The following is a 72089-nucleotide window of genomic DNA, read 5'->3' as shown; positions in this document are numbered from 1 at the left end:
GCTTACCCTTCCCCCTCCTCAAATCCTCAAGTCCATTCTCTAGTAGGTCTGTGTCTTTATTCCTGTCTTGCGCCCATGTTCTTCATGACTTTTTTTTTTCTTAGATTCCATATATATGTGTTAGCATACAGTATTTGTTTTTCTCTTTCTGACTTACTTCACTCTGTATGATAAACTCTAGGTCCATCCATTTCATTACAAATAACTCAAGAACTTCCTTCCCTTTTACATCCAAATACCCTACCCCCTTGTCCTTCTCTCAGATGGAGTATAGGCTTCAATTGCCTAACCGTCCTTGTGACCCATGCTCTTATGGAACCCCCCAGCCCACCGCCACGTGCGTAACTGAAATTAATTTTCTCCTGCTAACCTATCTCCTGTAAATTTAATTCTTAAACCAGCCAGAAGAATCTAGAAGGACAGAGGATAGAAGGATGGCTTTTTCTTTCCCCACACAACTCCTAAAGGACTTGTTTGTGGTTTTAGTCTCTGTGCTACATTGACTATAAAACTGGCCCCAGTGCTCCACCCTACCCTTTGCCATGGGACTTTGAAGCAACTCCGGTTAACAAGTGGAGTCTATTTCTCCTCCCCTGGAATCTGGACTAGCCTCATGACTTGTTCTAACCAACAAGTCATGAAGGAGTGATGGGCTTTGAGCCCAAGCCTCCCCAGGCCTTGCATGTCTTGCTCTTCCAGAAAACTCCTTCCTCATGAACAAGCCTGGGCTAGCCTTCTGGAGAGTGAGAGACCACGTGGAGGAGAAACCAGTTGCCTTAGTCACGACCACTGAAAACCAGTCGGTAGACAAGTGACCACTATATATATTAGACAGTCCACTCAAGATCAGCAGGCTGCCTGCTGCATCTACAGCTGACCACAGATGCATCAGTGATCTCAGTTAAGACCAGAAGAATCATCCAGGGGACCCAGAGCCATGGAAACAGCAATATGTGCTTACTGATTTTTAAGACATTGAATTTTGGAATTTTGGGGCGCTCTGTCATGTAGCAATAATTATTGACACAGGTAGTATAACTGAGACACGGAATGTAAGACTGGTTTATTGTATGAGAAAAGTTCTTGATGGCATTTAGTTTGGATACTGGAGATTTAACCCGAGAATGGGGTAGGTATTTCACTGCAGAAGAGACAAAGTGGGTACATGATAGCTGAAAGAAGGATTAAATTTTTCTATGCAGCTGTAAGTTATAAAATGGCTACCAATGCCAGAAAGTTTCAGGAAGATAGACATTGGATAAAATTTTCCTGATAGTTCAAGCTGTACAGAGATGGGCAAGGTCGTTTGGAAATGTGAGGGGGTTCTTGTCACTATGAGTTCAGTGAAGCTCAACTGGAGGGTGAAATTTCCAAGGAGCTGTACTCACTCTGGGATGTGTTAATCACCACTCCTAAGGTTTGAAGTGGTTAAAAAAAAATTAAAAAAAAAAAGTCCAACTCAAACCTACTTAAGCAAGTAACACCCAAGATATCTCCCTATCTCTCTCTCTCCTTTTCTCTTCCCTTCTCTCCTCTCCTTTCCTCTCCTCTCCCCTCTCCTCCCTTCCCTTCCCCTCCTTTTCTCTCTCTCTCTCTCCCTCTCTCCCTCCCTCCTTACCTCCCTCCTTATTTCTGAATCTCTCTGTCTCTTTTCTGCACTGGCTAATTTTCAGGCAAGATTTCTTCATGTATGGTGGCCCTAGGCTCTCAAACCTTATATATCCTATAGAAATCCCCATAGAAACACACCACTTTTCTGAAATATGTTTTCTCCCCAAATGTCCTAGAATTGAGATCACATTGTCCTGAACTGGATCACACATCCAACACAAGTCACGTGGCCAAGCTGCCCCAAATCAAAGGTGGGGAAGGATACACCCCACCTATGATGAGGTCACAGAAAGGATGTGGGTACAGGGAGGGATGAAGAATTAGAGTCAAAAATTCAAAAAAAACCAAAAATCCCACTCCAATGGTGGGGCTGGTTCACTTCCAAAAAGGTCAAGTAGGGAAAATTCAGCCTTATCCAAATCATATAGGATGAGAGTGGGGTGAGGTGCTCTCCCAGAGTAAATGTGAGACCCATCAGCAGCAAACAAGGAGTGGATCCTCAACAAACAAAAAACAAAGTGTCCTCTACTGGATGTGGTTAGATTAAAGGACTTTACGATCCTTTCTAACATTTGTTCTGGCAGTTCTTCACAGTGAGAATGAAGTCAGCCTAAAGGATGTGGACTCAAGGATTCAGGGAAGTCAGCCTCCTTGAGGCAGTTAGGTTCAATGCAGTTCAAAAGTACTCAATGAGCGCTTAACCATGTGGTGGGTGCTGGATGAGGTGCCTTGGGTGCTGTGGCTCACCAGCCCCAAATGGTAAATATTTTCCTTCCTGCTAGGCCACCATCTGAAAATGCCATAACAGGTATGCAAACCTCCTGTTTTCCTTCCTGTCTTCCTAGGCTCCTTCCCGCCTTTCTTCTTTTCTTGCTTGGTTCTGATCTCAGTGGCAGGTGACTGAATTGATCATATTCTTCATTTCCTGGTATGTGATCATCATTGTACCACATCCTTAACTATTTGATTTGTTTATTCTCTTTCATCTCTATTCTCTCTCTTTTTTTTAAATACAGTTTCTTTTTATTTATTTATTTATATATTTGTTTGGCTGTGTTGGCTCTTTGTTGCTGGGCGCGGGCTTTCTCTAGTTGTGGCGAGCGGGGGTTACTCTTCATTGCGGTGCACTGGCTTCTCATTGCGGTGGCTTCTCTTGTTGTGGAGCACAGGCTCTAGGCACGCGGGCTTCAGTAGTTGTGGCTCACGGGCTCTAGAGCGCAGGCTCAGAAGTTGTGGCTCATGGGCTTAGTTGCTCCGCAGCATGTGAGATCTTCCCGGACAAGGGCTCCAACCCGTGTCCCCTGAATTGGCAGGCGGATTCTTAACCACTGCACCACCAGGGAAGTCCCTCTTTCATTTCTATTCTCTATCCTCATTCCCTTCATCCCAGATGCAACATGACTGTATTTAATAAGTAGCTTTGGGTTTATATGTGTTTTTGGAAAAAGTATATTTTTACATACTGCATTTTAAATTTCCTTAATTTTTATACATTATATGATTTTATACATATTTATATGTAACACATGTGTGTATTACATTACATATCACATATACATATACATATAGTTTGGTTTTCTACTGCCCCTCTCTGTTCTAGATTTTCAGTCCACCCAGGTTTCTTTGTTTATATCGAGTTCAGTAACTTCTTACTGCTTCAGGTAAAGTTTTCCATCCCATAATTTTTTAAGGAGCCCTAAATGTTAATATCCTTTACAGAAGTGACTCATCATTGTGTATAAATGACTGATACCCAGTCCTGAAACAAGTCTCGACAGGAGACTGCCCTGCAACCTGGAATGGAACATGGAGTGAGGGAAAGGCAGACGTGGGACCATCGAGTCCCCCGTCACTACCATCCATAGGATGGTTCCTCTGAAATTCTAAGAAGACCTGGCTCATCTACTGACCTTGACAGTGAACAGAAATAACAGCCCAGTTTTTTTAGAGAGTGGGAAACAAACCACAAATCATCTAGAATGGGAGCCAGAGCTCCAGACCCCAAACCAGCAGCACATAACAGGGAAAGTCCACTTGAATGAAACCAAAGTGTCCCTGTCAAAGGTTTCCAAAGACTTTTATCTGCCACCCCATCCTGAGACTCGTCAATATATGTGAGGCCTCCCTTTGAATGACAGGAGTGAAGAAAAACAAAAAAACACTTTGAAAAATAATATTGTTTCCAAGGCCTGTCTCCTAAGCCAAAAAAAAAAAAAATTAATGTCTCAATAGCTGGGAGTTATTAAAATGCTTATGCAGGAGAACAAGTCATGCGCCAACTCTTCAAAAAGAGGTCTTGCCACTGGCACTCCTGGTTAGAAATAATTACAAGGAATTCATCATAATTTTGTCTTACAAAATTGCTCACCATTGAAACCTAGTTTTGAGGGAGATCAGGTTACCTTGTTAGAATGGTCTTAAATGTTGATATACATTTTATGGAAAGTATGCATTTACACATATACGTGAATATACTCCACTACTAGGCAGGACTTTCTATGGGCTTATTTATTAGATTATACACTGTACTGGATTGAATTTTTGACTCTAATTCTTCATCCCTCCCTGTACCCACATCCTTTCTGTGACCTCATCATAGGTGAAATGTATCCCTCCCTACCCTTGATTTGGGGCAGCTTGGCCATGCGACTTGTGTTGGCCAATGGAATGTGCGTAGAAGTAACTGTGGAACAATGCTGAGTCTAGGTCTCAGTAGGCTCTGCTTGATTTTCGGCATTTCTGTCATCCCCATGACAAACTTCCCCAGGGCAATTCTCCGGACTCCAGAAGAAACACACTAGGGCAGGCCAGAGCCCAGCCCTGAGTGAGGAGCTAAGTTAAGCCAGACCTTTAGCTCAAGGCAGAGCTGCCAACTGAACACACAATCGGTCCGTGGACCCCCAGCCAACCCACAGATGCTGGTGGGAATAAATGATTTAAATGTCATGAATGTGATATTGCTTGCAACATCATGGTCAATGCTTGAAATATCATGGTCTGTTTTCTGACATGTTAAAAATATCTCATCTGAATGTAATTATCATCAGTCTCCTTTAAGACATTCATGTTGGAGTCAAGGGTATCTCCCCATTTCCATTTATTTTTAAGTATACATTGCTGTTCCAAAGTGTGACAGACTGCTGTCAAGAGATTTTATGAGGCAGATCACCTTCCGAAGCATTTCTTCTTCAGTTTTGGACTACAGTAGTGTAGTACAACAGTCTGACTATAATAATTCTGCTCTTATCAGTAGGAAACAGTAAACCGTTTTTCATTGTTTCCCTTAAATGTCATTTATTGCAGATATGGAAAGAAATGAAGGAGAATAATGGACCCAATGACTCCCAGCTTGTTTTGGAGATGTTATTATTCCTCAAGGGGAAGAATAGTGAAGGATGAAAGGCAACTGTTTCAGGCTTTGGGGGTCATATAAGCACCCATCAACCTGCATAGCCATTTCTGATAGGAATATGTCCTTCCTCTGGTGAGGTCTGTCTGATGGTTTCTCCCTGTTCTGCTCTCAATTGCTAGGGACTCCTCTATATCCCTTAGGACATTTCTAGGCTGCAAACTGAGCCCTGCATCCTGGAGAAGCAGTTTATCAAAGTAAACACCTACTATATTCCACCTACTATATGGCATCTTGTAGATGCTGAGGATACACACCACAGCTGAGATTAACACAGATAAGTGTTTTTGTTCTTAGGAAGCTTCATTTTACTCATGGGACGTGAACTATAAAAACTGAAATTCAGTACAATAGTTTCAGATAGTGCTAAGTGTAATAGAGCAAAGAGAACAGGGTAATGGAATAAAGTATGAGGTGGTCAGAGAAGGCCTTTTTAAAGAAGCCTAGACCTGAAATATCAAAAGGAACAAAGCATAGTAAGATCTGGGGAGAGGGTGTCCCAGGCAGCAGAAAAGCCAGCACAAAGACTCAGAAGCAGAAACACAGTTGAAGATTTTGAGAACTGAAATGGTCAATGTATATTGAGCATAGCAAACAAAGGGAAGAGAAATATAAGATGAGATCAAAAACTTAGACAAGGACCACGTAATAAGGTCTTAAAAGCAGGAGTAAGAAATTTGTGTTGGGTTCTAATGTCAACAGGTAGCATTGGCAGCTTTCAAGCAGGGAAGTGACATGATCTGATTTGGACATGATCTGGATTTTAGAAACCATCACTCTAGCGGCCACATGAAAAATGGATTCTAGGGAAGTAATAGTGGAAGTAGGGAGACCAAATAGAAAGTGACTGCAGGTATCCGGGGACCGAGGGTGGCAGCCAAGATGGTATGATGTGGTCAGATCAGAATTTTGGAGGCAGAGCCAACAGGACATATGTAGACTGGAAGTAGGTGGGGAAACAGAGAGAAATCTAAAAGATACACTTGAGTTGACGGCCTGAGATAATGTACAGATCATTTTGTTGTAACTGATAAGAGAAATACGAAGAGCAGAGCAGGTTCTCTGGGGAAATCAGAGTCTGTCTATTCTGTATATTACTTTTGAAATACTAGTTAGACATTCACAACTTAACTATGTTGGATTCAGGAGTTTAATGTGGGAAAACAAGTCACTTGCAATTCCAGTACTAAGAGCTTCTCTCAGAGATATAATTACACTTTTAATCATTCTCTTCTAAGTTCTATCAGACAAACTATTTGCCACAATCAATATATTTATTTAATAAGACTCTGAAAAGCATCTCATGACATGCAGGTACAAATGCAACATGGCCATTGGTTGGTTATTTTTAAGGCAGGCCCTACTTACTTTGCCCTAAGATACTAGTTTGGTGACTTAAACATTTTTGTTCCATGAGGTAAATGATTGGAGCAGTCATGGAGAAGCAGCAGCTAGGGATCTGGTCCCTAAATACTCGGCCACCTCTCTCCACTGTCCACACATACACACGCAGCACAAACTTCAACCCAAGATTTCCACTTTTACAGTGGACTTCCTCCAGTGACTTTACTTGAATAAAGAGTCATATGAATTTTAAATAACTTGGCATCCCCTGCCCCCAAACTCATGCTTTGCCTGGAATGCTTTCTTTTACATCTCAGCATGTGCAGTACTTGGCTGTAAGTAGACTCTATACCTTTCTCTCTTTTTTCGGTATTTTTAGCCAATCTGTATCTTGAGCCAAGATGCCTCCACAGATTCTAGGAACTGAAATAACCCAGGGTTCAGAGGCCTCATGTCAGCCTGCAGCTGAATAAGAGTTAATGAAGCAAAACTGCAATTATCTGGAAAAACTGTGGCAACCAGATCTGGCACTTTTTCCAACACTGATGCCACGGGGACAAACTTCCATGTCACACATTTTATGGTATAGAGCTGAAAATCACTCTGATATTCCTAAAATGATGATGGGGATCAGAAACACCATAAGCCCTAACCAGTATGAGAGGCATGTCCTAAAACCAACTGTTCATTTGTAAATATCTTGAAGAGACCCTGGATTTCATTTGTGTGCACATTGTATTGAGCAGGGGTCTTATTACTCTCCAAGGAAACTAATAATGTAATACATACTGGGCTGACAAAAAATAAGAAGTGACCAAGGGATTAATATGTGGCAGAAATGGCTAGGAGATCACCCAAAAACCCATGCTATTCTTTCCTTAATATAAAGTTGTACTAGGAAGTGGCTGTCTAGCTGGGGACTACATTTCCCAGCTTCCCTTGCAATTAGGTGGAGTCATGTGACTGTGTTCTAGCCAATGGGATGTTAGAAGAAATGGTCATTCCTGTAAGACTGAATCGTAAAAAAATTTCATTTGTGCTTTTCCATGACCTTTCCCCCTACTGACTGGCTGAAATGGGACTATTTCACAAGAAAATCTTGGAAGTCATGTGTTGAAGATGGCAGAGCATCCATTTGCTTTGATCCTTGAATTGCCACAATGATGAGAGACACCTGGTTTACCTGTCCAGTACTCCTGTTTGAGCAAGAAAGAAGACTCTATTGTAACACTTTACGTTACTTGTTAGAGCCTATTCTAATTAATATAGAATAGCAATTGTGGAAGTCACTCAAGATGAAGACCACACCTAATATCTCCAAAATTAATCAGAAATGGTTTCTTATTTTTTTTCTTACCACTTTTAATGGCATTACACTTTTGAGAATATATAGTGTTTGGAAAAATTCTATGCAGGATAATGGCTGTTCTACACAGGGTTGAATCAACTCTGATGTTACCAAGCCACTTGGCAATCTCAAGAACTATCAGGCTGTTGGTAGTTGACATCTCTTCCTTTGCCTAATCAGCATCAATAACTCCTTTTGTAATAATAACATCTTGGTTTTCCTCTGGGGAACTACAGTTCTCCTGTTGCATACTCAGTGGGAATGCCAATCATGATACTCCCTTCTTTCTTGGTCAAGAGTTGACTAGACCCTCTGTACCTGGGATCTCTAATAGAATGTCAAGCAGAATGTAAGAGGAACTAAAAATGGTCATTACCAATTCATTTGGACAAATGAACTCTGAAAATCATTATTTCCTACTTTCTAGATCCCCAGAGTTAGCCTCTGTCCCTGAGTCTTTTCTGGTGTTTCCTTCAATTCTCTGAATTTCTGAATTTCCTTTTAATACATTACTTTTATTTATATTTCATGTTATTGTTGTATATTTGTTATTTATTGCTGCAAAACAAATTACCCCAAAACTTTAAAAAGCAATAAATATTTATTATCTCACACAATTTCTATGGGTGAGGGATTCAGGAGTGGCTTAGCTGGGTGATTCTGGCTCAGGGTCTCTCTCATGAGGTTGCAGTCACATGTCCACCAAACCATCAATCAACTGAGAGTCTGACCAGAGAAGAGGCATCTACTTCGCAAGTGGCTCACTCAAACGGTTGACAAGTTGGTGCTGGCTGTTGGTAGGAGGCCTCAGCTCTGTTTCTCATGTGCTCTCTTGAGTGTCGTCATGGCATGATAGCAGGCTTCTCCCTGAGGAAGTATCCAAGAGACCAAGATGGAGCTGAAATGCCATTTTATGATCTAGCCTCAGAAGTTGTACATTGCCATTTATTTCATATTCTACTGGTTACACAGTGTCAGCCTTGATTCACTGTGGGAGGGGTCTCTACAAGGGTGTGAATATCTGGAGGCAAAGATGATTGGGGGCCATCTTGGAGCCTGCCAAGCATGTGCGGTTAATTTCTGTTTCTTGCAACCACAAAAACCTAGTTGAGGTACCTGATTAAGTTGAAAAAGTGCAGGCTGTTTTCACATATCCTTAAGAACAAGTCTAAGATGTAGAAGAATTTAACTTCTGAGAGAAAAGTTCCCAAGAATTTGGCAGTACTCTTTGGACAACATATATTTTTATTAGGTTCTATATTCCCAACTTACATTCAACTTTGATTACGGTGACTACAAAATTTTCTACTGTGATGATCTCCCCAAACCCTGGGAACCTTTAATAACAGCACTCTACAAACTTTAAAAATGGAGAGGGCTTCCCTGGTGGCACAGTGGTTGAGAATCTGCCTGCTAATGCAGGGGACATGGGTTCGAGCCCTGGTCTGGGAGGATCCCACATGCTGCAGAGCAACTAGGCCTGTGAGCCACAACTACTGAGCCTGTGCGTCTGGAGCCTGTGCTCCGCAACAAGAGAGTCTGCGATAGTGAGAGGCCTGTGCACCGCTATGAAGAGTGGCCCCCGCTTGCCACAACTAGAGAAAGCCCTCGCACAGAAACAAAGATGCAACACAGCAAAAATAAATTAATTAATTAATAAACTCCTACCCCCAACATCTTAAAAAAAAAAAGAAAAAAAAATGAAGAGACTAACCCCAAAACCACATATCTTAATCCATGGCATGTGTCCACAGTAACTTCCTATCTGTCACATTTCCAAAAGATTATCTTCTTAGATGAGTATTTGCGGTAATCCTTTGAGAGATATCAATATAACAATATAAGTTGTTCATTTTTCTTCTGTTAGTCATAGTATCTAATTAAAATTATTCCATTGAGTAAATCAGAATCAAAGAGAGCTGGATCGTGTAATCCAACTTCCTTGTTTTACAGATGAAGAAACTGAAGCCCATAAAGATTATGCAAGGTTCCCATGGCCACACATTCAATGCAAGAGTCAGAAGTTGAACCCAAGTATCCCAAGGCAAGAGCCAGAAGTTGAATCCATACCAACATTTTCCTATTATATAAGTTTAATCTGTGTTGTTTGACTAGTATCTTGGAAGTCAGTCTAATCACTCCATTTGATATTTGATTGACAAGTAAGAGCATGTTATACTTTCTTCCAAACTTTATCAGAAGTAATAACAACAAATATATGAAAAAATTGTATCATATAATTACTTAATCCCACTTTAAACAGGAAATGGAGATCTGATGAGGCAGTTTTTTTAAATTTTTCAATTAAAAACAAAGGGAAAAAAATTAGATGTTTTCAAGATGATTTATAAGGTGTACAAACTAACTGTACACTTCCCTAAGTGAATTATAAAACCGATGAACTTCCACCTGGCATGTCGTCTTCATCTCAACCCAGGAGCTCTCAGTTGTTTTCAGCTTCTACAAGCTATGTACTTGGAGAATGTGGGGTGGTGGTGGTGGTGGGAGCTCTGGTTTGGAGTCAGAAAGAAGTCTTAAGAGGCAAATTGCCAAGAGAATGAGACAGAGAAATAAGTTTTATTTCCTCCTATTGAGTTCAGTAAATGACCTTGATGTTTGATGTTTCCTCTAGGAGTTCCTAGATAAGCCAAATTATGCCTCCTTTCCCCAAGAACTCTTGAAATAGTCGTATTTCAGAGCACAGGAAAGATTCTTTGCCATATACCTTCACCTCTGAAATTCTAGATCCTGGGATTTCAAGTCCAGCTTGAGTTGAAGACAAACTAGAGCAGGGTTTCTCAACTCGGAACTGTTGATATTTGGGTCCATATAATTTTTTAGAGTGGCGGGCTTTCAGGGGAGGCGGCACTGCCTGTGCATTGTAGGAGGCTTAGCAGCATCCCTGGCTTCTACTCAGTACATGCCAGTAGCACCCCTCCTCCAATTACGACAAACCATGTCTCCCGACACTAACAAAATCCCCTGAGAGACAAAACCCACCAAGATTGAGAATCGCTGCTTTAAGGGAATGTTCTGGATCACAGAGGAGCCTCTGGATAAGAATTAAAAGCACAGACTTAGTTTTCTGGATGTGGAGAGCATTTCAGGGGTACTTAATTTCTTTGCATCAAGTAGTTATTTGGCACCTGTTATGCCCCAGACACCATGATAGTCACAATGCCCAAAATATATACTCCCTAGCCTTGCACAGATTTCACAAAGTTTGCTGTCACTTAGGCTATAGTTGAATTAGTTTGATTTATTTACTCCTAGAATTTTTCAGTGATGCTCTAATTAAATTCCCAAACCTCCAAGTTTGGGGCCAAATGCAGAAAACTGAGGTATGTCAAGATGATGACAACCAAGGAATTAATTCAGTGACACCACCCCCAGAAGACAGCACTTAAATTCACAAACAAAAGAAAATCACTGGCATCCTAAAATTAGTTCTGATTCTCTCCTAGATTTCTTGAGCGTTTTGTGAAAAGTTAAGTGAGACTTTTCTAAAACTGGAGTGAGATTTTTGCTCTGATAAATGATGATGTTTGCCTTGCCAGCCTGAGAATATAGCTTAATGGGGGGAGGTGGTGACACATGAAGCTCCACCAGAACAGCTTACAAGGGAGATCAGAAAGATAATGAAAACAGGGATGGGACTGTTCCATTCTTGGATCTGCTTGAGCCTGAAGTCATGAACTTGCTAACAAGTGAAACAAGGGCATTTCTAAATGGCTCATCTTCCAGAGAGCCCCATGGTAATTTTAAGGCAGATTTCCCATCCAGACCTTATGATGTCGATTGAGGAAAATTGAATTGGAGTCATGAATCACTCCATAAATTTTAATTAAAACAATATACTCCCATTTTAAACATTGATGGTCTCTGCCCCTCTGGGCTTCAGAACTTCAGAAGCGAATTTTTGGAGGCACTCAGAAACTTGAAAGAGCAAAACATGCACTTAAAACCTCTTTGAAAACCACTGACTCACCTTCTAGCTAGAGCAAAGAAATCCCAACAAATCAAATTGAAACTCAGCAAGAAAAATGTACTTAAGGAGCATTAAAAAGGAGCAGGGAAATCAAGGTGAAAATAGCTTCTAAGAAAAAGCAAAGTCAGAACAGACCCTTCTGCATGAAACAAGGAAATTTAGGTGCAACATATACCCCCAAAACTTTAGAATGAAATGTGTGGATGGGAAAGGTGATTTAGTACGAAGAGTGTAGACTTTGGAGTCACGGAAGTGTTCAAATTTCAGCTCTGCCATTAATTAGCTTTGTGACCTTGGGCAAATTACTCAATCCTTTAAGTCCTGGTTCTCCCAATTGTAAACTGAAGCTCTAATTCACTTCTGAAGGGTGTTTTAAGGACTAAATGTGATCATATATTTAAAGTGTCTTTTCTATCATCTATGCTCCTTACATCATAGCCACAAATTTAATTTTCATTTCTTATTTTTCCCTATCTGAATCAAGTATGGAGATAAACTGTGGTAGATAGGAGTGGAACCTAAACATATAAATACACTGGCTTAATATTATATATATTTTGATGCTATGAATACAGATTTTTCAAGCAACAATGCTACATAATTGCAAAAACAGGAGCACTGGCATGAGACAATTTCCATTTGAATCTTGAATTTACCACTGACTTTGTAATCTCAGTTATATTGTATCATAGCACTGTGCCTTAGTTTCCTCACATGCAAAATAGGAAATTACATTTTCTACATTATAGAATGTGGTGTGGGCTCTGAAAGACAATTAAAACCACATGATTAGTAATAACTTTTAATGGAGAACAATCTGTAAAAATACTGAATCACTATGCTGTACACCTGAAACTAACATAACATTGTAAGTCAACTATTCAGAAAAAATAATAAAATAAATTTATAAACGAGATAGCATATAAAAGGCTCTTAGTAAACAATACATATATAATAGAAACAATGATGCTCATAGCTCATACTTACCAGTATATGCGTAACAGTTTTGTATCCACGTGTGTATACGTGTATAGTCTATCTGTAAATATCCTTCTAAAAGCTGTTTCCAATTTTTAAAAAGGCTCTATTTATAGCATAAAATTTGAAATAATTCCTCATGTCTGCTAGCAAAGTCAAAGTATGTCTTTGTGCTGCATTGTTCAGACCTTATCTTTGATAAATTGAGCCCGAAGATATTAAGCTCTATGTAGTTGCTCTTCTCCAGCATTAGCCCTTTAATGTACCATTTCTGTCGCTGGATACTGTCTTGTGCTAATCACTATTAGCAAGTGAGAATACAGATTAATTAACAGCTGCTGTTCTGTTAAAGGGTTTTTTCTTACAAATACATGTAGAAATGTTTTCTGTCTTTTGACCAGTACATAGAAGAACTCCCATTAATTGTGCACCCCTCCCCTCAGAAACACACCCTAAAACTTGAACCAGAAACAAGAAAAACAAGGTGAAAGGCAACTACTACAAATGTTTTGTGCAGGCAGAACTGGTTCTGTGCCTTATGTGTTGAGTAAATCAAAGCAAGTAACAGAGAGGGACAGTGAATTGGAGGGGAGGGGAGGGGGAGGGGAAGAGGGAGAGGAGGGGGAGGGGGAGGGGAGGGGGAGAGGAGAGGGGGAAGGGGAGGAGAGTGACACGAGGAAAGTTTGTGAGGAACCACTAAACAGGAACCAAACCACATCTATGCAGGTAGGAATCAGGATAATAGTTATTTTTGGTGGGGAATGATTAGACAGGGTCACAGCAGGGAGGTTCTGAGTTTTGCATTGCTCTGTTTCTTGATTTCGGAGAAAGTGTGCTCAGTTAATGAAAATCCATCCATCTATTCAGTACGGCATGTGTTTTTCTGTATGTAGATTATACCTTAGTATATTTTTCTTTAAAAAAATCCATGTTCGGGCTTCCCTGGTGGCGCAGTGGTTGAGAGTCCGCCTGCCGATGCAGGGGACGCGGGTTCATGCCCCGGTCTGGGAAGATCCCACATGCCGTGGAGCGGCTGGGCCCGTGAGCCATGGCTGCTGAGCCTGCGCTCCGCAACAGGAGAGGCCACAGCACTGAGAGGCCTGTGTACCAAACAAAACAAAACAAAACAACAACAACAAAAATCTAGATGAATCAAAGTAAAACTAACACCCACAATGTTAAGTAAAGCAGAGGCCAGCACACAGCCAGTCTCCAAAACCAGAAGCATCTGGAGGCATAGAAGAGTTGAAATTTTATAAGTCAAGTGAGACTAAAAGAACTCCAGAAGTGGCAATGTACCCAAATTAGGTTCACTAACTAGAGTTTGTGAGGCTGGAGGGGCCTGAGTGGGTTCACTGATCATAACGGGAGTTAGAAGAAAGCTGAAGCCCCTGCCTGAAATGATGATGGTAAAGTTGACTGCTTGAAGGGGTGACATGAAGCAGCTGTGGATGGACTCTGGGGAAACATAAGACTGGCTCGGTGATGGAATCATTACTTGTCTCATCACCATGGATGACACAGGACCTCCAAGACCCAATATAAGTCCTGTTTCTGGACTAAGAATCTGTGGGAGCCCAGGTGAAGGCACCTGCAGAACCACCAGAGAGAAATGAGCCAGAGAAAGAGAGAGAGAGGGAAAAAGAGGCAAGGTGGGGGGGAGAGACAAAGAGAGAGAGGGAGAGAGAGGGGGGAAGGAGGAGAGAGAGGGAGGAAGAGAGAGAGAGGGAGAGGGAGAGAGGGAGAAAGTCATAAAAGACCTGTAAAATAAATCTACATAATAAAATTCCAAAGCAAATGACAAAACTAACACAAAGAAAACAGTTAACACCAAACAAGTAGATGAAACAATTCTCGACAAAATGGAACAGATATTCTCAAATGATTTTTAAAAATATATTTATATCCTCTAAGAAATAAAGTAGAAAGAAAAGTTCACAAACTTTAAAAAATATTAATAGTGTATATGAAGGGGGATAAGAATCAAGAATAGATGAATACAAAGGATGATGGACAAAGGATGAACAGATGATGTACAAAACATACAAGACACTTCTTAATACCCCCAAACCAGAAACAATCCCAATAAATATCCATCATCTGGTAGATATGTATTATATCCATAAAATGGAACACTATTCAACAATAAAAAGGAACAAAGTGCTGATATATGTCTCAATATGGATGACCCTCGAAGATACTATGCTAAGTGAAAGAAGACAGATGTAAAAGAATGCACAGTGTATGATTCCATTTACATGAAATGTCCAGAAAAAAAGCAAATTTAGAGAGACAGAAACTCGTCATTTTCCTTCACCAGGATATGTGATTCATTTATTAGCTTTTTTGCAAGTACTTTTGAAAGTCTTCTGAAGGACCTACTTGGAATATGGTGACATATAAATCAAGAAGGACAAAATGCGTGTATATATGGGGTTTCTGAGTGATAGACAGGGAGACAAATACAGGGTAGGAGAGAGGAGAAAAGGGAGGGAGAGTATTTGTTATTATTTATCTCTTGAAGTCCTGTAGGTAAAGGCATTGTCTCTCTGTGCTCCAAAATTTCATCCTTCTAGGTATATGCGAGAAAATGTTCTTTTAGCTTAACCCTCATTTAGACTCATATAACCTGTCTGACTACCTTCCCTAATGCTAATGGCCTGTGTTGGGAAGGGAGTTTTTATCTGAAATATGGCATTAGCTCACCTGACTGAATTTTTCCTCTTTATATTTTTTGTGTAGTCACCACCTCAAAATGCTAGATTTGCTCCACTTGGAAGAGTTTAATCTGGAGCAAACATATAGTCCCTTGGCTCAAAAAATGGTACATTCAGGGCTGCCCACATCTTTGGATTCAGTAATCAAAATAGCCACATTTAATCTGGGCATGATTCCAGATGTTGTGCTTCTGCTTTCCTTCTAAGTCCATTAAGGACTGGCCTTAAGTCATATAACCCAGAGGTTTCTTCCAGTGACTCTAGTCTTGTAATTTAGGAATTAAACCAAACTGATTTCCCTGCAATGTCCATAGATGGAGAATTCACTTTTCATCCAAGTCCAGTTGAGTCCAGCTTTTTGATATCTGGGCCTGGTACCAGGACCTTGTATGCACCCAACAGTTAAGAACAGAACTCCTTATCCTAAAAAAATAAGGCAAAAAAAAGTATTTTCTTTGAAGTAGTGCATAAAAACCTCATGGGGTGGCTACAAGGATTTGTGAATTATTAAATATCTCTGAGTTTGGAGAACTGGCATTGTAACAGTACAAAATTCTGCTTTTTTCTTCTCCTTTTCTTAATAACACTGTTACATGACCTTCTAAAGCCTTTGCTCCCTTAAAAAGTATTAGATGATTTGCAATAGTCTATAATAAAACTTGGAAAAGATAGCTACAGCACTGGTTCAATAATCATGAGAATCACTTTTAGATGCAGTTTTCCAACAAAGTGTTCATATAATTAATTGCAAACCCTGGAATAATGCTTTGGCCAAAAGTACGAATGTCCCTTCATGTGTCTCTGGTGTGGGCTCAGCATTGCTGCTCTTTGGGTCTCCTTAAGCCTTGTCACTTGGCACATGCATGACCTTAATCTCTAACTGGCCTCATGAATATAAACGTAAGTGTTATGGCCTTATTCCTGGAAGTACCTGGCTGGGACTTCACTTTCAGCTCCAAGAATTATGATCCCACCTTCTCCCAACCGACAGTTCAGCGTGTTTGTATACTAAGGCACATTCTTGAAGTGGCCTGTGGGTGCAGTCAACATTCCAGTGTTCTGTGATGACTGCAAGGCAGCATCTGTCAGCTGATGGCTACTTCTCTGTGGGTTTCTCACCACTTCACCATCCCCATCTCACAGAAATCCCCCCTTCACCAGGGCCCCCAAAGATGTCATTCATCAAAGTGATCTATGCTCTTACTTGTCACAGAGACAGATTGCTTCCTTGGTAAGTGGTGGCCAACTGCTTGGGTCCTCAGATATCTGGGAGAATATTTCTCCCTTTCTTTTCTGAGCCAAATAACTTCTAATTAAGATTTTTTTTTCTTCTTCTTTGGGTTTTCATGGTCCTCTTGGCAATCAGACAGAGCACTGCCTGCCCACTGGGTACCTTTACAGAGAATAAATAAAAGCTGGCCATTTTATGGAAAGGTTAAAAAAAAAAAGCTGAGTTGCTTGAGGGATTTCTAAAGCAAAATCTGCTTTTATGAGTCAGGAACAAAACACAGATATTAATTTGTAATGAAACCAGAAACTTGAGGGTCATTCAGCCCGAGGCTGCAGATCCCCATAACAGTGCTTATTTTACAGACAGCACATTTAATTTCAATCCTAGAGACACAGAGAAAGAGCAAGAAAAAGAGAGCAAGACAGAGAAAGAAAGAAGGATAAAGAAAAAAGGAGGAAGAAGAAAAACGCAAGGAAGAAAAGAGGGGTAACAGACAATAAGGACTTCTCTTCCCCAATTTGCTTACAGTAGGTGTTAAACACAGTTCAGGGAAAAAGACGTTCAACAAAAATGTATTAAGATGAGTTTTGATGCATCCTTCAGTGCATCATCGAGCGTTCATGTGTGTTAATATATGCTAAATGCACACATACATACACACACTCAGGAGTGTCTGCACACTTGGGAGTGTCTGCACACTGTCACCCTAGTCTACTATGCGTTTGACCAGGTTGAAGACTCTAATGCTGCCTTATTTGGTCTTAGTCTTGGTCTGGGGGAAAGCCACGAGGACCCTCTTTCTGATGATGTCAAAATACCATTTCCAAATATTTTTCCAAACTAACTCCGACATTTTTGCCCATCTTTTTGATCAGCTTTTTGGGTCAAGAAAATGAAGATGCTTTTAATGAGTCTGTTCTCCTTGGAGTGAACTGGGTTGCCATTGTTATCCCTCAACATTTGGTGGCAGCTCTGATGAACAAAAACAATAGGCTTTCTTCCTCGGCTCTCTTCAAAATGCCTTAATAGGAAACACATTCCGCATTCCCCATGTGCATGTTTTCAGTGCAAATCTTTGTTTAATCTTAATAGAGAATTTGGTCCAAGGGTTCTTCCATGGACAAAGGGTGTTACTGATGGGAACACATCCCTGGAGGACCTTTATGCATGAAGGTTTCCTTAGGGGGCATTTGGGAGAATAACAGTGCCCAGGCCCCCTATATCATGTTGGCTTTCAGAAAAGTAGTCTGCGTCTCTTGGACATTTTTTTCTAACCAAAAATAGAGAAAGGAGAGAGAGAGAAGGAAGGGCGGGAGGGAGGAAGGAAGGAAGGGAGGAAGGAGAAAGAAAGAAAGGGAGAGAAAAAAAGGAGGGACGGAGGGGGGAGAGAGAGAGAATTCCTTAAGCCAATCATTAATCTTTGGGAATTCACTAGTGTTCTTACATTCACTGCCCAGATGGTATGTTCCATTCTGTTCCAATTGAGAATCTGATAGGCAGATTCTGCCAACTGGGCAAAAAAGGGGAGAAGCACTTATACATTCTTTGCTGCAGCCAGAACTTGTACCTTGTCTGGATACCGCAGTCATTCTACATTAGCTTACTTCCTATTCGTTCCTGAGAAACAAAATTCTTCTAGATTCTCCTCACCTGCTTTCAGCAGTAAGGAAGTGAGACCTCCTCTCTTCATTTTGCCCAGAGTCATTGCTTCAAGCAATGCCTATGTAGCAGAGAATCTGGGCACCTCAGCCTGCAGCTTGTAAGCCCTGATGCTGTTAGTCCTGGAGGCTTTAGCCCACAGAGCCACCCACAGAGAGCTCTGCCATCCTCTTGGGTGGGTTTGTGCTACATTAACACTGGGATTAGAAAGTCATGTTTCCATGTTACCATCTGTTCATTCCCTTTATACAGCTTGACATGCATGTGGGGAGCCAGGAGCCACTTGGGAGCATTGGGCAGAGGACACATGCTGGCCAAGGAGACCCCTTCACTGGCCAGGCATAACTTAGATTGAAACTGGCAGAATGGAACAAAGGAGAAGCCCATTCGCTCCTGTCTAGAGGAAACACAGAAGCTACAAAGCTTGTTAAGTTTTCTCTATCACAGACGAGTAAGGATACACATTTTATCAGCATCCCAGGACAAAGATTCACAGGAGGAAGTGTTGTTTTCTAATGTAATCCAGGTCACCCTTTAGGAGATCCTGGGAAGTTGTATGGAAAATGGGGCTGGCCACGAGCAAAACATGCAGTGACCGATGTTCTCCTTTGGCTTCCACACATTTTCCTTCTAGTCTTGGCCTCCACCTTTACTTCTGTTATATCCTCTGATCAGAGTATATAACAGCTGGTGTTCAGCTAGGATTAGGTCAGGAGCACAAGAAGCTGAGTCATTACAGGAAGGCCCTGGAGCTGGCTTAGAGGCTTAATTACCTCCACACAGACCTGAATTTAAGAAGAGAAAGCTTTTAAACCAGGTGAATCTTTAACAGTAGCGTGGCAGGCTGTGCCAGATGCAGAATCATAAATCATATGAATCAAATCACAAGGAAGATTCCTGCCTTGGTCTCCTTAGAAGACCAGTCTTGATCAATATTTCAAGCGTCCATTTTTAGAGCTTCCCATGTGGTGAAGTGTGGGAAAATTACCACCAGCTTTGAGGGCTTATTGTTTCTCCTTCACAAACACAGCACCCTGCACATCCACACCTGTGGGACTTGAAGAACTATCGTTGGAGACCTGGAGGTGGGGATAACACCCTCTTCCTGCCAACAGCAACCCAATTTTTGATAGTTGGCTTCATATAGCCTAAGTAATTCCTTAACCATACTTCTCTCTCAGGTTCTTTTCCCATTTCATCTTGAAATCAGAGTATGAGAAACCTCTAAGGAAACCTCTCACGGTTTCTAAGAGCCAAAAAAAATTCAGATTCCCCCCCATCAGTAAGAAGATTTCCCAGTGGAATTTCAAAATTAAAATGAATAGTAGTAAAGATAGGAGTGCTGCAGCTTCACCTCTTATATGACCAAAATGCTAATCAAAATCTTTTCCTGCTTGTCTTCGGATAGAGGGTATGAGCTAATGTTTATTTCAGGGCATCCTAATTTGGAGGATGAGAGAGAGGGCCTGCTTTTTTTTTTTTTTTTTTTTTTGGTGGTACGTGGGCCTCTAACTGTTGTGGCCTCTCCCGTTGCGGAGCACAGGCTCCAGACGTGCAGGCTCAGTGGCCATGGCTCACGGGCCTAGCCGCTCCGCAGCATGCGGGATCTTCCCAGTCCGGGATACGAACCCATGTCCCCCGCATCGGCAGGCAGACTCTTAACCACTGTGCCACCAGGGAAGCTCCCCTTTTTTTTTAAGTCATCCTCTCCAATGGGTCTGCTTCTGAAAGTAAATTTCTAGTTGAACTTCCCATGCTACATTGCAGTAATCTAGGGTGAAATTTGCTGTTTGGTATGTTAGAAAAACATGCAACTATAAGAAGGCAATGTGAAGGTTTCTAGAAGCAACATGAGGCCACGATTTCCTAGGCATTGCTGGTAACCATCCATTAGGAAGCCAAGTTGTTGGGTTCAAGCTGAGAATGCTTTAATTATATCTTGCATTTCAAGAAAAGCCTCAGTTTGTGTTTCATGTCAAAGGAAAATAGACCAGAGCTACAGTTGGTTTTCCAAATGGAAGTGAAGAAACAAACCATGGAGATATCTACATCCAGGCCCTTAGCTTAGACCATTTCAACTGGAATACAGAAAGTCAAAGAGCCCAGAGTTCTCCCAGTGAAAGGATGGTGCAGTGTCTGAAGTACATGCCCTTTTGTTAGTTTTAGAGGGGAACACCTTCCATCAATGGGAAAGGTCTTATACTCACAGTATGTACACAGTTAAAATTCAGTCCTGACACTGCCTTGTCCTTTTTTTGAATGGGTCAGCGTGTCAACTATTCCCTCCTAATGCCTGCTGGGTTTGGGAAATGTTCAAACTATCTTTCCTTCCTGCTGCAATTGGATTTTGCAATGAACACATGTAAGGGCCTGCCTAGCAATTCTAAGATGTTCTATTTTCTCTTGGCCTCCCCTGACCTGCAAGAGCTGATGAGACCTCTGGTATCTCTTGAACTTTCACTCCCCATATGTCTCCTTTTCTGGAGGTGGATGGAAGCCTTATTATTCTGCTTCCAATCCTTGGGGCTTGAAAAAAACCCCCTCAGGTTAAACTCCTGAGAAAGAATAGCCACTTTAAGAAGCATCAACTCACTTTTCTTCCAGCTCTTCCAAGGGTCTCCTTTAAAAAAATCCTCTGTATCTATGACTGTCAGGCAAAGGACAAAATTAAAAGAAATTGATGTGCTAATACTTGTGCTCCTTTAGCCAACATAACCAATCCTTTTGGCATTAAAAGCATAAGGTAAAACATGTTATTCTGTTCCTTGCCTCTGGGGTACATATCTGTTTTAGCAATAGAATGTTGCCTTCTTATCCCCTCTACCGGCTTTACTGTTTCTCCTTATGTTTGCTATCAAACATACTATAAATTTCACTTATCTTGTTTCTTACTAAGTTGTAAGCCCAGTAAGAGTGAGGATTTTTACCTGCTTCGTTTACAGCTGTATACTTAGTACCTAGAACAAAGATGTGTCACGTAATTATCTCTCAATAAATACCTGTTAAATGAATGAGTTTTATGATGTTGACAATTAGATGTGATATCAAATAACCTGCAATCACCTGCTGCACTTCCAGCACCAGGCTGAGTGCTGTGATCCCCAGTGGAGGCGTGAGACCTCCAGTGTCAGCCCGAGGCATCCACTTTTAGACCCAGATAAGAGTAGATCTAACTCTCACTCCTTGCTTAGAAGAGGTCCCATCACCATTTCTCCTGAGGAGAAAGAGGACATATTCTTATGGTTGCCCCTCACTCTGAAATCCTGCTTCTACTTTGGTCTTTAGTCACTGGGATGTCCCAAACTGAGCCACAAGAATTCAGGTTTTACACAATTTATAGTCACCCAAGGAAGTTTAAGGACATAATTCATAAAACAAATGACCTGAGGTTAAATTTTAGAGATATCTGCTCTGGAGAAATCCTTGTAAATGTGCCCTTTTGTTGGACAATCCTATGTTTTCCCTGCTTCCTGACCCCAATACAACTCATTTTCATCCTTATATTTCACCAATGTATGCTGTGTCCTTGACTGTAAATCTATGGCCTCTATGAAGCCACCTTCTCCATCAAGCCATTTACTAAGATATTTTCATAAAAAGATATTTCTTCCCTAATAAGAATTCTTATGATCCTAGTTTTGTTCAGCCTGCTATGTGCTAATGGCAGAAAGAGCAAAGGACAGAATTATTGTGCCTGGGATTTAGTTACGACATAGGGAAGAGAAGGTAGTGTAGGTATACAGCTCAAGATGTTAGTGGACAAGACATGAACAGAAGTTGTCTGTAGCTTATCTGGTGCCCAGTGCACTGGAGTTGCCCAGGAATCTACACTGTACTATCCCAACCAAGCCCAGGCTTCCTTTTTCTCTGTAACATTTTTCAATTTCATTTTCTAGGTTCCAACTTAACATCTGATAAAACAACAGTAAATACTCATCTTAAGGATAGAAATCTAAGACACAGTGGTGGACATGTACTAGAGATTTTTCACCCTGAGGATGATTTATCAAAGCATGCTTTTCGTGTCTAATAAAACAAATCACACAGAAGTTGATGGAACCCTTTTAAAGAAGTCTGCTTTCTATTTCATGCAAGATGATGTTGATAAGCAATTCTGGAGAACAGAAGTAGAGGGCTGCGGAGAGTAAAACAGGGAAAGAGGAGAGTCAGTGGGCCACTGGAGTTTGGCACCACTGGAACGTTGGAGGAGCCATGAAGAATGCCTCCATCTCACGAACAGAAGATGGGGGCATATAATCACTGGCTTCCATCTCTCCATTGGTCAAGTATTACCCCATGGGATGTTAACTCCCTTCCATCCCAGACAAGAAAGCAAGAGATTGACAGTGTAGAGTGAAGTTCTTCCATTGACACCTGTGTGAAGCATATAGCCGTGACAGTGACTGGAATAAAATATGGGCTAGGGAGACCCGAGGGAAGGCACAAAAGGTGTCCCAATCAAAGGGGAAATCTAATCTAACTCACCCCAGGAGAATTAAGCAAATAAAAAAAATAGAGCAATTTTATTTCAACTTTTATTCATTCATTCATTCATTTAAAGAAAAGAAATGCTGAACTTCCAGTAATGTAGATCAGATTCATATACCCTCCAGTGAGGGCCACTAAGAAAGATAGTTCAATTACCAAAAGCAAACAAATAAACAAAAATGTCTTGAAAGCATCAAAGATCTCAGATGATAGGAAAAAACTGCCGTCTAATTTTTGGAGAAGACAAACCCAGTGATAGAAAGCACAGTTAATCAAAGCTCCTTCACTCCTGAGCACAATTATTTTGATCCCATAAACCTGAGCTGAACGTTTTACAGGCTTATAGGCAGAAATCAAAGCTTAGACTCCACCAAGGGTGAGAAACTTATATAACAACCCCTCCTTGAGGAAAGATCCATGAGCTCTATTCCCTCAAACGGGCATAACACAGTAATGATAGTCCTCCCTGTAGTATGTCCTTTCATCTGCTGATACAGGGGATCTCAGGCATTAAATGAATTAAGGCTGGGACTGGTGGACCTCCAGGGTTCGTCCTCCTATCCTCCTTCATTTCTTTCCAGAAGTTATCATTATTCTAAGCCTCAGAAGATTTCTACAAATAATATTTTAAATAAATGTCCACCATTCAAAAATAAACTATCAGAGGGCTGCCCTGGTGACACAGTAGTTAAGAATCCACCTGCCAATGCAGGGGACACAGGTTTGAGCCCTGGTCTGGGAAGATCCCATGTGCCACGGAGCAACAAAGCCCATGTGCCACAACTACTGAGCCTGCACTCTAGAGCCCGTGAGCCACAACTACTGAGCCCACGCACCTACAGCCCATGCTCTGCAGCAAGAGAAGCCGTTGCAATGAGAAGCCCATGCACCACAATGAAGAGTAGCCCCTGCTCGCCACAACTAGAGAAAGCCCACATGCAGCAATGAAGAGGCAACACAGCCGAAAATAAATAAATAAAATATAAATAAATAACTAAATAAATAAACTAGCAGAAAAAGAATGAGACAAGGCTCATTGAGCAAGATATAACAAAAACAGATCCACAGGGACTCCAATCATTAGGATATCACATATAAGCACAAAATAGTAACTGATGACTGATCCACATTTACAATGGTCAAGGAAATGTTACATAATGCTATATCTGAAAGCTTTAGTAACAAACTGGAAACCATAAAAAGGGATCAATAGATCCCTAATTATTTTAAATTTCTGCTGTGATTCTTTCCTTATCAGTACATTTATATATTTTCAAATACATGAGAATTTTTTTCTTATTTTCATTGTTGGTTTCTATTTTAATTTGCATCATAATCAAATATAGAGATCTCCATGATGCCAAGCCTTTGAAATCTGTTGATACCATGACTAGTACATGGTAAATTTTTTTTTAAAGTTCCATGTGTTCTTGAGAAAAATGTGTATTTCCTAATTTTTACATTTTTAATAAATGTAATTTCCTAATGTTATATACAATGTATAGCTCCAAGATTTATTTTATTATTAAAATTGATTTTTAGTTCTTTAATTTATGTTAGTACTTTGGTTGGCTTGATTACTGTAGATCTATTTGTGGTAAACTCCCTGTCTTTCTTTTAATCTAAAAGAGTATTTGATGCATGTTCTTGAAAGATCTTTCCTGCAAAATTGAAGTTTTTTTCTCTGAATATGTTGAAGATATTATCATTTCTTCTGGTTTCCAGGGATGCTAATGAATAGTAATTATAAGTCTAATTTTCATTCCCTTCTCGGTGATGCATATTTTCTCTCTGACTGCCTTTTAAGGTCTTCTAAGTAGTCCTTTCTTTCTGCAGCTTCAATATTTGCATGAATTTACTTTTGTTAAAACTATATGTATAAATTCGGACTCTTCTATTTGTGTATGGATGTCTTTCATCAATTCTGAAAATTTTCAGAATTACCTTTTCAAACTGTATCCTCTCCCCCATTTTTCATTTATATCCTTGTAACACAAGTTATACTATATATATTAGATACTTTTATTTCATCACTCATACACTCAACTTCCTTTTAATATTTTGTCTCCTTGCTCTTCTGTTATAGTCTGTGTAATTTCACAACATCTTGTCTTCCTCACACTAATTCTCTGTTCAGCACTGTCTAGTGTTTAAACCATACATTCAGGTTTTTAGTTCAGCAATTCCATCTTTCATTTCTAAATATTTTGTATAGTTCTTTTTAAAATCTCTCTGGTTACTACTGATGATGTCTTGTAAGTGATTCTATCTTTCATATATTTAAGTATTACATAATTCTTGGATTTCCCCCCCTATATTTTCCAGTGATAGTTTCAATATTTCACTTCTTTAGGCATCTACATTTCTAGTTTGTTGTTGATGATGACCCTCTTACATGGTAGTTTTGTTCCTTGTTTAATCTTATTAATCTTGATCTGTGGAAAAAAAACTAGGGGTTCAATTAAAGGCCTTCCTTCAAAAGAGCATTTGCTCCTACTGGTAGCCAGCCCAATCCTCCCTTCAAGGTCCCCAAGACTTAATTCCTGGCCCTTAGTTTTTGTTACTTCAAGTCTGAGGTCTAGTCTCCTGAGGATAGCACTGAAGTCAGAGAAGGTTTCCTGAGGAATTAAGTTTTGAGCTGATCTCTAATGGAAAATTAGGAGTTAATTAGGTTAAAAAAAAAAAAGGTGAAGAGGCAGAGCTTTGGGTAGCAAAAACCACATATACAAGTGCCCTGTGGCTAGAAGGAGAATGACAAGCATGAGGAATTATTTCATTTTTCAGCTTTGGTTGGGCTCTTGTAAGTGATATGCAAACACTGTGGGAGACACTTAGTAGATCTTCCCTTCTATGGGCTGCCAGAAATCTGAAAGAGTCATATGAGCTGGAATAATTCTGAAAAAGTTCCCAGATCAGAGGGGGTGGTAAGCTACCCTTGGGAAGATAAAAGAGGTTTTATTCCAGACAAGAATAGCAGACAATTATAAGTCAAGGTTGGGAATGAGCACAATGGATGCAGAGAGAGAATCCAGGCAGGTTTGTTCTAAGGTAGTGCTCCTCAGACTCTAATGTACAAGGCAACTGGGATCTCGCTAAAATGTAGATTCTGAATTGGTAGGTCTGGGACATGTCCTTGAATTCTGTATTTTTCACCAGCTTCCAGGTGATGTACACAGTGCTTGCATGGGACACACTTTGAGAAGCAAGGTGGTAAGGAAATTATTGAGGGGGTCATCAGAAGTAAGAAAATACTAGGATAAAATAAAATCACATCCTGGGGACCTGTAATAATGGGATGGAAATTTTGGACTTAAGCCGTTTTGCTGAGCTCTAAAACTTTAAAACTTTAAACCACCCAGGAAGCTTATTAGTGATATACAAATGCCCAGCCCATCTATGGATTCAGTTTTCAGGAGGTGGGGCTCTGGCCACCAGAGCATAAACAACCCTCCAGGTGATTCTAATGCACAACAAAGTTGGAGAATCATTGTAACAAGGCAACTAAAAACCAAGATAAGATTGTCCCTTGTGTAGTGAAAGGATGAAAACACTTTAGGAAACTGTCTAGAAAATAAGACAGGGTACACAGGCGGAGAGAAAATCATTTAAGAATGCTAAGAAGCAAGGGCTGTTTTTTGATGCCTTTACAAACTCAGAGCCAACACTCTTCCATTTAATCCTAATTCAATTTCCTCATTTAAGACCCAGCTTAGTCGCATGGCCTTAGCTCTAACTGAAACCAGGCAGGACCCTGTAGGGCTCCTGGGCACGGAAGCCTTTCTGTCCCCCTCCAGTCTCCATGACCTTCCCTGAGGTCCAAAGGGCAGATTCAAACAGTTGCTAATCCGAAAGGGAAGGGATGCAAAGACAAGGGAGGGGCAGTCAAGAAACAACAGTGCAGCCTTGGGGCAGGGTCCTGGTTCTGCCTCAAGGGTACACAAAACAATGTCTTTAAGCTCTTTTTAGAACTAAAACCCAGCACATGGAAGATGTCAGCATTCCTCATACCAAAGAAGACCACCTGAGGCCAGACTAAAAGAAACAGAGAAGCTCATCAAGATTTCCTGAGATGAGATTAAAGGAATGCAGGCCCTGCACACACGCTAATCCTATCAGCAACCCCACCCTTGAACCGTTGCCATAAAACTCCTCACCAAACTCCCCTAGGTTGGGACGCATAGTTTTTGAGGGCTTGTTCCCCTTTGCCTGGCAAAGCAATAAAGCTATTCTTTTCTACTTTACCCAAAACTCTGTCTCTGAGATTCAATTTTGCACCACTGTACAGAGGCTGAGTTTTCAGCATCATAACCTTTCGCTTTACTGTGAATTTACTCAGAAATTGATTTGGAAAAAGAGTAGGCATGTGCTCCTAGGTATGTTTGATATTTAATATATGTTTATAGTTATAATTTCAAGTCATAGATGAGGGGCTCCATAAACGTACAAGGTGTCTTTATTGTTCCCAAAGCACAACTCAGATAAAATTCAGGAGGCTGAATCCACTAATATCCAGAAAAACTCTATTTCTTTTCAGGCACTATTGGCCTAAAACTGTAAGGGAGTTAGAAAATGAAAGAAAATTTTTCTCATACAAATTGTTTCTTTGATTTTTGTGATACATCAATAGGCTATTAAGTGATTTTTCAAGTCAGCTAGATAGGTAGTCATTTAAAATTCACACACACACACACACACACACACACACACACACACATACACACACACACACACACCCTCTTAATTCTAATTCAGCATAGCAGCTTCTGCTATATTTAGCTTTGTTTTTCTTTAAGTAGTTTGTCCTGTTGTTGTATGGGTTTGTTCCACCAGAGATGTTGTCAGGGTAACCCAAGAGGAGGTTAAGAAAACAGAGATGCCTGTCATTAGTTCCTGACATCTCAGGCTTGGTGATCTTTACTAGGGCAGAGAAAAGCAGAGAGCAGAGGTAGGAATCACATAAAACCCATAAATGTAGTTGTAGTATTAGTGAAACAATCATCTGGAAACAGTATTTACTACTCTCTGCCAGAGCACAGCTCTATAGGAAATCAATATGCTAAGAAGAATATATAATTTGCTGAAAAGAATATAACACTAATATTGAAATGGAAAAACCCCTCCAAAACTGAGTTTACCATGCCAGATCAAGAAGACCACAGGCAAGCTTCCAGGAGCTTCTATGTATACAGTTGTCTTCAGTTTGATAAAAGTCAACCCAGGCTCACAATGACCTGGCATGTGACTGCTGCTTCAGGCCTGTCTTGCAGGTGTAGGGCCACCTGACTACCATGAAAGATCAGCCTGGCCTGGCCTGTGTTCATCCTGTTTGCAGTGGAATGTGCTTTTACCATGTGGAAATCAGAATTTGTGACCATTCCTCATCTCCCACACTCAAGCATCAGTATGTGTGGCTCTGTGACACTTACAGGAATTGTCACTTTTTTCTCAATTGCTGCCCTGGGTCTAAGATATTTGTACAGTCTGTTTGGCAAACTGTTATTATATTTGAGTAACTAAATAGAACAAATTTTGTATCTTAATGTTATAAGCTCTGGACTGATATTTTATTAGACTTCATTTTTATCTGTATTGACTCATTTTGGGCTTACAGAACATTGGTTCTTTGTTATCATCTGTATGTCTGTCACCCCCAAAATACATATGTGGGACTCCTAACCCCCAATGCCGTAGTATTTGGAGGTGGGGCCTTTGGGAGGTAATTAGGTGGAGGGTGGAGTCCCATGAATGGGGTTAGTGCCCTTATAAAAAAGAGACCCCAGAGCTAGCCCACTCTCTCTGTGCCATGTGAGGACACAGCAGTGAGAAGGCCACAGTCTGCAACCCAGAAGGTGGCCCTCACTGGAATCCAACTGTACTGGCACCCTGATCTCAGGCTTCCAGCCTCCAGAACTGTGAGAAACAAATTCCTTTTGTTATAAGCCATACAACCTATGGTACTTTGTCATCTCAGGCTGAGCTAAGGCATTCTCCTTTGAAGCAGTTATTGTCAACAGCCTTAAGAATGTGTAGTTTCAATTTTGTAAGTCTTCTTTACTTCTTTACTTCTTTATTCTTACCCCTGCTCTCTCCATTCTTCCCTTCCTGATTCCTGGATGATATTTTTACCTTTTTAACTGTAAAATGACCTTGTTTTCCTCTTAACCCCATGTTTGTAATGAAGACAAAAGTACAAATGTCACAGAAATATGACAAAGAGCAATTGGTTCTTTAGACAGTTGTATGAACACCAGCTTTATATTTCAACTAAAACATAAACTAAATAATCTTTAGGAAACCTAGATATCACAGATGATGGAAAAGTTTATCCATCCGAAAATATCAACCAGTTGATTGAAGAAAGCAGAAAGCAAATATCCTATTACTCTGGATAGTTACTCTACCTTTTCCAGATTCACTCAATATTTGGGACATACTTATATAGAAAAATATATTCAATGCATATTTAAAGTTCAGATTTAACTTGGTGTCCAGCATTTTTATTTGTTAAATCTGGTGGCCCTATGTTACCAGGATGTACTTCGTAATAATAAGCATTCTCAAATTTTACTTTGCCATCACTCAAAATACCAATGGGTTCTTTTCTTTTCCATTTTCTTTAGCAAATATGATGCATATATGATGCCTGTGTTGCTCCCTCCTGGATTCCTTAAAACTCTCCATCCTCGAAGTCCAACAACTCCAATGTGGACAACCTTTAAATCAAGTCTTTTCCAATGGGTTTATTTCAGACTCAAAATACAGTTCCAGTGTTTTCTTTTGCTTTGTACCATAACTCAGTGACTCTCAGAGCTAGACTTTCAGAAGGGGAAAATAGGATTGTGCTAAATGCAGAAAGGAGTTGCTAAAGACCCCAGGAATCCCAGCCCTGCAGAAATGGAACATCTTCATTGGCCCATGTTTAGGGAAGCTGAAGAGGTGGCAGGATCACAGGCTTGGATGGCAGATCAGCCACAAGGCAATGGCAGTAATTGATCGCATGAACTTTAGCAGTTTGCTTCCCTCTCTTTTACCTGTTTCTTCACTCATTAAAAAAAAAAAAACAGAGAGAGAGAGAGAAGACTACATGTAAGATTTCAGAGAGGTAACAAATGGAAAGTGGATGCTGTAAAATAAAATTTTACATACTGTTCAGTCCCAGTAACATCTGCTGTCCTGGCCATGACAACGGAAGCAGCTGTTGTCTCTGCAAGAAGTGAGACCCCCAGCAAGAGCAAAGATGGCCCTGCCTCTACGGCTCAGGTTTGTGTCTCAACATAGAATAGAATAGAATTTGGTGTGCTGGTAAATGTTCAGCTATAACTAGCTCTTAAAAAAAAAAAAAAAAAAGACCTGTATGTAACCCCTAATGATTTTTGTGGTGAAAATACTCCCCATTGTTCCTGATTTCAATCCACCAACATGTCATCATCGAACAGAAGGTTAGGAAGACATGCACAGGCTAGGAGAGTGTGAACTCCCAAAGCTGCATTTTACTGTTTAGCATTAGGAGAAGAAAGATGCAGGATACGATGAGGTGCAGTTTCTTGCCACCTGGCAAAAAACATAAGTGAGTAAAAACTTTTCTCAGGCTACGGGAAAGATTGTGGAGTGATTCAGGAGGATCAAATGAGAAGTGGCCCAGCCCATACGTCCCCCTGGTCTGGCTGTGGTGAGATATGGACACCTAGGCAGGAAGAAGAATTCAAATGCTCCTCTTTGAAATTCTGTGAGGCCTTCCTCAGATTAGAGAACCTGTGACTGTGTGTCAGTGGTAGACAGGGAAAGGGGCGAAGATAAGATTTCTCACTCCTCAAGGGCCTCTTTCAGAATGAAGAAGGTCTACATCTTTAAGACTCTGGTGGGAAACAGAGCACTGACTGGGCCTGGACGCTGCTGCAAATGCCCAGGGGCCCCCCTTGTGGGACTGTCTGTCTTCTAAGGACCTGGCTAGTTCTCTCTATTTATGTTTGTTTTCGTTTGTTTTGGCCGCACTGCGTGGCTTGTGAGATTTTAGTGCCCCGACCAGGGATCAAACCCTGGCCCTCAGCTGTGTGAGAGGCTCCTAACCACTGGACTGCCAGGGAATTCCCCCTGGCTAGCTCTCTTTAATTCTCTCCCCTGAATCATGGGAGTTTGAAGCTTGAAAACTGCATTTTCCAGTTTGCTTGGCCTGCAGAGTTCCAGCTTCTGTTTCACCAAATGAGAAGCTCTTGGGAGAGGTCTGATAGGTGGAAGAGAAGGGCCCAGCACCAGTAGGCAGGGACGTACGTCTAAGGAGACAACAGACTTGTCTGTGCTTTCTCAGAAGGGGAAGGGACTGCAGGGCTGGGGGGAGGAGAAAAGAAAAGAAATCACATCACCCGTGTCAGTGCTACAGGCAGCTCTCACCTATGGCTGCATCCTAGTCACAACCCCTCTGACAGCCCCCTTGTCCACGTGCTCCACGCATTCCCAAAATTCTCCTCGGATTTGTCTTTGACTGAATGGAAAGGCCTAGTGTGGATAACTCCCTGTCACTAAGCTACAGCGCAGGTTATTTCCAGAGTTTAAGAGGCATCATGCTCAGGTTTAGAATCACCCTCCATTCTTCTTTCTAACACGTTATTCACCCCTTCTTTCCTTTATTTAAGTCATTCAACGTTTACTGATTAAGGCATAGGGCTTATTCTGGGAAACCAGTGGTCCCAGGTTTCAACAGTCTAACAGTGTGGAGAGACAGGTTGACCAAGAACTAAAATAGTTAAGCGTTATTAGACGGCTCACACAGGTGTGTTGGTAACTCACAGAAAAGGCTGTCTCAAGGGGTCGTAAAAGGCATCCTGAGGAATGTGATTTCTGAGAGGAGGCAAGAGGTGTTAAGAGAAGTGAGACAGGACAGTGGAATGTGGGGCAAGAGGAAGGGGCTCCCCAGCTGAGGGCACATCTTAGGAAAAGGGTCTGTGCCAAGAGCGTGGAGCTCTGAGTGAAGAGCATGGAAAGCCCCAAAGGGTGTGAAGAGAACAGAGGTGCCACTCGGCCTGCTCCCAGCCCACCACCCACAATAAATGACCAAGGAAGAGGAGCTGGAAGATGGAAGATGGGCACCAGCCTGAACACAGCAGTGAGAGAAGTGGAGTTTGGTGGAGAGCTAAGACTGTACTTAGCTGTACTGCAAGCAATCAGGTAGAGGGCACAGAAACTGCCAGTGAAGAGCGGACTGCAGACGGACATAGTCAGGTAAAGCAGTAGAAAGTAACTTCCTCCTGAGGCACACCAGTGCCCAAAGGAGCTACAATTCTGCTCCTAATTCCAGCGTGTACCTCTTCTCCCCACACCAAGCAGTTCTCCAATACCAGCTAGGTGTCCAACAATTCAGTTCTGACACCATCCACCTGGAGACAGTGTCAGATCCCACAGGCGAAGGGCTCAGTCCCACAAGACTGTCCCCTCCCCCAACTTGCCAATTGCAAGTCCAGGTTGTTACCTGTGCTTCTGAGGGACTGGCTACAGATCCGATATTCCAGTGACCTCCCTCCTTGGGTTCAATTAATTCGCTCACAGACCTCAGAGAAACATTTTACTTACTACGTTAGTAGGAAAGGAACTCAGGGACAGCCAGATGGAAGAGAAGCCTAGGCTAAGTTAAGATGGAACGGGCCCAGAGTACCCACTCTCTGAGAGCACCACTCTCCCTGAATCTCCCTCCGTTCACAACCCTGAAGGTCTCTGAAGCCAGTCCTTTTGCATTGTTATGCAGGCATCATTACACAGGCGTGACTGATTAAATCATTGGCCATTGGCAATTGAACTCAACCTCTAGCCCTTCACTGCCCCCCAGAAGGTCTGCAGGGTAGAGTGGGACTGTAAATTCCCACCCTCTAATCACGTGGTTGGTGTTCCTGGCAACCAGCTCCCATCCTTAGGTGTTTTCCAAAAGTCACCTCATTAACAAAACAAAAGACACCTTTTATTGTGCTTATCAAAGGAAATTCTATGGGTTTTAGTAGCTCTGTGCCAGGAAAGGGGACAAAGATCAAATATGTATTTCTTATTATGAATCACAGTATCTCAGGAGCCCTGCAAAGAAACCACAGGTCCCAGATCAAATTTACTTGACAACATTTCTGAGATCTGTTAGATATAAGCATATGTAAAGATAATTTGTCATGTGTAATCTGACTTATTACACAGAAAACTCAAGGTAATCTTAAAGATTTTCCTCAAATTCCTCAGGAGTTCAAAGAGTACACATTATCAGAGTATTTTATGTTGACCAATTATAAATTTAGTATATAAAAATATATTACCATTTTTCAGCCATATTCTACAAATATTTTAAATAATAGTGACCCAACAATTAAAAGATCCCACTGGTCTTCAGCTTTTGTTTTAACTACCAAGAAACTCAGACTTGAACAATTCATTAGGGAAGAAAAAAAGAAAAAGATAAACAACTTGAAGGTCTCAAGGAGTCATTTTGAAACCATGCACCTCAGACTGGGACTTGAACCCCCGTGCCGGGACTCAAAACCGGCCAAAACCCACAGTCTTCCAACTGAGATCACACACCTGGTTTTAGGACTTAATGAAACTCAGGTTCTTTTTTTTTTTTTTTTAATTTATTTTCTTTTTGGAGGTACACGGGCCTCTCACTGTTGTGGCCTCTCCCATTGTGGAGCACAGGCTCTGGACACGCAGGCTCAGCATCCATGACTCACGGCCCCAGCCACTCCGTGGCATGTGGTATCTTCCCGGACCAGGGCACGAACCCATGTTCCCTGCATCCGCAGGCGGACTCTCAACCACTGCGCCACCAGGGAAGCCCAAAACTCAGGTTCTTGATGTCTCATCGCAGAAAGAATTCAGTGACAAAGTGATAGGTAAGAAGTGGATTTATTTAGAGAAACACGCTACACAGACAGACTTTGGGCCATCTCAGAAGGTGAGAGCAGCCTCGGGAGAAACACATTCCACAGACAGACTGTGGGCCATCTCAGAAGGTGAGAAAAGGCACCAGGGTAAGGGATTGTCAGTTTTTATAGGGGTGGGTAATTTCATAGGCTAATGAGTGGGAGAAGTATTCCAGCTGTTTCAAGAAGGGCGGGGATTTCCAGGAATTGGGCTTGCTGATGTGTTATAGTGAGCGTATACTAATGCTCACGGTCTAGTGGAAGTTGATTTGTCAACTTGGACCCATCTTTGATCCATTCGGTTCTAATCAGTTTATGTCATGTCCTTGGGCTATGTCATTCTTTCAAAGGTTGTGCCCTGCCCCCTTCCCTCCTGTTTCAATTGTGTTTATTTTTGTACCTCTTTCTTTATGGAGCCTGGGACCAGCAAGGAGGGTTCCAACTTTCCAACATTAAGGGAGGAGAACCGTAATTCCTGGATAGCAATCCAATTGATTAATTCAAGAAGATGACTGGAACTGCAAGAGCTGGAGAAATGTGGAGTTTCTGGCCATAAAATTATTTGCCAATACCAGCCCAGTGCACCCTGCTAATGGGCACGTGTCCAGGACTAGACATGAAACAGGAGGGAAGGGGGCAGGGCACAACCTTTGAAAGAATGACATAGCTCGAGGACATGACATAAACTGATTAGAACCAAATGAGTCCAAGATAGTGAACAAGTCGACTTCCACTAGACCTTGAGGAGCCTCAGTATATGCTCACTGTAACACATCAGCAAGCTAAATGACACACCCACAGCAGGCATGACAGTTCCAAGGCAGACCATAAGGATCAAAAAGTGGGCAGTGGCCCAATTCCTGGAAATCCCCACCCCTTCCCAAAATAGCTGGAATACTCCTCCCACTCATTGGCCTATGAAATTACCCACCCCTGGGCTTCCCTGGTGGCGCAGTGGTTGAGACTCCGCCTGCCGATGCAGGGGACACGGGTTCGTGCCCCGGTCTGGGAAGATCCCACATGCCGCGGAGCGGCTGGGCCCGTGAGCCATGGTGGCTGAGCCTGCGTGTCCAGAGCCTGTGCTCCGCAACGGGAGAGGCCACAACAGTGAGAGGCCCGCGTATCGCAAAAAAAAAAAAAAAGAAATTACCCACCCTTATAAAAACTTGACAACCCTATACCTTGGTACCTTTCTTACCTTCTGAGATGGCCCACAGTCTGTCTGTGGAGTGTGTTTCTCTTTAAATAAATCTACTTCTTGTCTATCACTTTGTCTCTCACTGAATTCTTTTTGCGACGAGACATCAAAAAAACCTGAGCTTCATTATTCCTGAAGCTCACAAACCTGAAACCAGGTATGTGATCTCAGTTGGAAGACTGTGGGTACTGGCCCAGTTCGAGTCCCAGCCTTGTGGGTTTGAGTCGCAGTCTGAGTTTTGGCCGGGTTCCACTCCCGGCACAGGGGTTCAAGTCGCAGTCTGAGGTGCACGGTTTCAGCCAGACTGACCAAGCAAGGGAGCCTACAAAGCTCAAAAATCTCACCTGGATTACAATGGAGCAAGCGTACCACATATATTCAGCTTGTTTGCAAACTGAAAAAAAAAAAAAAAAATATATATATATATATATATATATATATATATATATACACACACACTCACACACACATATATAAACTTCATCGTTCCTATTGTAAAAAGAAATCCAAAAGGGGAGTCTTGGCAAATCTAAAATATTATGAGTATATGACTCAATGTACTGTAAGAAAATCAAGTGTTTTAAGTGCAAAAATATCACCCTAATGCCATTTGTTGCAATGACAACTTGGAGAAATGCCGCCACGGGGGATGGGTAGGCCACAGAAGCACACTGGAGAGATGAAGGGCAAGAGTCGCCCCTCTATGGCTGAGCAATGGGAAGCCAGCCAACACTCTGTAAAGCGCAAGGTGAGTTTAGGGATTAGGCTTCTATCTTTAACACACAACTGAATACGACATAGTTTTCATCTTCTTGGGAGATTTTGTTACATGTGGGGCTAGACAAATGAGAAGCTCTATACGGGCTGATCTGAAGACCCTCCTTGCCAATATCATCTCCCTCTACCTCTTCCCAGAGAGCCTGGATCTCTTCCTCCAGACTGCTCCTTTACATCCACACGTTGTCCCACGCAGGTCCTCCTTTAAAGTGCTAACATGTTTCTAAACTAGAGTCTTGCGCACATCATTTTTTTCTCTACAGGAAAGAAGAAAAATCGTGTAGGATACCTGACTTATGTTCCAATCTTTCTAAGAACTTCCCCTGGGGAGTCAGAAGTTATTTTGGAGCCTTCTCAGCAAGTCATTCTTACGTATTTTGGACCAGTACTCACAGCAGCCTGCACCCCACAGTACTTGATGGATTCACTGTGTTCCCTGGCCAGGAGCTCTCCTAGCCAGTGGGGGCATCTGGGCATGGATTCTCCTTGGTGCTGTCCAATCTGGAAGTGAGGCCAAAGGGAGGAGCGGCAGGGGGCAGAGGCTAAAGTTTCACTCTGGGGCATTTTCTCCACTGTAGATCAGTGCAGGAGGATGGAGAAGGTGAGGGACAGCAGCCAAATGGTAACAGAAGCAAAAAGAGGAAGAAGGAGAGGGTCTGGGAGTTGTTCAGGGGGAGCGGGGGTGTGGAAGTTAATAAAAATAATACCATGATGACAGAAACCGAAGGTGTCAGAGGCTCATATTAATGGAAAGCCATCTTGAGACTTGAGAATAAGCCTTGAATTTATTTTTAAAATTGGAAAACAGCCATTTCATGTTTCAAGAGAATTCTGACTTGAGACATTAATCGTGTTAAGAGTTATTTCTTTTGTGGCCTGAGAGTCACAGCTTCCAAAGTGATTAAAAACCACCCCTGGCTGAGCAGTAACTAAAAGAAGAAAAAATCCATCACTTCTAGAGCACACGGGAAAGAGGAAAAAAAGTTGGGGAAATTTCCTTTGTCATTGAATTTCCTGCTGGATAGAATTACTTCTGCATCTTGGTCTTCTAGGTATCACGGCTAGCTGAGGTGCAGAACAGGGACCAGCTCTCATTAGTATAATGGCATGCTGAACCAATTAACTTGGATTCTTGGATGATGGAAATCTAAAACCTCTAAGCCTGATTACTGTACAAAATTTCCAAAGGAATAGTTTTTCTTCATCTATTTCTGGTAATATCCAGAGCATTTAAGGCAATCTGCTCATGTTTCTCTAATATACTTTTTACCAAGAAAGCAAAAGGCAGTTATCTCCTCAAAAAGTCATCTTGAATCTGAAGCTGATTCATTAGTCACCCAGATGTTAGAAAAGGAATATCTAAATGCTGTTGTTCTCATTTAACCTGTAGGCCATACTGAAGGCAATGACCAGCATAATTAACAAATGTCATGAAGATAATTAGTGCAATTTTAAATGCAAGTGGTAATTTTATGGAATTATTTTAGGTGATTGAGAAATCATTATTTTTGTAGAATCACATAAAGCTTTCTCTTAATTTTCTATCCAAATATTCGTATGCAAATTTCTAAAGAAAATAAACGCTTAAAATCCCCACTTAAAAGAACTCAACAGATATTTCTTAAATTTTAATAATTTGACTAAAAAAATATGTTTAAATCCCAAAGAATGGAAAACAGCATGCCTTGGTTTGAGGAATGCTAGTGTTCTTTCCACACCAGCCTCGCTTGGGCCAAGTGAGTATAATTACTTCAGTGGAGCCCGTCTTTTATCAAAGGCTTGATACGTCTCCATTGCCTCCTGGAATTGCTGAAAACTACAGTGATTCACTTGGGTACAATTAGAAGCACTGCTTTTCAGAGAGTGTTATATAAATACTACTTGGAAGAAAGAAGTTAAAAGGATAAGTCAGTAACTGAGGAAACTCAGAGATTTTATTTTCACCATTTGTGATTACTTGGTTATGGACTTATAGGTAAAAAAGTACATGCTTCTTTTGTTTTAAATTTTTATTGAAATATAGTTGATTAACAATGTTGTGTTAGTTTCAGGTATATAGCAAAGTGATTCAGTTATACATATATATATACACACACCCACATATATATATATATATATTCTATTTAGATGATTTTCCATTACAGATTATTACCAGATATTCAGTATAGTTCCCTGTGCTATACAGTAGGTCTTTGCTGAAAAATCACATGCTTCTGTCGCTACTGTCTATAGCAAAAGTCAAACAAAAATACTGACATGTGAGTGCATGCACACACAGACATGCATACCACTAACATCTGTAAGAAAAAGGTAAGTGAGACCCACGTGGTTATTCTGCTGGCTAGATCTGATCCCTTGTGAGAAGATAGGAGATGTTTTGTCACCAGCAGGGTTTTAGGAAGGTGGTTAGGGTGTTCCCTTTTCTCCCCAGAGCCAGGTTGCCTCCTGATCCTGCTTGTTTTAATGTGCCCCAGTGATAATCACACTGACTCATGAAAAACTACTCTTACAAGAGTACCAGGACCACACAGTCAGGCTCAGCATCCAGAAGTCAATTATTGGCTGGGAAAAGCCAAATTTTGAGAAAAAAAGAAAGTAGTTCTGGATTTTCCTACTTTTCTCTGTGGCCAGAACCTACCATTGGAGGGAAAATCCTGCAGATACTTCAGCTTACTCTCTGGAGTTCTTTAAACAGATCTCCACCCTTTTCTCTTTTATTCTAACGTGTTTTGTGGAAGGGCAACATTCCAGTAGTGCCATTTAAACATAAAAGCAAAACCACAAAAATGCTCTCCCTCAATTTGAATTCCAGAACATAAAATTGATTCTCAGTTTACCTTCAGACCTTCGCTGTCTGTGTAACAAATATGCCTATGTAATTCCTGCTGGTGGACAGGTACTAGAGCTCTCTCGTCCAGGACCGGGGCATCTCCTGTTACCCTCCTTTTCTCTAATCACTATTTTTGGTTGGTTGCAGTGGAAGCTCAGCTGAGTTGGAAGCATTCTACTGGATTCTCAAAAAATAAACCCAAGGAACATTCTACAGCAGTAATTCTCAAACTAGGGTGCATCAGAATTACCTGGAGGACTTGTTTATTTTTTTATTTTTTATTTTTATTAATGTATCATCGCTGTATAGTACTAGATAAGTTACAGGTGTACATAATAGTGATTCACAATTTTTAAAGGTTATACTCCATTTATAGTTATTGTAAAATATTAGCTATATTCCCCATTCTACAATATATCCTTGTAGCTTATTTTATACCTAATAGCTTGTACCTCTTAATCCCCTACCCCTATTTGGCCCCTCCCCCCTCCCCTCTCCCCACTGGTTTGTTCTCTATATCTGGGAGTCGGCTTCTTTTTGTCCTATTCACTAGTTTGTTGTATTTTTTAGATTCCACATATAAGTGATACCATATATGTGGAGGGCTTGTTTATACACAGATTTGCAGGTCCCACTCTCAGATTCTGGTTGGTGAAGGGTGGGGGGTGGGAGGAGGAACAAGAATTTGCATTTCTCCAGGTGCTGCTTTTGCTGCTGTTCTGAGATGCACACTTTAAGTAGCACTTGTCTAGAACTGTTCAGACACAAAGTCAGGCAATAAAAGAACTCATTGATTCCTGCATTCATTTCTCCAGCATTAGTCATGTACGGCCATATCCCAGGTCCTCTGCCAGGCTCCAGGATGCACACTTGAAAAAGCCCAGGGCAGTAAGCCAGGCACATAGGTTTAATAATAGGTAATGGGTCATACAAAGAATGCACAGAAAAGGATGGAGTGGACACAAGGCTCAAGGCTACCTGGATGCATGGGTGGAGCCAGGAGCTGGCATTACAAGTTTGAGAAGATGACATTTGGATTGCGTCTTGAAAGGGGGTCCAGAATCACCAGGACAGCAGCACCATGAATAGTGGCCTGCAGCAGTAGTAGAGAATATTATATGTAGATCTATCAGGACATACAGCCTGAGGAAGAGGGAGAGAAGGATGCAAAAGAGATATAAGATTTGAAATGTCTCAGACAGTCAAGGCTTGGTTAGAACATGAACACTAAAAGAAGCGATGGCCTAGAGGATAAGAAGGAAATGAGAGTGCTAATAAGACAGGCTCACAGGAATTATGATCACATTGAATGAGGAGAGTAAAGGAAGGGAGCAAATCAATGACGGAAAATCAGAATAGATGGGGGAACAAAAGGGGTTCATTTCTGGACACATCAAATTCGAGGTGTCTGTGGAGCACAGAGGAAGCTCTCTCTGCTAGGCAGCTGAACATATAAGGCCTGGAGCCTAGGAGACAGATGTGGGCTAGAAGTCCCCAACTTTGACCTACGAGCAGTTGAATTCTTAGAAGCAAATGAGATTGCCCATTTGTCCACTCATTCAGTGTTTACCGAGCACTTAGTACCTGTCAGGCACATGAGGAGTATATTAGCTTTCTGTGCTAACAAATTGCCACAAATTGAGAGGCTTAAAACAATACACACTTATTATCTTCCAGTTCTCTCAGTCAGAAGTCTGGGTTGGTTGGGGATGGTTTCTCTGCTCCAAATTTCACCAGGCTGAAATCAAGGTGTCAGCAGGGCTGTGTTCCCTACTGGAGCCTCTGGGGATGAACCTACTTCCAGGCTCATTCAGGTTATTGGCAGAATCCGCCTCCTTGTGGATTCTGAAGGCCCCAGTTTCCTTGCTGGCTGTCAGACAAGCTTTCGTCTCCACCCAGAGGCGGCCTGCATTCTTTGCCATGCTTTCTATGGGGCACACTCAGCATCTGTAGGTGGAGTCCCTCTCCCTCTCATGTTTCAGATCTCTCTGACTTCCTTTCTGCCACATCTCTCTGCTGTCTCCCTCTTCTGAGGTGTCTCTTGGAGAAATGTCTCTGCTTTTAAAGGAGTCATGTGAGTAGACTGGGCCATAACCTTAATTAAAACTGCAAAGTTTCTTTTGCTGTGTAAGGTATTCACAAGATCCAGAGATCAAGGTGCAGGCATCTTTGAAGGCTATTCTGCCTATCACAGGTAACTGGAAATTTGGTATTAGCAAAGCAGACAAAATCCTTGCCTTCATAGCGTTTATAGAGTTGGGGGACATTTAGATCTAAATCAAATGATTATCCAAAGAATTATATAACTATAAAATATGTTGAAATCTCTGAAAGAACACCATAGTATAAAAGGTATGGTGAAGGAAAATGCAGGTTGACCTGGTCTGTGGAGAGAAGGAATGTTTTGCCAAGGGCATGAAATTGAGTTGAGAGCTGAATGATGCATGGGAGCTACCTAGATGAAGAGGGTTAAGGAAACAGCATTTCAGAAGGAAGGAACAGCATATACGAATGTCTTGAGGTGAATGTGGTATTAAGAACTGGAAGAAGGCAGGAGTGTCTGAAGCAGAGGGGATGAAGGACATGGTGTAGGAGGGAGAAGTCGGACATGGAAAAAAACATGGGAAAAGTTTTTGTTTTTACCCTAAAGGGCAATAGGAAAACATTGAAAGGTTTTCTGCTAGGAAATGCCATGTTCAGATTTTCTTTTTACATGATTATTTTGACTGCAGTTTGAAGAAAGTAATGCAGATGCCAAGAGAGCTAGAGTATTACGGATACAGTTCTGTGGTCTCAGAATGAGATAGTAGGAGCTTTACATTGTGGCAAGATAATGAAAAGAGAAAAGTGAATGGGTTTAATAGATGTTTAGAAAGTCTATTAGTCAGGATTCCTTGGTTACATGTAACTTGAACTGTCATATGGGTGAAAAGAGAGAGGTAGGGAGAGTACTATTATCTCACAGTTTCCCCAAATTCAGGAAACCCAGGGATGGCACTGACTGAAGCCAGGGACACAGTGCCCAGGGCCTTCTTGCCATCTATCTCTCAGTACAGTGGGCTCCTTGCCTGCAAAAATAATAGACTAACCAAGAGTGAGGACTGAGGCAGGGGTCGGGGGAACATCCTGCCAGCAGTCCAAGGTTCCCATCTTTACAGTCAGAGAAGAAAGAATCTTCTTTTAAATTTAACTCCATTTAAAAAAATTCCCTGATTAGTTAAACTTCAATCACTTGTCCATCCCTAGAAAAAACATTATGGTTAGGGGTTAGGTCCTACTGGGAGGCACTGCTATTTTCTAGGCATATTTCTCAGCAAAGAGGGCATGCTGTTCTGATAAAACAGAACAATAGGGCTTCCCCGGTGGCGCAGTGGTTGAGAGTCCGCCTGCCGATGCAGGGGACACGGGTTCATGCCCTGGTCCGGGAGGATCCCACATGCTGTGGAGCGGCTGGGCCCGTGAGCCATGGCCGCTGGGCCTGCGCGTCTGGAGCCTGTGCTCTGCAACGGGAGAGGCCACAACAGTGAGAGGCCCACGTACCGCAAAAAAAAAAAAAAAAAAACAGAACAATAAATGCAAAAAGCAAAGTTGATAACGTGTTAGCATATGTAGGACATGGTACATGATAGAGAAAGGGAGGTCCAAAATAATTCCTATGTTAATGGCTGGACCATCTAGATCAGTGACAGCCAGACTATGGCAGGAAATCCTAAGTCCTGGGCTATTGCCTGTTTTTGTAAATAAAGTTTTATTGGAACACAGCCATGCCCATCTCTTTATGTACTGTCTCTGGCTGCTTTCATACTTGAATGGCAAAGTTGAGTAGTTATGACAGAGACTGTGTGGTCCACAAAACTTAAAAGGCTTATTATCTGGCTCTTTACAGCAAGTTTGCCAACTCCTGATCTAGATGGATAGATGTGTCTTTCAAGAGAAGAATCAAGTTTGCGAGGAAGAACACGCATTTGGTTTTGGGCATGTTGAATTTAGGAGTTTTTGAGATATCCAAATCGGAACAACATACACACGTTTGGAGATTTGAAGTTCACTTTTGTCTCTTGTTTTTTTAAATAGTTCAAGGAAGAATTTAATAATTCCCATACTCGTTGGAATAGACTTATTGTTTTGTAGCTATGGTAACTAGTTACCATTACAACCAGTCTTAAATAGGCTTAATCAATCAATGAAAACATGCTCAGAGAACAGGTTTTTGAAAGCAGGCCAATGAGCAACAGGGCCCCTCTTTTGAAAGACAATCAGTTGGCAAGAGCTTCAGCCCAGTGAACACACTGAGAAGTCAACCAGTTTCAGCAGCCTTACCCAAGCAGCCATGCTTCTCCAGCTGATGTCAGCCCATTCACTGAACAGGATACTTCCTAAAACTCAAAGGTAAAATCAGTAGTCTGCTTTGTTTGGAGAGACTGTGTCTAAAAGGATCATAACTCTCCCTTATGAGTGAGAAATACATTCAGCTTTGTGTTGCCATTAATTAATGGTGAGTTCTTCCTTCAACTGAGCCTGAGATTTTAAAAAAGTAAATGTCTCCCATGGTAGTTGTGGCCATGGGAGAGGGAAAATACACTAAGTGAGAAGTCAAAAGTGGCTAGGGTGAAGCTACACAAACTCCAACATTTCATGACTATGTAGAGAAGAAGACTTCAAAGGAGAAAATGAAGGCCATGAAGGTGGGAGGATAATCAAGACAATCTGTTGCCACAGAAGCTGAGGCCAGAAACTGTTTAAAGAATTAAGAAACAGTCAAGAGGGACTTCCCTGGCAGTCCAGTGGTTAAGACTCTGTGCTTCCACTGTAGGAGGCACGGGTTCAGTCCCTGGAGAAGGAACTAGAATCCTACATGCTTCGTGGTATGGCCAAAAAAAAAAAAAAAAAAGGCTGAAATAAAGAAAACTATTTGAAAAAGAAGGAAGAAAGGAAGGAAGGAGGAAGGGAGGGAAAAGAAAAGAAAGAAAGGAAGAAAGAAATAGCCAAGAGAGTAAAATGTCACTGATAATCTACCTAAGATAGGAACTGAAATTTGTCTACTGGGTTTAGTAACAGGGAGATCATTGTGACTTTGGTGAAATCTGCTTGCTTGTACCAATGAGACTGAAATTAAGGTTGGATGTTGAGATGTGAATGGAGATGAGGAAATGGGAATGAAATGTATAAACAGTTCTTTGGTAGATAGAGAAAAAATAGTTTGGTGTCATTTTGTTTTGTTTATAAAATGGGAAAGTCTTGACCATGGTGACATACTGATGTCAAAAATTCAGTAAATACATTGAAGACATAAGAAAGAAAAGACATAATCAATAATATGGTGAAACAGTAAGAGGGGAAGAGACCAGGGTGGTAGTGAAGGAATTGGGTTTAGATAAGAAAATAAGAATCTATAACAAAACAAACTAAAAATGGAAGCAAAAATGGGTACAGATAAGATTAAGTTATAGAATGCATAGCATAAAGTTGCAGGAGAACCCATCTGATTATTTCTTTTGTCTCTTTGGAGGAGGAAGGCAAAGTTATTTTCTGAAATTGAAAAAGAAAATGGAAAAAGTTGGTTCGATACTGAGGAAATTTAGGACATCAATAGGAAGAAGACAGGGTAAACCAAGAATATGACATTGATAAAACCATATTTAAAGAGACAGGCAAAGAAGAGGAACCAGCAATTTGGACTAAGAATGACTGAAGAAAAAGGAAAAAGGGAAAACCAAGATGGTGGTTTAATAGAAATCAAGAGAGAGGAAAGTTTTATGAAAAGAACAGACACTAGTTGCAGACGACAAGTAAGAAAAACGGAAAACAGTACATTAGATTTAGGAACTAGGATGTCATTGGCTTTTACATGGAGACTGGGGCCAGAAATCTGACTATAATAGGTTAAAAGGTGAATTGGGAGATTTCCATTTAAACATAGTGGATTGAACATTATTTATTTTTGCTTCTTTGATAAATGAGAGTATTTACTCTCTATGTTATATTTAGTATAATGAGCATAAAGAAGTTAAAATTTCCATACTACAAGAGTAAAGGACAGGAAAGGACACAACAGATGATAGTTGTCAACAAACTTTTAGAAGGAAAAAGTCAGCAGAGATCAGAAATGTAAATAGCAACTGTCTGTAAGTACCAAAGAGAAAAAAATTATGTCAGTGCTATGGGCTGAATGTTTGTGGCCCCATAATATGCATCTATTGAAACCCTAATGCCCCATATGATGGTATTAGCAGGAGGGGCCTTTGGGAGGTGACTAGGTCATGAGAGCAGAAACCTCAGGAATGGGATTAGTGTTCTTATAAAAGAGACCCCAGAGAGCTCCCTAGTCCCTCCCACCATGTGAGTATTCAAGAAGTCTACTACCTGGAACAGGGCCCTCACCCAACCATTATGACACCATGATCTTGGACTTCCAGCCTCCAGAACTGTGAGAAGTAAATTCCTGTTGTTTATTAGCTACCCACTCTGTGGTATTTTGTTATTGCAGCTCAAATGGACTAGGACAAATAACCGTGAAAGGGTTCAGATGCCAACCGTGAACGTTGACATCAAAAGGTCATGACATGGGCAAAAAGCCCCATATACGTTAAACAGCTAAATCATTATACTAACTGCTGAGATCTCTTGGTCCCTTGACTATTTATGGGCCCTAGAATGCTAGGGCTTAGACATACACACAATTTAGAGTTTGAAGGATTCTGTTCCATAAAATGTCAGATACACTAACATCTGATCTTCCTCATCACCCCAAATGGGCAGGCTCCAGCCCAATCACTGACCAGTTGACACAAGTCTGTCCATGCCACAAAATTTCCAAGAAGCTGATGGGTGACTCTTTCTTAAATGCAAATGAATAAGAAAAGACCACCAGTTATGTGAGGAAAGCCCCTAACACAGCAGAGAGAGACCGATACCACGAGGAAAGGTCAAACAAACAACAACAACACTAGAATTAATAGTTTCAGAGAGATAAAAAAAATATGTAGTTAGGGCTTCCCTGGTGGCGCAGTGGTTGAGAGACCGCCTGCCGATTCAGGGGTCGCGGGTCTGTGCCCTGGTCCGGGAGGATCCCACAGGCCGCGGAGCGGCTGGGCCCGTGAGCCATGGCCGCTGAGCCTGCACGTCCGGAGGCTGTGCTCCGCGGCGGGAGGGGCCACAAGAGTGAGAGGCCCGTGTACCGCAAAAAAAAAAAAAAAAAAAAATGTAGTTAGACATAGATATAGATTATTTACAAGAAATAACAGGGACATGAAGGGTGGCTTAATGCGAGCATAGTTTTAGAGAGGAATATTTGAAGAAAAAGATAAAAATGTTTGAGAATGGGAAAACAAGGGTGGGGGGTTGAGCAGCATTCAAGAGAATAGTAATTTCATCATTATCTATGGACACTATTCAACTTTTAAGTTTTTGCGCACATGTTTGATAAGAATAGTAAACAGTAAAAATAAGCAAATTCGGCATAGGACATGTGGACAAAGAATATAAATAATCTTTTTTAAAATTCTTTACTCTAAAGAGAAGGAAAGATAGCACAACAGTAGTAAGAAAAGTGTAGGATCATGGAAGGTTTTCTATTTTATTATCTTAAGTAGGAAATATTTGAGTATATTTGTAGGTTGGAACGAAGAGTGAGAAGGAGAGAGAGGATCAAAACACAGGTAACAGAGAAAATTAAGGGAGGCGATGCAGGGAGGTAACAGGGTCCACAGTGCAGGTTAAAGACTGATTTCAGGGACAAGTTCTTCTCTTCTCTGAACTGCAAGAGTGGAACACTGATGGAGTTATGCCTGGTGGCTCTCATTTTCTCAGAAAAGGAGAACCAAGGTCACCATCATTGATGCCAATGAAGGGTAAGTGGGTAGGTGAGGATGAGAAGAGTGCTAGTGATTTGGCATATCCTTGTGGGTAATCGAGGAAGCAAGCAAGCCAGAATTGTGTAAAAGAACTTTCAAACCAGTACCTACTGTATAGCAAAGGAAACTCTACTCAATACTCTGTAATGACCTACATGGGAAAACAATCTAAAAAAGAGTAGATATGTGTATCTGTGTAACTGATTCACTTTGCTGTACAGCAGAAACTAACACAACATTGTAAATCAATTATATTCCAATGAAAAATTAATTAAAAAGAAAAGAACTTTCAAACCAAATGGAGGCTCATTAGAGATTGGAGACCATGAGCTGTAGTAACAGAGCTCTATAACAGCTGAATGACTGGGGGTGAGGGTGGCATTTATCAGCTAATTTCTAGGAAGGGTAAATGAATGGCTGGATTGACACTGATTTGCAAGGCCATGAGAATGCTGAGAAGACCAAAAAGTATAATGAAACATTAAGTATTTCATTTTGGAGAGGTTGGGCTACAGAAGGAAGGAAGTAGTGGACTGAACGAAATAAAAGGAGTTGATAATTAGAAGTCTTAGACAACCTGCATATACGGAACAGGGGAAGGAGAAAAATGTAGGGATAATTATGGTCAGAAGTAGAAATATTGGAGTTTAAGATTTCCCAACTTGTGCCAATGTCCTGAGTGTGATCCTGTAGATAGTGACTCAGGGGGTGGGACAGACATTGTTGGGGTGTAAGAAGGCAAGAATCTCTCCACATGGAGAACGAAGACAACCAGGATGGCGGCTGATGACAGAGGAGTAGAAAGAAGAGAGTATACCGGTACCAAAGCTTGAGGAATGATGGGGTGGTGTGGTTACATGGGGGCACCACCGAGGAAGGAGGCTGCCGAAAGGTAGAAGTATATGGATCTATAGGTAATAAAAGGCACCAATGTCCTTCCAAACAGTTCTAAATCTTTCCCTGTCTCTTTACTCCAATGAATGTGGTTACCTGGCCATACCAGCCAAAGAATCCAGTGTCAGTAAAAAAGCAAGTTGGATGAGATTAAGAATTGCTGCAAAAGGAAAAACTATCATGAGAAAAACGCTGGAGGTGGTGCAACAGAAGGGAATCCAAGTCAGCCATAAACAGGTACCTGCCCAAATGCTTAGGGCCAAGACAAAATCAGGATGGGCCCAACAGAAGGCAATCAGGATACCAGGGCCAAGTCAAAGAGAATAGCTCCTTTAAATTCCAATTTTTATATACCTGTATATTTGAGACATATGAAAGCTCCCTATTAAATTGTCAGCATACAGTGATATTAAGGGCATGATAAATAGAAGGATGCAGAGAGATAAGAGTGGACAGTCAGGAGCTGATTCTGGACAGTGTGGAGAGGACCAATACAAACCTGCTCCAGAATGACTAGCCCACGGATGTTAGTGAGAAGACCATTTGGGGTGTAGGACACTGGCCGTTGAGGTCTCTGTTTTGCATTTGCCCGTGAGCACAGCATGGAAGCCTTTGCAATAGGTGGTAAGGTGATTCGCAGAATGTGTTCCCTGCCTTCTCCTCTTCTCTAATATCAAATGTGGAATGTTTTCCAGCCCCTGTGGTGTGTCACACCAGGGCACCATGATGACTCCTCTTGTTTATTACTTCCCTCTTCTGTCTTCCTGCTCCTTGTTTCTACTTTTATAATGGCAGGCTCTTTCTTGGCAATTTTTATCTCTGAGCTTAGCGCCCCTCCCCATTTCCTCTGCCTTTTTACTCCCCATATGTGCTTTGATTTATTAACAAACCTACAGGGAGCCTTGGAATGAAGAAAACTAAAAAATGATTGCTGCATTCCTCCAATCTTCCTGAGCCCACAGGCTCGAGGCATCAACCGCCTAAGTATTCACAGAAAGTTATTTTAGGGAATGAATCTGGGGCCATTGTAAAATTCCAATGGCTTTAGTTTCCTCACAATTTTCTGATATTTAAGCTTTTTAGACAGGATTGTCTGAAGCTATGTAGTTTAAGGGTCTCTAAGTAATAATTATAATCATGGATCTACCTCTAATGCCCTGTATTAGAGCAAGACTCCATACCTCTCTGTTGTATAAAATAGGGAGCACAAAAAATAACCTTCCTTTAAGAGCTGTGGTCAATAAAAACTAATAAATACTGCCATGAAACAGCCAGGATTTGGATGCAGGAATGGGGTGCTTGAGAAACACTAAATAAAATGATGTAGTGAACAATGTAAGAATTGAGAACTCAGGGTACTCTGCCAGCTGAAAATATTAATGTCAAACATGAATAAAGTCAGGCTTCTCAGAGGCAAAATTCTGCTTTAGGAACACAGTATCACTACCCGCCTCCACTTTTCCTCCATTTGGGATCTTGTTCCTGACCTCCAGGGCAGCAACGCCCTTTTAATTCCTGTTAATTGCCTGGACCTCTCCATCTCTGTATTACCCACTCTGGCAACCATCTGCACAGTGTTCTACCACTTTCCCCTACTTCCTTCTCTCCAAATTTGATCTGGCCTATGCACAAACCTCCAGGACTTAGTTATCTGCTGGATGACAGTTGATAGCAAGGGGATGAATAAGGGCTATCTTCCCAGCAAAGTGTTTGATTGGGTCTAAGTAGCAATGCCTCCATCAGTACAAATGCATAGACTTTCATAAACTGCCCTTAATGTGTTCACTAACCCTGGAAATTTCAAGCCATGTATCTCACCGTGTGGAGGAGAGATTTTAGATTATTTGGGGTTTTCAGCATATTTCAGTTGGCATTATGAAAGCAGTTGCCAATTCTATCTACAACCTTGAAGGAGGGCCATCTATTAATAAGAGAAATCAATATCTCAGGGCAAAGTTTCTACCTCACTTCAAGAGGTAGAAACTACCGATTACTAAGACAACTTCATCTTCCATATCCAACCAAGCAAGAGGAACCTCTTTGATCCTGACCCAACTCCTTAACATTTTAGGTAATGCAGATAAAGTTGACTTCCAATAACCCCCAGGTGGATTATCTGCAAATATGGTTTTTACCTTCTTATGTTGACATTGTCATTTATTTTGTCTATTTAAGCCCTCTAAAAGCATTACTGTTGCTTCTGTTTACTCTTATCCCCTGCATGCAATAACGATAATTCCTAACATTTGTTTGGCATTTCATGGTTTTGAAGCATTTTCACATGCATTATCTTATTTGATGTAGTTTCTAACTAATCCAAAGTTGGAAGGAAAGTCTCCGAAATAACATTTTGTCATTAATTTTTTTCCTTGGGAAGATATATGCTAACATGTTGCAAGTCAATTAAAAAACAAAACAAAACATAACATGTATGAGATAGTGCTGATCTTTTGCACAAGTCTGAGTAGGTTGCACTGAGTATGCCAGTGACCATCTCAACAAATGGGGAAAGGGGAGGAAGTAAGCAGATAGATGATCAGAAATCTCCAGTTCCTTGTCACACTGTCTTATTGTTGGGCTCAAAGGCAAGATCAAAGTCACACTAGAAAGTGGATTTAGGCCCTTGTATTTATGGTCAATTGACTTTCAACAAAAGTAACCAAGCACATCAATGAGGACAGGATAGTCTTTTCAACAAATGGTACTGGGACAAATGGATATCCACATGCCAAAAGATGAACTTAGACCCTTACCTCACACCACACACAAAAATTATCTCAAAATGGATCAGAGACCTGACTGTATGAGCTAAAACTGTAAAACTTTTGGAAGAAAACATAGGATAACATATTCAAGACTTTGGGTTAGATACAGCTTTCTTAGATATGACAATAAAAGCAGGATACATAAAAGAAAAAAGCAATAAATGGGACGTCACAAAATTCAAAACTCTTGTACATCAAGATATCGTGGAGAAAATAAAAAGACAACCCATAAACTGAAAGAAAATATCTATAAATCATATCTGATTAAAAAATTTTATATTAAGACTATCCAATGAGCTCTTACAGATCCATATACAGATCTTCCTTGATTTACGATGGGTTTACATCCCAATAAGCCCATCGTAAATTGAAAATATCGTAAGTCGAAAATGCATGTAATACACCTAACATAATGGACATCACAGCTTAGCCCAGCCTACCTTAAATGTGCTCAGGACACTTACATTGCCTACAGTTGGGCAAAATCATCTAACACAAACTCTATTTTATAATAAAGTGTTGAATATCTCATGCAAGTTATTGAATACTGCGCTGAAAGTGAAGAAGAGAATGGTGGTGTGGGTACAGAATGGCTGTAAGTGTACTGGTTGTTCACCCTCACGATCGTGCAGGTGACTGGGAGCTGTGGCATCAGGAGAGCGTGTGGTACTGCCTATCACTAACCTTGGAAAAGATCAAAATTCAAAGTACAGTTTCTATTGAATGCGCACTGTTTTTGCAGCATAGTAAAGTCAAAAAATTGTTAAGTCTAACCGCGGTGAGCTGGGGACTGTCTGTATAAGACAAACAACTCATCATAAAATAGGCAAAAGATTTGAGTGGACATTTCACCAGAGAAGATATACAAATAGCTAATAGTACATGAAAAGATGGCCGACACCATTAGTCATTAGAGAAATGCAACCATAATGTGGTACCATTTCACATCCACTAGAATGGCTATGATTTTTAAAAAAAGAAATAATAACAAATATTGTTGAAGATATAGAGAAAAAGAAGCCTTAAATGTTACTGATGGGGTAAAACAAAATGGAATAGCCACTTTGGAAAACACTTTGGCTGGGTCTTAAAAGTGAAACTTTAATTTACTACATGGCCCAGCAATTCCATCCCAGGGTATCCACCCAAGAGAATTACAAGCATATAACCACACAAAAACTCATACTCCAATGTTCATAATAGGATTATCATAATGGACAAAGTGGAATCAACCTCTTTTCTACCAACTGGTGAATGGATTAAACAGACTGTGGGATACAGATGACCCCTGAACAACACAGCTCTTATACACAAAACTTTTTCAATAAATTTAGTACTGTGTTTATGGTCCGAGATTGGTTGAATCTGTGGATGCAGAGCCCGCAGATGAAGAGGGACAACGATGGGACCTGAGCATCCACGGATTTTGGTATCCATGGTGGGTCCTGAAACCAATCCCTCACAGAAACCAAGGGACAACTGTGTCCATACAACAGAATACTATTCAGCAATAAAAATGAATATAGTTCTGATAAATTCTACAACATAAACTTCAAAAATATTACACTAAGTAAAAGACAACAGATGCAAAAGACCAAATACTGTGATTCTATTCATATGAAATGTTGAGAACAGGCAAATCTATAGAAACAGAAAGTATATTAGTAATGCCTAGGTCTAAGGCAGAAGGAGGGATTTAGGAATGGGATGCGGGTTAACTGTAAAAGGATATCAGATATCTTATTGAGGTGATAAAAATGTTCTAAAAGTGGATTACGATGATCGTTACAAAGCTCAGTAAATTTACTAAAAATCATAATATAGGTAAATTTATGTTGAAAATTATATCTCAATAAATTTGTTTAAAATTCATTTAGGAGTTATAGTTAAATCTCCATTTCCCATCTTGATTTAAGAGAACTGTAAGCAAAATCCCAAACTCTAGATTATCCAAGGAGATTTGTCATTGCATTTTGCTTTAAAGCAAGCTTTCTGATTTATAATTGAATTTGAATTTGCTCTAGATTTAGTTAATTCACTTCCAACAAATTTATGATGGAAAGAAAACCTCATTCAAGAGGAACTTGGAATTAACCCTGTTTCATCTTTCTCTGTCTTTCCTACTCAATTGTTTTCTGCTCCCAACTGCAGGCAGACTTTGTTTTATTGCATTCTGCTTTACTGCACTTCACAGACACTGTGTTTTTTACAAACTGAAAACTTGTGGTAACCCTCCATCAAGCAAGTCTATCAGTTCCATTTTTCCAACAGCATTTGTTCACTTTTTGTCTCTGTGTCACATTTTGGTAATTCTCAGAATATTTCAAGCTTTTTTATTATTATTACATTTGTTACAGTGATCTGTGATCAGTGATCTTTGATGTTACTATTATAATTACTTTGGTGTGCCACAACTGTGCCCACATAAGACAGCAAGTATAGGTGATAAATGTGTGTCCTCTGACTGCTCCGCTGAACAGCCGTTCCCGTCTCTCTCCTTCTCCTTGGGCCTCCCTATTTTCTATGCTACAATATTGAATTTAGGCCAATTAATAATCCTACAATGGCTTCTAAGTGTTCCAGTGACAGGAAGAGTTGCACATCTCTCAGTTTTAATCAAAACCTAGAAATGATTAATCTTAGTGAGGAAGGCATGTTAAAAGCCAAGATAGGCTGAAAGTTAAGCCTCTTGCAACAAACAATTGGCCAAGTTTTGAATGAAAAGGGAAAGTTCTTGAAGGAAATTAGAAAGTGCTACTCCAGTGAACACATAAATGATAAGAAAGTAAAATTATTGCTGATATGGAAAAAGATTTAGTGATCTGAATAGATCAAACCAGCTACAACATTCCCTTAAACCAAAGCCAAATCCACAGCAAGGCCCTACCTCTCCTCAATTCTATGAAGGCTGAGAGAGGTGAGGGAGCTGCAGAAAAGTCTGAAGCTAGCAGAGGTTGGTTCGTGAGGTTTCAGGAAAGAAGCTGTCTTGATAACGTAATAGTGCAAATAAGGTGAAGCAGCAACTGCTGCTGTAGAAGCTGCAGCAAGTTATACAGAACACCTAGCTAAGGTGTTTGGTGAAGGTGGCTACACTCAACAGATTTTCAATGTAGATGAAACAGCCTTCTCTTGGGAGAAGATACCATCTGGGATTTTCATAGCTAGAGAGAAGTCAATGCCTGGCTTCAAAGCTTCAAAGGACAGGCTGATTCTCTTATAAGGGGCTAATACAGCTGGTGACTTTAAGTTGAAGCCAATGGTCATTTGCCATCCCCAAAATTCTACGGCCCTTAAGAATTGTACTAAACCTACCCTGCCTGTGCTCTCTAAATGGAACAACAAAGCCTGGATGACAGCACTTCTGTTTATAATATGGTTTACTGAATATTTTAAGTCCACTGTTGAGACCTACTGCTCAGAAAAAAGATTCCTTTCAAAATATTACTGCTCATTGACAATGCACTTGGTCACCCAAGAGCTCTGATGGAGATGTACAATGAGATTCATTTTGTTTTCATGCCTGCTAACACAACATCCATTCTGTAGCCCATGGATCAAGGAGTCATTTTAACTTTCAAGTCTTATTATTTAAGAAATATATTTCGTAAGGCTATAGCTGCCATAGGTAGTGATTCCTCTGATGGATCTGGGCAAAGTCAACTGAAAACCTTCTTGAAAGGATCTATTATACCATTCTAGATGCCATTAAGAACATTCATGATTCATGAGGAGTCAAAATATCAACATAAGCAGGTGTTTGGAACAAGCTGATTCTAACCCTCACAGATGACTTTGTGGGGTTCAAGACTGCAGTGAAGGAAGTCACTGCAGATATGGCAGAAAGAGCAAAAGCACAGAATTCGAAGTGGACCCTGAAGATGTGACTGAATTGCTGTAGGCTCATGATAAAATTTTAATGGGATGAGGAGTTGTTTCTTAAGCATGAGCAAAGAAAGTAGTTTCCTGAGATCGAATCTACTCCTGGTGAAGATGCTGTGATGATTGTTAAAATGACAACAAAGGACTTAGAATATGACATAAACTTACGTGATAAAGCAGTGGTAGGGTTGAGAGGATTGACTCCAATTTTGAAAGAAGCTCTACTGTTCGTAAAATACTGTCAAACAGCATCGCATGCTACAGGGAAATCGTTCGTGAGAATCAACCCACGTGGCAAACACCATTGTTGTCTTATTGTAAGAAACTGCCACAGCCACCCCAACCTTCAATAACCATCACCCTGATAAGTCAGCAGCCATCAACATAAAGGCAAGACCCTCCATCAGCAAAAAAGAAATGACAACTTACTAAAGCCTCAGATGATGGTTAGCATTTTTAAGCAATAAAGTATCTTTTAATTAAGGTATGTACATTGCTTTTTTAGACATAATGCTATTGCACACTTAATAGACTATAGTATAGTGTAAACATAACTTTTATATGCACTGGGAAACCAAAAATTTGTGTGACTGCCTTTATTGCAGTGGCTTGGAACTGAATATCTCAGAGGTAAACCGGTACTGTGTAGAGAGTGTGGTTTCTCAAACACAACCAAGCAGAGAGGATCTATTAACTTGCAGAGTTTCTCTGAGCAGAGACACTTAGATGTTTGTGGTTCAAAGTTTAAGCAGCGTGACATGTTCAGAAATTTCACAGGCCTGAGAGATCTTTATTCTAGTTTCATTTTTCTCTTCGACCTTGGGGCTATGAACCTATCTCAATTTCTTTACAGTTTTATTTAATGATACACCCGTCATCTATAAACTAGAATAGATCAATTCTTCTCTAGGCAGCTATAGATGTATTGCCTGAGGTTATAAAAATCTGTGTGTTTCAAAAACTGCTGATAGATGGAATAAATTAGATTATGTATAATTTTATATATATATAAAACTATATATTATAAAACATTAGGTTTTATATGTATCACACACACACATCTCATACACTACTAGTTCTTAAATGTCTGTGGATATTTGTGATTCATAAAATACAAGATTAGAATGTTATTGAATTCATTGTAGATCTATGCTTTTTATTTTTTCAATTAATAGTTTTATGTTTATGTGAGATGATTATACATATTTTTTTCTGATGCCCCCAAATTTGGAACCACTAAATATTTCTAAAGTCACTTTTATCTCTAATCCATGCCTTTAGGCTTCTCTGATATGTACAAGTTAGACTGAATCAAGGTGATATGATATTAACAAAACTTACAATTAAGTGTAGAGCTATAAGAGTATTCTCAATGAATGTGACATGCCAGTTGAGGAGTTTCTAGTTTGAATTTCTTTCATTACTGGACAAACAACGAAATGCTTATAATACTTCGTTAGGATATCCAAACCAAAGTAGCAACCTGCTGATTAGAACATAAAAATTTTCACTAGGAAGTAAAGGGAGTGTTCTAATCAGTGTGGCAGGCAGAATTCTCCCAAGATCCCTAGGCACTGGGGTACATGCTCTGTATAATCCCCTCCCCTTAAGAGTGCACATGTCATGAAGAACCTAGGGGCAAGACGGGAATAAAGATGCAGACCTACTAGAGAATGGACTTGAGGATACAGGGAGGGAGAAGGGTAAGCTGGGACGAAGTGAGAGAGGCATGGACATATATACACTACCAAATGTAAAATAGATAGCTAGTGGAAAGCGGCCGCATAGCACAGGGAGATCAGCTCGGTGCTTTGTGACCACCTAGAGGGGTGGGAGGGAGGGAGACGACGTAAGAGGGAAGGGATATGGGGATATATGTATAACTGATTCACTTTGTTATAAAGCAGAAACTAGCACACCATTGTAAAGCAATTATACCCCAATAAAGATGTTAAAAAAAAAAAGAGTGCACAGGACCTCTGAATAGGATAGGATATCATTCTGTGATTAATTATATTATCTGGCAAGAGTGAAGGGATTTTGGAGATATTAACTAAGGTCCCTAATTATATGACTTTAAGTTCATCAAAAGGGAGCTCATTCTGGACCTTTACTAATCAGGTAAGTGCCTTAAAAGGGCTGTACAGGTCAGAAAAAGAGAAAGTCATCAGAGACACACTGCTGCTGGCTTTGAAGACACAAATGGTCATGATGTGAAGAAGGTCACCTGGCAGGGAAAGTTCAAGTCCTCCAGGAACTGAGGGCCTCAATTCTACACCTGTAAGGACGGAATTTGGCCTCGGCTGTGAACTTGAAAGAAGACCTTAGGTGAGACTGCAGCCCTGTCTGACACCTTGATTTCAGCCAGATGAGAACATGAGCAGAGGACCCAGTTAACCCATCTGGACTCCTAACCCATGGAACTGACATAATACTTTCACCTTGTTTTAAGCCACTATTTGTTAGAGAGTGAAAACGACTACAGTCAGATGTGGTAAAACAGAATGAAGAGTCGTGTTCCTGAAGGGACCCCAGCCCGATTCCACTCCCCGCAAACCCACTGTCCTCTGTGCACTGTCAGACGTCCTGGTTGACCGAAGCCCCTTCTATGGCCAACCGTGGACTTGACTGAATAAGGCCTGAATTCTCAATGTCTCAGCTCTTAGACAGATGCATGGTGGGGAGTTGGCGTGGGGGGCATGGAGACTGGAGATAGAGTCCTGCCACCCTCTCTGATAGCCTCTGTCACAGGGAGGTGAGAATACTTTCTATCTGCCTTTGTTCACCTGGAACCACCCACCCCCCCAAAAAAAAGAACTCCCTTTACCTGACTGTCCAGAGGAACAAATACCGGTTTGTCCCCTTACAAAGAGCAAATTTGGGGCTTATTCCCAGAAGAGCTGAGTTTTCTATGTTGACTTGGTTACTTCACTCTAGAAAGACCAGCAACTGGCAACTTGAAATAACTAAAAACAAAACAAAATTTCTGCTTGAGCTGACATCCTGATTTTATAATATGTCTACCCCTTTGGCCTCACTCCATGCTTTGTTCCCTAAAGGTCATGGGCAATGCTTACTCCAGGGTCTCTAAAGAAACTCAGCCCAATTACAAGTTTCTGACTCAACACCTGATCCAAAGAGCCATCCCTCCTACCCTTCCCCTGGCCCCTCAGTAGTCCACAGCCACACTGGCTGGGGCAGCCTTGCAGGGTGACAGCTTTCGTCCTGAAAGATGGAGGCAGTGTTCTGGCTGCCGGTCCACTCGGCATAATTATCCCGCCCGGGGTTTTGCCCATCATATTGTAACGAATTGCTTTGGAGAGAAAGATCAAACAGCAGGGAAAGCCTCAAGAGGAAGAACACATCTGTTAAGAACTCCCACTGAAAATGTTATAAAGCATTTTTGCTTACTAAATCTTTCAAGTCTGAAACTAAGGGCAACTTAGCTGCCTTGCTTTAAGGAAAGAGAGAGATTGGGAAAGAGAAAGGTGGTGGGGCCGGGGTGGGGGTGAAGATTGGAAAACAGACTTAAGAAGTCACCAAAACTAAGTGAAAAATAATACACACACACCCAGAAAGCCATACGAAATTAAAAGTGCTTTGTGCAGGATAAATATCTAAAACACGCTTTTAAATATTATAAATACATACCTTTAAGATACCTTTTGTGTATGCATTTAAGACACAAAGGTGTCAATAACGCATAGGACTGCTTTATACACAAACACATGTGATCCCAATTTACGAGTGTTTCTAAAGGTTTTAATTCTTGGCTCTGTCCCTGATTGCAGAGATTCAAACCAACAAGGTCAACAATTTCTTTTTGTTGTACATCCTTGGAATTGTCTCTGCCCTCTAGCAAATACTCTATAAGTTTCAGCAATTACTAGACCTTTGTGTCACTCACTGTGATCCTATAAAATAAAATATCCATTAGAATAAGGAGGGGGAAAAAGCCTGAAATTTCACAAGGTTTGGGGGTCCCAGATTGGGCACCTGCTATATCATACATCACCATATGTTAATGCTTTTATTCCTCTACATGATTGTAATGATACTTACGTAGGACACAGTTGTCTATTCTATGACTCTTCTACAGCCACCGAATGCGTATTTGCTTAAGCTGTGAAATGAGACTGGAATTTATAGGAAGTACAGCAACTACCTCACAAACCCATAACCACGATGTCTGGGTCCTAATAGTGTTCTCCAGAAGGCACAACTGTGTTTTCCTTTCCTCTCCTCTCCCTCACCCGCCCCTCCTCCTGCCCCCTTCCTCTCTATGCAAAAAGACAAATAGTTGTGGAGACCCCCGCAAAAGCCCAGGAAACTGGACAGAAGAGTGACAGGCTAGGCGCAGGAAGGGGGGCCCCTGCCACAGAGTTGCAAATAGGTCTCTTTCTTGGGTTTGCACAGAAAGTCCTCTGAATGAGCTTGCTGCTCCCTGTCCCCTACCTTCTCCCCGATTGTTAATACAGGCAGGGAAAAGTACACACTGAGGAGTTTCGAAGGGTGGTGGAGGGGGGGACTCTGGGAAATTTGCTAGAAATGAGTGACTCTCCATTTGGTGGAATACAGTCAATTCCTAACTGTCTGCACCAGTGCTGGAGACAGTGCGGGGATGGTCCAAGGCCCAGAGGAGGTTTCCCTGTAGCCACAGTATGGAGCTCAGCTGCCCTCATCAAAGCCAGCCCCTCGTTCCTAACTGCTGACTCACTCACGGGCTCGTTCAGACCAACCAGCCATCCACACCAGGCCTCTGCCAGGAGCAAAGCGTGGCTTCTCTGCACAGGGTGGAGAGGATGAAGGTACAGGAAGATGTCCCGAGATGCCTGCCATTTCTCAGGGCCACGGTGTTGGTGCTGAGCCTTGTGAGGCCACCCTGTTTCCCCGGAGGCACAGACCATGCTGACCTGGGCTTATTTGTGTTTTTGTTTGTGACCAGGATTGAGTGGGTGGTGATCAGTGTTCCCTGAAAACCGCCTGGGGCTGAACTATGGGGAGAGCTTCCCTTCCCTTAAGTCTGGCCCTCCTCCCCACTGGGCACATTTGGTCTGAGAACTCTTGCGCTGCTCTTTATGATTCAAAAATCTCAGGAGAGCTGGCACTCTAGCAGCCTCCACTTTTACTTTCAAGAGGAATTCTAGAGGCCAGCATTTTAGCCAAAAGGAATAACTCTCTAAGGGTCCCAAGTCAGACGTGGTGCTATCTTACAGGAGGGGAAAGCTCTACTTTTGTATCACCAATGACACGTTTTCTCACTAAAAAAGAGTCTTATTTTAATAACAAAGCTACCAAAAAGCCACCTCTAAAATTCATATAACTCTTATTAGTCGCTTTAAGTATTTAAGTACTTTTTTCTTTTTTAATACTCCGAGGGTTGTTATGCTACAGAGCCATGGGATACGATAATGCCTTCATTTTGAGAAAGAATAAACTGAGGCTGGAAACACAACTATACACAGCTTAAACTGTGCATCTGTACGTGTCTTGTATGTTTCTTCCTAATCAAAAGTACAGAGCCATTAAAATTGCAGCGGGGGGAATAATAGGGAAAATTTTTTTAAACTAACCAAAACACCACTGCTAAGTGTTTCTAGTATGGAAATATTAGTACATTTTCTTCTAATTTTCTATGAAATTATTTTAAAATCTATGGTGTTTTAGCATTCATACTGTTTGTGTATCCTTACATTTACAAAAATATTAAGAACATACATGATCACGTCAATTACCTATTCTAACAATAAAACATCTTCATGAATGAACATGCCTTCATTTGCTAAATGATTTCCCTAATTTTTAACCTTTATATGGTTTCTAGTGCCACATTAATATAACAAGTACTGTGTTCAAATCTTTGCTTTTTTTTGCTTAAAAAAATGCTTAAATTCAGTCAACCAATGGTCTACAGAATATTTTTTTAGATTCCGATTTTTTAAAGATATTTGGAAGTTAGTTTAAAATCAGTTGCTTTGAAATTATCTATGTTTTATATTGATTTTCTTCAGTTTTTTTTCCTTATGTAGCCACATCTATAGTTTTCACACTTCCACAAATAAGCAGATGTTACAGGTATATTGTTTTATGGCTGGTTGCTTAAAAACTTACTCAGGATATTCAATGAAGACATCAGCTGGAATAAAATTACAAAGAATTAATCCTAAAACTTTTCATTACAAATTTGTTTGGGGGTTTTGTCTGTTGTTTTGTTTCTCGATACCTGCATTAACTGGATGAATATAACTAGCTAGATAACTGGAAGGATTTTGTGAGGGGACACAAACGTCCTTCATTTAGATCGCGAAATAACAGCAAGCTTTAGAGGGGAGCCAAAACCTAGAAAACTGCCAGGCGTATAGGATCTGTGACACAAAGCGAAGATAAGAATATTCTTTACACACACACACACACACACACACACACACACACACACACACTCTCTTCCTCCACTCCCTGTCTCTGGCCTTCCAGCTTGACCTTGCCTGACTGGAAATACAAGCATCCTCTCTCTCGTGTTATCATGATGCTGAAGCAATAGAACACTTTAAAATACTAATACTCGGGGAACGGCTAAGGATCTTCCATTTTAATGTCACCTTTAAAAGTGAGGAAATATGTAGTCAGCGTGTGGACAGTTTTCATTTGCTGTCATTGACATATTTTGTAAACTTCCCCGATCTTGACACTGACCTTCACAAATAACTATATACGTGGTTTATATTATTAATTTTTCCTGTGTTCTTCTTAGCCCTTCTTTTTGCTCCACGGACAACTGTGTGTCCCAGCATTACAATACATTTCTGCACAAGAAGTTTATGTCTAGAGAGAAATTTAACATTCCGACGGTTTTTCTTCCCACATCCAGACACAGAGTGTCCCCTGCATCCCATCTGCAGGTACAAGATGGTGGACAGATAACCAGGAACAAAACTCAGGCCTGGAATTCACGCGGCTTTGTGAAGCTCTGAAAAGAATTAAACATTAAGAACATTCATGACCTGTAAAACATATCCTCTAGGGGCCCGGCCTGCAATTTTTGGCCAATAATTGTATGTGACAGCAGAATACAAAGAACACAGCTTGGACGCAGTGCCTCTGAGCACTCCAGAAATGAACAGTGATTTTAATCAGACTACCTACATTGGGCGATTGTCCAAGGTATTTGGCCCTTTACTCCTCTCCCTTCTAAAACTTGCTGTTAAAAAGTGCTTGAAAGTAAATATAACAATGTTTTTGAGGGCCTTAAACCCTAGTTTGAGTTGGTATGTTTCCTTACAATCACCTTCATGATTGCTTTTAATTCCACTGAGTCGCAATCTTGACGTTATTGACAAGAAGAAAAGAACAAACAAAAAGTAACTGAGGAGAGCAATGCTTCCAAACACTCCTTAAAACCTAGTTTACCTGTAGTTTAAATACGATCAACTGTCGCCATCTGCTGTCTACATGTTGGATTTTTTTCCCCCCAAAAGAAAGAACTAAGACACAGGCATACTTGCAGTCATGGAAATGTTTCCGTGTGTGTGTGTGCGCGCGTGCGCATGTATGCCGAAGACGGGCAATAATTTTCCAGCATTCTAACTAATTTAGTATGTTTTTAAGAACCTATACCTAGTTGAGCCCCCATAGCCTCTAATTTAACACAAGACTTTTACTTATGGAGTTACCATCACAGACAAAATGAAGTTGCAGCCCAGGACAAATAAAAGATTAAGAACTTGTGTTAAAGGACAGGGCACAGGTGATGGTTCATAGGGAATGACCTGAGGCCTCAGTGTATTTCTCCACCTTGATGGGACCACAGATAACCCCACGAATGTAACTGTCTCCCTCTAAAATCTAATTTTCTGAGTGTCCAGGGTTCCCTGATGGCTTCTGGTTAACACAGGAGATTTTAATGAATATACTCCTCCTCACAGGGGCACGCCTCAGCTAACCAACCAAGGCTTCCCCAAATATAACATTATCCAACCTATTTGGAGGGTATTCCCCAGACACATGTATTTAAGCCTCACAACAACCTTAACAGGTAGCTATTTAAATCTGTTTTATAGATGAAGCCATTGAGACCCAGGAAAGCTGATGGCAGAGCGGCTAAGTGACAGCCAGGACAGAGCTGGACTCGAACCCAGGTCCCCAAGCCACATCTGGACCACGGAACCACACTGTTGCCCAGGGAACAACTCAGCAGGCAGCTAAGAGGATTCCCCCTTTGCAGCTTGCAGCCAGGAATGATCAACCCATTTCCCACTCCCAACTCATCTCCACCAAAACTTCTCCTTTGGAATTTGTCTCCGGCATCACTTATCAAAAAGCTCTGCTGAAGTCTTCTTTCTCCCTGACCACTCGGAATATGCTTGCCTAATAAAATTTCAGTTGGCAGCCCATCTGCTCTGTGTCTCCCTACTGTTCCCTAAAAAAATACATTTATTTGATTTTCCACTGTCAGAGTATACTTTCCGGGGACAAAAAGTGATTTTCTTTTCCTGATGCTTCCATAGAAACGAAGCTCCACGAGCAAGTGGCTCTCACACACAGGATACGTCCAGGTCTTGGGAAAACCTCACATGTGTATATCTGTGTTATTGGGCCCTGCAGGCCAACAGTTTCTGGTCTGTAACACTGCAGACACTAGTCATTCAAAGTAGCTTCCCAGGGTTATAAAACATTTTCTAAGAAACCAACACATCTCTATTTATTTTTATTTCCTCATCTGCTGCAAATTCCTTTTCTGTGAATTCATTTATATGCTCTCTTTTTTTTCTTTTCTTTCACATTTACACTCAGTGCCTGATGCAGCTTGGATTCAAAGCAAAAGGAGTTTGGATTTCCAGATGCTTCTCCGGGACCAAGGCTTGTAGAAGGCAGAGGGGAACTTGAACTTGCAAGGAAGAGCCAAGGAAGCAGCGAGCAACCCAGAAGGGAGCTCTGGAGTGAGCACCATCCATCAGAGTAGTGCCTCGATAGGGAAACAGGGCCAGGTGGGCGGTCTGGGTGCCGCACGTCCCTGCCAACCACAGTGGCACAAACCCTGTCTGCACTCACACACAGGGCTGTTTCTCTCTCACAATCCATGTCATACAAGCTGTGCTTTTACATGCAACCAGCACCTCACCTATCTACTGATGCTGAGGCTCATTTTAGAAAATTTACTAAAATACGGAGCAGCTGCCCAGTGAGCATGGTCTAATGTATGAGGTTGATCCTCTGCGGAGCTGACCAGAAAAGGAGGCATGCAAATTAAGAGCCCTTCCTCTCCATTTCTCCAGGGAAATTTCCAAAAGGCTTCCTAACTTCAAAGCTTTTGCACAGCAAAGGAAACCATAAACAAGACCAAAAGACAACCCTCAGAATGGGAGAAAATATTTGCAAATGAAGCAACTGACAAAGGATTAATCTCCAAAATTTACAAGCAGCTCGTGCAGCTCAGTAACAAAAAAACAAACAACCCAATCGAAAAATGGGCAGAAGACCTAAACAGACATTTCTCCAAAGAAGTTATACAGATTGCCAACAAACACATGAAAGAATGCTCAACATCATTAATCATTAGAGAAATGCAAATCAAAACTACAATGAGATATCATCTCACACTGGTCAGAATGGCCATCATCAAAAAATCTAGAAACAATAAATGCTGGAGAGGGTGTGGAGAAAAGGGAACACTGTTGCACTGCTGGTGGGAATGTGAATTGGTACAGCCACTATGGAGAACAGTATGGAGGTTCCTTAAAAAACTACAAATAGAACTACCATATGACCCAGCAATCCCACTACTGGGCATATACCCTGAGAAAACCAGAATTCAAAAGGAGTCGTGTACCAAAATGTTCATTGCAGCTCTATTTACAATAACCCAGAGATGGAAACAACCTAAGTGTCCATGATCAGATGAATGGATAAAGAAGATGTGACACATATATACAATGGAATATTACTCAGCCATAAAAAGAAATGAAATTGAGCTATTTGTAATGAGGTGGATAGACCTAGAGTCTGTCATACAGAGTGAAGTAAGTCAGAAAGAGAAAGACAAATACCATATGCTAACACATATATATAGAATTTAAGAAAAAAAATGTCATGAAGAACCTAGGGGTGAGACAGGAATAAAGACACAGACCTACTAGAGAACGGACTTGAGGATATGGGGAGGGGGAAGGGTGAGCTGTGACAAAGTGAGAGAGAGGCATGGACATATATACACTATCAAATGTAAGGTAGATAGCTAGTGGGAAGCAGCCGCATAGCACAGGGAGATCAGCTTGGTGCTTTGTGACCGCCTGGAGGGGTGGGATAGGGAGGGTGGGAGGGAGACGCAAGAGGGTAGAGATATGGGGATATATGTTTATGTATAACTGATTCACTTTGTTATAAAGCAGAAACTAACACACCATTGTAAAGCAATTATATCCCAATAAAGATGTTAAAAAAACAAAACAAGACAAAACAAAACGCTTCCCAACATTCCTTAAGCTCCTTGTAAGAGGAGAAGTGCCCAGGAGATACATTTCCATTTTTTTGGAAAAAAGAGGACAGACATCTGCTCTCCCCTCACCACCATAAATGAATTCCTTGGCTCTGTACATATAGCAGTTCAGGGCTTCTGAGAAGCAGATGCCTACAGAGAAAGAGGTGTGCAGAAGATTTGTTGGGGGAAATTCCTGGGAAGGAGGAAGTAAATGGGAACCGCAGGAGGGAGGGAGGGAAAGCCTTTGGACCACAATGCAGGTCTGTCTACCTGTGAGAGGAGAGAGGAGGTGGGAGGGGCCTCTGACCACAGCATGGATCTGAGAAAGTCCTGGCTGCGCCAGCGGGCAGCCCCAGAGCAAAGACAGCCCCTTAGAAGGAGTCTTGCTTTGGGCAAGGATGACCCGGCTCTGCTTCCTCACTATCCTCAGTGACAGGCTAGGGATGGGGCCGGGAAAGTGCATCTCTGCATGAATGACACTGTGGATTCCAAAGGAGGCCAAAGGGCAGCAGCTGGCCTCCTCATGGAAGGTTCTCTCTGGAAGGGAGATCTGATGAGGACATTACCTTACCTACCATATGTGCTTACCTCGTAGCCCTGAATCCTCAAGAACAAGCTCAGAATGAACTTTAAAAGGAACATCACCAGGTTAATTCCTCTGTTTCTCTTGCATTCCTACTTCATTCCTGATTCCAAAGGATGGTCTCCAAACACACCCCCAAAACTGACAGCTGATTCAATTGAAACTCAAATTAATAGACCAATAAAGAAACAGCATCTTAACCACTGGAAATATCTAAGTATTTTTTAATGCTGTGAGATTCCAATGTCAGCTCAATGCCACAAATGTTTAATGAATCTGAATACCTACTATGGACCAGATACTCTGCTGGGCCAGCAGAACCCAATTAAATCAAGAAAAATCTTGAAAGGTCCATAGGGTGTCACATTCCGGAAGAACTGAAGAATAATATTTTAGCGCTGATTTTTGCACTTCTGATCATTACTATCTTTTCATTTAGTGTAAATTTTTAGGTTTTGTCAAAGCAAAATTCATACGTCAAATTGAAGTAACGCATAAAATCCTCAATTGAAAACCATCCTCTTCTACTTAATTCCATTCTTGAGATGCCTGTTTCTAAGCTTCATTTCTGAGGTGACTATTTCTATACACTTCTGTTGTATCTATACTGGTGCTTCATTCAAATCTCCAGATACTACATTTCTACCCCGGTCTGTTGAATTAGCAACTCGACCTTATCTTCTGACTTTTTGCTTTGTTGAATTCCTCCAGAATATTACCAAGCCATAAATAAAGCAAAGCTAAAAATTAGTGCAATAAGGGAGAACGCCAGCTTGGTAGAGTTTCAGCAGTGTCTGAGAGAGAAGGTCAGAACATAAGTTTATAGGTTCTTGAGCCTATGCTTGGGTGGTTGGAGCCACTGGAATGGGACATGAATTGTTACTCAGTGAAGTGAAGGTCTTAAAAATGAGACTGGATAAGAAAACATTCGACAAGCGAGATGTTTTCCCAAGTGAGCTGTTGTCTAAAAAAAATGTGATCTGCTGGACTTTCCTGAAGGTGATGGTAAAGTTATTTATTGATGAATAATCTTTCTTTTCCAGGCAAAGGTTTTCTGGTACAAACAAGTTGGTCATGTGGACACAGGTTGTCATTGCTTTTTGTCCTAACTGCCAGGCAGTGTTCACGCAGGTGGTCACTGTTCTCAGCTCCACAAAGATTAAGCCCATTGCCTTCTTCCTTTCCTACCCCTTCTCAATAGTTACATCACTGTTTCTAATGTTCCTTGTGGTTATGTTGGTAGCTTTAAGTAGCTTTCTTTGTTGTTGTTGTTGTTGCCTATATTTTAATTACTTTAAAAAAATTTATACAATTTTTAAGGTTACTTTCCATTACAGTTATTACAAAATATCGGCTATATTCCATGTTGTACAATACATCCTTGAGCCTGCCTTACAACCAATAGTTTGTACCTCCCTCACCCCTCTATTGCCCCTCCCCCCTCTCCCCACTGCTATCCACTGGTTTGTTCTCTATATCTGTGCGTCTGCTTCCTTTTTATTATATTCACTAGTTTCTAGTATTTTTAAGATTCCACATATAAGTGATATCTTACAGTATTTGTCTTCCTCTGTCTGACTTATTTCACTTAGCATAATGCCCTCCAAGTCCATCCATGTTGCTGTAATGGCAAAATTTCATTCTTTTTAACGGCTGAGTAGTATTCCATTGCATATATATATACCACATCTTCTTTATCCATTCATCTGTTGATGGACACTAAGGTTGCTTCCATATCTTGGAGATTGGAAATAATGCTCCTATGAACATTGGGGAGCATGTATCTTTTCAAATTAGTGTTTTTGGTTGTTTCAGATATATGCCCAGGAGTGGAACTGCGGGGTCATCTGGTAGCTCTATTCTTAGTTTTTTGAGAAACCTCCATACTGTTTTTCACAGTGGCTGCACAAATTTACATTTCCACCAAAAGTGTACAAGGGTTCCCCTTTCTCCACATTGAAGTAGCTTCTTGACTCTCCCTTTCTTATGCTACCCACTTTAGCCTTGAACTCTTGTTTTGCGAGATGAGTAATTAAGATGGCTACTCTCCCTACATCTCTTCCCCTTCCTTTTCCACCAATTTCTGTCAGCTGGGCTGTGCTTCAGGGTTTAAAACATTTGCATTATGCTTTTAAACATAATTAAGTGTTCCGAGCTGTCACTAATGATTGAGTCAACAACTTAAAAATAACAAGTTGTGTTTACATGAATATACTAAGAATAATACATTTGTAAAATAATTCATATGTGCAGGGCAAATTTTAAGTTCTTTTTATTAACTGATGTCAACCTAGTAGCAGATATTATTAGCTCGATTTTATGGATGAGGAGACTGGGACAGAGAGAGGTTTCAAATCTTGCCCCAAATGATTTGCTGATTACTCTTCTAAAATGTTGCACCTTAGTTTCCCTAGCCTAAAATACACACTGTGATTCTGCCATGTCTCTCCATTAGTCCACTGCACACAGCTTTTCCTAACTCGGGGCCATCCCAGAGGCTGTTCTCTTTACAGCTTCCTTGCCCAGACTTTCCTCGCCCAGACTTTCACCTTATTATGCAGATTTCAGCTAACATCGGTTCCTTAGAGAAGCATTCTCTGACTGCCATATAGCAGAAGGTCCTTCTGCCTTTCTCTCTCATAGCATCCATTCTGTTCTTTCCTAGAAGTTGCCACAATTTGTAAGTACGCAATCCCTTTTGTGTGTATCAGTGTAATGCCTATCTTCCCTTCTGTACAATAAGAGGCATGACGTTTTGCATCTTAGGCTCGCCTAGCACAGTGCTTGGCACCTAGGAGGTAATTAATTTCTCCATATGTAATGGACTATAATGGTTGATAAATATAATTTTATTTTCAAGTTAAATACAAGGTTATTAACATGGAAATCTTATTGGTTATTCAGTGTAGAACAGTGGGATGAACTTGGATTAAATCTAAGACCTATAATAGAAATTAATTTTTAATACATCTACAATATTCACTAGCTTTCTTGAAATTTGATTCATATAAGTATAATGAATAAAGGACAGAGGAATTATCCTCCAAGGCATGGAATAGCAATAATAATAATAAATAGCACTTTGTAAGGCTTTCACAACCCACAAGCATTATGCCATTTTCTTCTCCTGACACTGTGATATCATCAAGTCACTTACTCAAGGTTACACAAACTATACATGGCAGGAAGCAAACACAGCTTTTCTTCCCTAGGTCCAGGGTGCTTACTCAGAGCCCCTCACTTCCCCTTTCTCGATTCACATACTAAAGTGCTATTTTCCCTAAGGACTCTTTTGCCTTTAACAATGGGATTGTTTTCATGTTATTATCAGTCATTTTGACTTGTCTGCAACATTCAAAACACTCTTATTTCAGCAGCAGTAACTCTGATCTCTTAGACAGGTGTTTGATAAAAGTCAAATAAATTATTCAGACAACACAGTGTTTGCTGGAGAGCAAAATCCCTTCCAGGGGATTTAGCCAACTTCTAGAAGAAACGTCATGGAAGAGGAATTGGAGTCCAGTCTTGATGTTGCAGAATAATGTTCAGATGAGGGAGAGGCTGACTTTCAAACTCTCTGCTTCATAATGGACTTTCACCAAAGAGCAGCGGCACTTGCGTGTACTTCTGGGAACCCCCACAGCAGGTGTTCACGGTCCCTGTAGATTTTTAGGATTCATTCATTCATTCATTTATGCACCCACTGATGCACTCCATAAAAAGCTGCGTAGAAAGGATTTTTCACTTGAGAGATTCAAACTCTTTGATGCTAGCTTTGCATTTATTATTATACTGCATGAGAGTGTGTTAGATAACTGAGGTTTTGTTGCAATTCTTGGCTGATCTTGGACTTGGGCTGTAAGGACTGGTAGTAATAAAGTTTGGAATTCTGCCTGGCTTAGGTCACATTTCCTAGAAGCAGGGTCTGAGGTGGGAATCTGAGGATGAGTGATTTCTTGGGGCAAAGGAAATAGTGTGAGGGCAGCAGATGGGGCAGGGAAAGGAGCTGAGTAGGATGTGGTCTCAGCCGGAGCCTGGCTTCCGCTGATCCCAGAGGAAGCCCTGGACCCTACTGCACCAGAGAGTTGTCCCACCTTAAGCACAGGGACTGGATTTTTGTATCTCTTTGTCAGTCACTCTTCAGCTACAGGCTGTTGGGGAAGAGAGGACAGGTGTAAGCCATTAACAGTCAATACTCTATTTTTAATTTGTTGAGGAACCTCCATACTGTTCTCCTTGGTGGGGTGGCTGTGACAATTTACATCCCCTCCAGCAGTGCATGAGGGCTCCCTCTTCTCCGCACCCTCGCCAATGCCTGTCGTCTCCTGTCTTCTTTTTTTGTTAACATCTTTATTGGAGTATAATTGCTTTACAATGGTGTGTTAGTTTCTGCTTTATAACAAAGTGAATCAGCTATACATATACATATATCCCCATATCTCCACCTTCTTGTGTCTCCCTCCCACCTTCCCTATCCCACCCTGCTAGATGGTCACAAAGCACCGAGCTGATCTCCCTGTGCTATGCGGCTGCTTCCCACTAGCTATCTGTTTTATATTTGGTAGTGTATATATGTCCATGCCACTCTGTCACTTCGTCCCAGCTTACCCTTCCCCCTCCCCATGTCCTCAAGCCCATTCTCTATGTCTGCGTCTTTACTCCCGTCCTGCCCCTAGGTTCTTCAGAACCATTTTTTTTTTAGATTCCATATATATGTGTTAGCATACAGTATTTATTTTTCTCTTTCTGACTTACTTCGCTATGTATGACAGACTCTAGGTCCATCCACCTCACTACAAATAACTCAATTTCATTTCTTTTTATGGCTGAGTAATATTCCATTGTATATATGTACCACATCTTCTTTATCCATTCATCTGTCAATGGACGACTTAGGTTGCTTCCATGTCCTGGCTATTGTAAATAGAGCTGCAATGAACATTGTGGTACATGACTCTTTTTGAATTATGGTTTTCTCAGGGTATATGCCCAGTAGTGGGAGTGCTGGGTCATACGGTAGTTCTATTTTTAGTTTTTTAAGGAACCTCCATACTTTGATAACAGCCATAATAACATTTGTGGGGTGTTACCTCTTTGTGGTTTTGATTTGCGTTTCCCTAATGATTAGTGATGTTGAGCACCTTTTCATGTACCTGTTGACCAATTGTATGTCTTCTTCAGAAGGTTCAGGTCCTTTGCACGTTTTTTAATTGGAAAGGAAACAACAATAGGATATTGAAGAGATATCTGTACTCACACATTTATTGCAGTATTATTCACAATAGCTAAGATATGGAAACAACCTAAGTGTCCATCAGCAGAAGAATGGATAAATAAGATGTGGTGTGTATATATATACACAATGGAATATTATTTAGCCATGATAAGGAATTAAATCTTGCCATCTGTGGCAACACAGATGAACCTTGAGGACATTATGCTAAGTGAAATAAGTCAGACAGAGAAATACAAATACTGTATGATTTCACTTATCTGTGGAATCTTAAAAAGCCAAACTTGTAGAAACAGAGAATAGAACAGTGGTTACTAAGGATTTAGAGGGTGGAAGAAATGGGAGAAATGTTGGTCAAAGAGTACAAACTTCCAGTTAGAAAATGAATTAGTTCTCAGGATCTAATGCACAGTATGGTGATTATAGATAACAATACTGTACTATATACTTGAAAGGTGCTAGGAGAATAGATCTTAAATATTCTCACCACAAAAAAAGAAATGATAATTATGTGACATGATGGAGGTGTTAGCTTAGATTGTTCTGTTAATCATATACTGCAATATATAAATGTATTAAATCAACATGTTGTACACCTTACAGTTACACAATATTATATGTCAATTATATCTCAGTTAAGTTGGAGAAAAAAACAGCCAGTACTCTCAGCAGCTAGGGCCTGGTTACACAGGCCAGTAAGTAGGAGAATAGGCTCCGGGTTGGACACCAACATAATCTATCAGACTGGCCATGTATGTATGTGCAAGGATTAAACCTTCAAAGTGTGAAAAATCCCCTTTCTGAAATATCAGTCATCACCCTCTTAGAACAATAATTATAAATCTGATAAGTATAAGCTACATTTAGGATCAATTTTCATTCATGCTTGAGTGACAGCAAGTCACACATGTGTCAAGGCATTTTTACACAAGCTTCCTTATGTAATGAGTTTTGTTTTTAGAAGTTCAGATGGTAACACCCACGTGCCCCTCCCATCTCCAGCTCAGGAGAAAGGTCATGTTCCACACATGGATTTTCTAGTACGCTAGAAATGTACTAGAGAAATGTAGGAGCACACATGATTGCAGGAAGCTGGGGAAGGAAATGGTACAATTCAAGACCTTCCAGTCATCCCAATCCCTAGAGCACAGAGTTCATTTGGGGAAATGATGAGAGATTAGGTTAGAAAATGAAGCCAGAGCCCAGATCATGAAAGGCCTTGGATAATATAAAAATAGTTTGACCATTTTTTAAGGACAAGAAGTCCACTAGTTTCCTGAGGCTGCTGTAACAAATTACCACAAACTGGGTGGCTTAAAACAATAATTTATTCTCTCACAGTTGTTGGGGGTCTAGGTGTCTACAGGCCACACTCCCCCTGGAGGCTCTAGGGCAAAATCCCTTCCTTGCTTATTCCAGTTTCTGGTAGCTGCTGGGAACCCTTGGCTGTGGCCCCATCTCTCCCTGCTCTGTCTCCACATCGTCTTCTCTTCCACAAAGTCTGTCTCCCTCTGTCTCTCTCTTACAAAGACATATGTGATGGCATTTGAGGCCCACCCGGATAATCCGAAGTAATCTCCTCATCTCATGATCCTTAACTTAAATAAAACTGCAAGGATCCTTTTTCCAAATAAGGTAATATTCACAGGTTCCAGGGGTAGGGATGGGGACATAGCTTTGGGAGCCATCATCAGCCTTCCGCGATGGGATGCGTGGAATCATTTAAATCAGAGGATCAGCATGATCAAATTTATGTTAGAGAAAATAACTTATAAACATGCATTTAAAAGCATTATAAATATGGATTAGATAGAATTAATACTAGAGGCAGGCTGCCTTACTGGAGGCGTGGTCAGTAGTTCAGATGGTTAATGGTGAGGAACGGAATAAAGGCATTGGTGGTAGGGAAGAGACAACTGACAGAATTTAAGGACAGATTAG

At 41.0% G+C, this 72089-nt stretch overlaps 2 long non-coding RNA genes across 2 annotated transcripts in view; both read left to right on the top strand.

The window, feature by feature from the left end:
- The window catches only part of LOC141276518 (uncharacterized), a 13495-nt gene extending 7606 nt beyond the window's left edge, over positions 1-5889 (top strand). Inside the window, exon 5 of the long non-coding RNA XR_012326213.1 lies at positions 4915-5889. This is a non-coding gene — a long non-coding RNA (uncharacterized lncRNA). The remainder of the gene's footprint in view (positions 1-4914) is intronic.
- A 34532-nt stretch (positions 5890-40421) lies between these two features.
- LOC109550906 (uncharacterized) lies at positions 40422-62248 on the top strand. Its single transcript, XR_002177603.3, has 2 exons — positions 40422-40541; positions 61916-62248. It is a non-coding gene; the product is annotated as an uncharacterized lncRNA (long non-coding RNA).
- Positions 62249-72089: the final 9841 nt, after the last annotated feature.

Source organism: Tursiops truncatus, chromosome 15 (genome assembly GCF_011762595.2).
Source record: "Tursiops truncatus isolate mTurTru1 chromosome 15, mTurTru1.mat.Y, whole genome shotgun sequence".
Classification (NCBI taxonomy): Eukaryota; Metazoa; Chordata; class Mammalia; order Artiodactyla; family Delphinidae; genus Tursiops; species Tursiops truncatus.
The sequence above is the reverse complement of the archived record's forward strand: the minus strand, read 5'-3'. Positions and strand labels throughout refer to the sequence as shown.